The sequence below is a fragment of the Pelophylax lessonae genome (genome assembly GCF_965119305.1).
Source record: "Pelophylax lessonae genome assembly, chromosome: 7".
Lineage (NCBI taxonomy): Eukaryota > Metazoa > Chordata > Amphibia > Anura > Ranidae > Pelophylax > Pelophylax lessonae.
The window spans coordinates 201,460,808-201,528,709 of NC_138774.1; the positions used below are offsets into that span (position 1 = coordinate 201,460,808).

At 42.9% G+C, this 67,902-nt stretch overlaps 1 protein-coding gene across 1 annotated transcript; it reads right to left on the reverse strand.

Annotated features, from left to right (window-relative positions):
* Window positions 1–7,220: 7,220 nt before the first annotated feature.
* LOC309559651 (uncharacterized protein) lies at window positions 7,221–50,388 on the reverse strand. The gene is made up of 5 exons (XM_082263000.1): window positions 50,229–50,388; window positions 46,881–47,007; window positions 39,123–39,270; window positions 35,505–35,799; window positions 7,221–7,290 (listed from the first exon to the last, which is right to left on the reverse strand). The coding sequence occupies exons 2-4, from the start codon at window positions 46,995–46,997 to the stop codon at window positions 35,543–35,545; spliced, it is 522 nt and encodes a 173-aa protein (XP_082119126.1). The 5' UTR covers window positions 46,998–47,007; window positions 50,229–50,388; the 3' UTR covers window positions 7,221–7,290; window positions 35,505–35,542.
* Between the last annotated feature and the right edge of the window lie 17,514 nt (window positions 50,389–67,902).

Consider the following 67,902-nt stretch of genomic DNA (forward strand, 5'->3'; position numbering starts at 1 on the left):
TGCACCAATGCACTTTCCTCTGCCAAATAACCAGGGCTGTATTAAATGCCTGTGCACTTATTTGTCATGACCCCCCCCCCCCCCCCCCCCCACACACACACTGTCCAATATGCCTCCCTAATGGACCAATGTGAAAAACTTCAGACAAACTGAGTTGCACCTGAGCACCATAAGCAGACCTCACTATCCTGCTTTCTGGTAGGCAGAGAACAATATAGATTTACCTGGCAATCCTTCTGGTAAGCAGAAAGGATCCAAGGATCCAAAACTATACTCTCGTTCTAGCACCTTCTTAGGAGGGTGCTACACTAGTAACATACAACACAGTGTGCCGAGTGTAGCAGTCAGGAGTAAATAATGTACATAGTACGTTATCCTGACCACTGCAATCTGTATGCTGCATCATATGTTGCATACTGACCACTGCACTTTTTATGCTGTGCTGTATCTTGCACATTCCAGACTGCTGCACTTCCAGCATACAGAATGGTCAAGATTATGTAAAGACCAAAATTCAGTGATGAAGGGCAAGGGATATACAACCCTGTGTACAGTACACAGTGCATCCCCTGCATCCCCCATCCACCACTCACCTCTGCACTCATTGTCCATCGCTCACCTAGGTAGTGAACAAGCACGTAGCAGTTGTGTTAAACGCGTCTACTGTCCGACCCTGCTGTACCTTGTACCACTTATGTTAATAAAGGAACTTTCTTAATTGGATTCCGTGGTGGTGTGCGACCATTTTCTTCCTTCATGCTTCTCCTGGTGGCGAGCCGAGCTTCAGCACCCACCTTGAATAGTGGACTTTGACTAGCCTGAGCGGTGTTATCTCTCTTCATTGTTCATCGCTCACCTTTGCAACCTTTGTTCACCACTCACCTCTGAGACTTACTTCTACTGCACACTTCTGCACCCCTAATCCACTGCTCACCTCTGCTCTCTCTTTACCTCTTATCTGCCACACACCTCTGTAATTCTAGATAGGCCTAGCATGACAGGGCAGGCATGACTTGGCTAGCAGGGGAGTCTAGGAGTTAGTAGGTTAAATAAATAGCTTGTTCAGAAGTTCAGGATAAGGGGCGCATACATTGATTGGTGGCTTTAATGGATAGGGAGGGGCAGGAACAATGTGGAGGCGGGGACACATGGTCTGAGATCACTTTGAGGCAACGAACAACGAAGAAACTTCCCACCCTCCCACCCTATGGATAGTTGACTTGTTGGTGGTTGTCATGGCGGTGGGGGTCCTTGGAGGCATCCAAATTTTACTGTGTAACATCAGAATAAGGACCCATTTATGGTATGGCATCCTCTGTGTAATCCCAGTTAACGGTGGGTTTACGGGAAGTGGTAGAAATTGAGGTGTCAGGGGAAATTTAGCATTGTCTTCGAGCCAGTGTTCTGCGGCTGAGGACCTTTAAGTGGTTTGGCTGATACAAATTTGTTGTTGGTTCATTAGTGCCTCCAAAGATCGGCAACCCTGGAATTTCTTGTTATTTTTATTATATTTCTGTTCAAAAGAATGTTGATTTGTTATTTATTGTTAATGGCCGCTATGGCCAATTTTCACTCCAAAAGTGTGTTGGTTCTATAATTTTAGTGGTAAGTGGCAGGTGGGGTTCATGGGGGCCTGTAGCGGTCTATGGTGATAGGTTATGCACTACTCGTGTTTGCAGCTCCCCTCTGACACGCTTTGCCATTACTCGCTTCTGCACCCCTCTTTCACAACTGCTCACCTTTGCACCCTTCTTCTACCACTGATCATCTCTGCACCCTTTTTCTCAACTGCAAACCTCTGTACATCTTCTCACCTCATAGCTGTTACTATGCGTGTCACCTTTTCCCTTCCCATACTGCCTCCAGTGCACAATGTGAGCTCTTTGAAGCTGCCTGGCAGGGGAGAGTGGCTGAGGAGGGGGCTACCTGGCACTCTACCTTTGAGATTGCCCATCAGGTGGCAGATACTGTAGAACTCCCTGGGCACAAGGCAGCAAATTTCTATGCTTTTTGATCCTGTGGGACCCTTGGCAACTATAATTCTTTTTTCCATTTCTTTATTTAGGACACAAAATACAGCTGGGTATATGACAGGTAAACATGAAAAACAGTTCCTCAGATTCAACTCAGATACCTCTCCTATTTGGAGAAGAATGTCGCAGCTGCACATTTGTTTGGATCAATGTAACTATTATTGTAATATGAATATTTGTATGTCCTCTTCATGGGACCTATAATTTATATTGAATTATGCTTTTCAGGAGTATTTGCAGATTCCCTGAGGAAGAATTGTGTATTTGACAACCTTTGAAACGCGTTGGATTCTGCCTTATACCTGTGATTGTATTGTATTACTGTATGATAGTCCAAAGTCAATTAATATGTACTATTGTTGATATGATGACCTTTTCAGCATTTACACTTTTCTTTAAAATAAATTTCACTTTTTAAATACCAATCCTTTTCTCTTGAGAGATTTCCATTGTTACCTTTAAAGTCCCACAAAGAAAGGGGGTTGTTTCTTCCAAATTTACTACGGGATTATGGTAACACTTTACCTTGAAGCTATCTACATACATCTACAATAGACTGTGCACTTTGCAAAGTGCAGTTACACTTAGCAAGTGCAATTGCTCCAGAGCTTAGTGAATTAAGTAAACCTTCACTTTCCAAAGAATACCCAATCACATGCAAGGAAAATTAAAAAAACATAATTTTTGCTTGCACATGATTGGATGATGGAAGTCAGGAGAGCTTCTGCCTATTTACTAAGCTCTGTAGCAACGGCACTTGCAGAGTACAACTGCACTTTGCAAAATGCACATTCTATTTGCCTTTAGAAAATCCACCCCTTAGTGCTTTGAAATGAGACAAGTACACACTATAGAGGGATATGCTTTGTTCATATTTCATGTCTGAGGTTTACAACCACTTAAAGGAGCACCTAAAAACAAGTGAATGAAGAATTATCATATGTTTTTGTACAGTAATCAAGTGAAAATGTCAGGGAGATCAATAATTCATTGATGTTGCCCCAGTGACGACGTTCATCAGAACAAAAGGTACATTAGGTTAGTGATAGCGGTGACGTCTTATCATCTGTAAGGATGCCAGACGCTATGTGTAACCGATTTGCCTATAATATCCTTCTGCCCCGGTTCACACTTGTGCGTGTGCGGGGTTCGCATGTAATGTCGGAGCGCACTGCTCCGACATTACATGCGATCGGCTGTGCGGTGCGAGTTTAGCCATACAGTTTGTATGGCTATATTCGCACCGCAGCCGCAGCAAACACGCACAGGGACCCTTTTTGGCAGCCGCATCAGGATCGGATCGCACAGCGGTTCACACTTGTGCGATCCGATCCTGTGCGAACTGCACGATCGCACTGCGATATGCGATTAAACTGGGGGTGTTGTTAACATTACATTGACACCCCCAGCGTATCGCATATGGCAGTGTGAACTGCCGGGGGTGCGTGTGCGATGCGGGAACAGGCTGCGGATTCGCAGCCTTCCCGCACTCGCATAAGTGTGAACCGGACCTTAATCTTGTAAGTACATGTCTATACCAATAAATTGTTTTTTTATGGATGTCTGCGCAATGAGTTGTTTCCTCCTTTCCTCCTTTCACACAGGCTTTTGGATCCGGTCCACCTGTTAATTTTTTAGGTGGACCTGATCAGATGCTCCATGCACCCTATGGAGCAGCTGGTGTCAGTGGTGACATGTCCGCTGACACCCACTGCTATCTGTTCTGATCCTGTCCTTGAAACCCTATTTTCCATCTGTCTGAAAGATCGGATGAAAACAAACAGGCGGTCCGTTTTTATCTGATCTGCCATAGAGGAGTGCGTCTCAGCACAGGTCCGTCTCAGCACAGACAGCGGAGATGGACCTGTCATTAGCCTACTCAGCGGGGATTGGCGGATCGATCCCCGCTCAGCAAAACGGTGTCCGCCGGGCGGAAAGCCCGTGTCAAAGGACCCTTTTTTATGTGTAATGGGCCATACACACTATAAGATTTTCTGAAGACTTTTTCCTTTAGATTTACCAAAACCAAATAATATGAGGTCAAACCTAAACACTTTCAATTTGTATGCAATCTGGCAGGCCCTTGCACTACATAGAAAAGGTAAATCTGAAGGAAAAAGTCTTCAGAAAATCTTATAGTGTGTATGGCCCTTAACACAACGAGCTGGAGTGTGGATTACTAGCACAGCTTGATGTTAATGAGATTGGTTTATCCATCCATACTGAGAGCCTGGATTTGTTAAGAAAGTGTCATCCTATAGATGAGGCGCTCTTTGCTTGTATTGAAAAACCTGCAAAAAAAAGGCTGTCTAATGCCTGGTACACACGCAACGATTATCTGCCGACCGGTCGTCCATCTTTTGTCCCGAGTGGTGTTTAGTTGGTTGGAATGTGCCTAGACTGCACACGACTTTTCTCGCCCAACAAAATTCTACTTCAGAAGTGATGTCATGTGTTGGTTTGCTTTCTTTGTGTTCTTTGTTATCTGAGCATGCCCAGTTTTGCTCATTAGATTTTTCCCTGTCGACATCTGTACTGACTGCACGAAAATCGGCCGTGTTTTGACGGCAGACAAAAATTTTATAGCCTGCACACCGGATTTTTTTTGGCCGAAAAGTCGGAGTCGGTTGTCGGAAGCATCATACTAACAAGCCGAAAATCGGCAGATCAGTCGTCGGACGAAAATTCCCTGCTGATTTTCGACACGTGTGTACGAGGCTTTAGGCCTGCAAAGGTCGATCCATCCGGTAAGAGGCAGATCCTCTTTTGTGTGCAGTGGCGCAGTGTTAATTTCGTCGACTAAAACCGACTAAAACGTTTTCGTCGACTAAATGAACACAATTTTAGTCGACTAAAATACGACTAAAACTAAAACAATTCAGATGACTAAAATACGACTAAAACTAAAATGGCATTTTAGTCAAAAGACTATAACTAAAACGAAATTGAAATTTGCTGACAAAATTAACACTGGTGCATGCACAAAGCTTAATATCATAAATAATAACATATTAGATTTTTCACTCCAGGACCAGCAGTAGTATATAATGAGTTTGGAAATTGTAGAGAAATGCTTAAATAATGCATTACAAATTACAATTGAACTACACCCATTCGATTAGCATGAGTTTTAGTCGACTAAAATGTAGGACGTTTTAGTCGACTAAAATATAGGTTTACAATTATATACAGGAAGAATCACCTCTAAATGGTTGTTGGGAATCTACACCTGATCACACTATTTTGTGCATGGGACTTTTTTCATCTATTTATTTAACCATGGACTCACTTTTGGTTTAATTATTTCACTTTGTTTGTGAAAAACAACCTTTTTTAATTGAGGCTAATAATGATTTTTTTTAGCACTGTTATTTTGGATAAGCACATTTATGTTCTATACATCAATAATTCATTCATGGAAAGCATACAAATCTCTTTAATAATAATGGTAAGTATCCTAATGAAATTATACATGGACAGACTTTGACTCTTTTCAGGCCATAAGAATCTATGCAACCAGTAGTACATATAGAATGATAATAGACGTGGAATTGGATGTGAAAATATTATTTGACTGGAGAGTTGAGAGTCATCCACAGCGGCTTTATTGACAAGCAGAAAAATGAATTATTGATTAAGGAAATGTATATAGTGCAGCAGGCCGCATCAACCAATCAGAATCAATCAGTGATCTCCCTTCAGTAGAGTAAAATCGTATTGGGTTGCTGTGGGTAACTACCCAAATATGAGTATATATATATATATATATATATATACCTCTATCTATCTATCTATCTATCTATCTATCTATCTATCTATCTATCTATCTATCTATCTATCTATATATATATATATATATACACTGTATGTGTCATAGACAGTCTGATTTTGTTTCAAATATTCGATTTTTTGGATCACAATTTTTTACAACTGTGTAATAATGCAAGAGCCTACCTAAATATTTCCCAAAAAAAACTATATTTAGTTAGGCAGACCTATATACAGTTGTTGGTAAAATATCATGACAGATCACTGACCGATAAAGTGTGAACAATTTCTAAATGTGTGGTGCCAACATTTAAGTATAACTACATGCAAAACTTTTTTTTTTAGTTTTGGATAGAGAGTAGAAGGGGTTATTACACCTGTCAGCTTTTATTGCTGTCTGTGTTCCTATTGGGGTCGTTTCACACGGGCTTTCCACCTGGCGTACTCTGTTTTGCTTAGCGGGGGGATCAATCTGACTATCCCTGCTGAGCAGGCAAATGACAGGTCCGCCCTTGCTCACTGTGCAGAGACGGACCTGTCAGATCCCTGCTCTCCTCTATGGGGAGATCTGATGAAAACGGACCACCTGTCCGTTTTCATCTGATCCTATCCAATCCGATCCGATCGGATAGCAGCGGTGTCAGCGGACATGTCACCGCTGACATCCAATGCTCCATAGGGGTGCATGGAGCATCCTGTCTGGTCCACCTGAAAAACGGAAAGCCAGTGTGAAAGGGGCCTTAAGGAGATTCACTCTCTCTATTTGTCCTGTTTTACTATTATCATTGAAAGTGAAAATAAAAGAAAATCCCAAATTTTGGGATGTCCCCAAAAAAGTAATAACATGGAAATTCTCCAATGGGGACACTTATTATGGTGGCCTGGGGGTCCCCAAATAATTTCCATTCATTTGCAAGGATTGCCTTCTCGCTTCCTGTTTGGCTATGAAACAGGAAGTGAAGCGAAATCTCTGCAATGGGGCACAGATGAAGAAAAATAAACAGGACAGGGGTTATAATATTATAGTACTGTATATGCATTTATATAGAATATAGTATTCTTTAATATATCCAAAATGGGAAAAAAATATCCAGTCCGGTAGAAACTCACACTGCACAATTGTTGGCAGAATTTCATGATCTGACAAATAAAACTGGAACAATATCTGACTGTGAATGCCTATCACCTAGCAGATCAGTGGGCCTTTATTGATCATAAGAGTCTAAGAGTAGATTTGTTTAGGAGGGGAAACATAGGGAGCAACATTCCTGGCATATGTCCAGACAGTCGTAGGAGCGGCAGCCCTCATCCAGTATGGCGCATCCGGGGTCACAGGGCAACAGCCGGGAGCAGCATAACCCATCGGGACACAGACATCCACAGAGAATTCCTTCACTGCACAGGCCACAGCTAACACATCCGAGGAGACTGGAGCACAGGATGGAGAGCTCACAGAACAGCCAAGCCAAGAGGCAGCGGGCACACCTGTCTATAGAGAGAAAAAGGGCAAAAGTGTGAAAAGATGCATAAGGTACCATTCTGTGTCAGCATCTGTACTTGGACATTTAGGGCTCATTCACACAGGGCATCTGAAAGAGCCCTTCAGAATGCCAGAACTGGTGGCAGGAAAATCATTTAAATTTAAAGCGGAGTTCCAGCCACAAAAAAAAAATTTCAACATACATACCCCCGGGACAGTCAGGGCTAGTACATTCCACAATGGATAGCCTCTGATCTGTCCCGGTTCGCACTTACCTGCAAGAAGAAATACTTACTTTTATAATTTCTTCTCCAGCGCTGCCATCTCAAGTGTGGGCAGCTTGAAGCCAGCGCGATCCTCTTCTGCGTCTTCTTCCGTCCTCTTCGGTCCCACAATGCACTGCGCCGGCCCCGCCGTCACTTCCGGGTCTGCAGCGTCATCCCTGCACAGCTTCTGGGCATGCCCAGAAGCTGTTTAGCAAGGTATGACGCGCCTGAACCGGAACTGACGTCGGGGCCGGTGCAGGCGCATTGATTCCTGGGAGCAATGACGTTCAAGCTCCCAGGAATCATTGCAAAGCGGAAGTGACGGCGCAGGCCGCGGCCGCTGAGGGAGGAAGTGCAAAAAAGGTGAGTATGTTTTTCTGCAATTAAAAGGTAAGTAAAAAAAAAAAAAAAACAATCGTTATTATCCATTTCTGTTTCAGGTGAGCAATAGCAAGCGGATGGCCCAAAATCGACTGTGTCGATTTTGTGGCTGGAACTCCGCTTTAAGTGATAACATGCGCTAAAAGTTTCATATTGCACACAAGTCCATCACATGAGTGTAAACGCATTCTACTGGCCAGAATATTTGATTGTTCTGGACACTGGAATGCATGTACGTGCATATGTTTTACATGCATAGCGTTTAAGCATGGTTACATGTGCCTTAAGGCATTAGTGCGTTTTTCAGGCAGAAAGACGCCCCTCAAGAATGTGCCTTTGGTTTGTTTTTTTCAGCCTGCTCCTTTGCTTAACCACTTAAGCCCCGGAAGATTTGGCTGCTCAAAGACCAGGCCCTATTTTGCGATTCGGCACTGCGTGACTTTAATTGCGCGGTCGTGCGACACTGTACCCAAATAAAATTGACGTCCTTTTTTCCCACAAACAGAGCTTTCTTTTGGTGGTATTTGATCACCTGTGCGATTTTTATTTTTTGTGCTATAAACAAAAAAAGAGCGACAATTTTGAAAAAAATAACAATATTTTTCAAAATTTTATATATGAAATTCTCAAAAAAATTAAAAATCAAATTTTTTTACATTTTAGGCCAATTTGTTTTCTGCTACATATGTTTGGTAAAAAAAAATTGCAATAAGCGTATTTTGATTGGTTTGCGCAAAAGTTATTGCGTTTACTAACTACGGGAAAGATTTATGTCATTTTTATTGTTTTTTTTTCACTAGTAATGGCGGCGATCTGCGATTTTGTTTTGCAGGACTTCGACATTGCGGCGGACAGATCGAACCCCTGACTGACATTTTTGACACTTTTGGGAGTACCAGTGACATTACTACATTAACATATGACGGCGGGACGGTGCGGCTATTATCCTGGGCGGACGTCATATGACGTGACCCAGGAAATGCAGGGCAGGCGCGCGATCGCGGGCGTGCCGCCGTGCACTGCCGGTGTCGGCATGTCCCCAGGACACAGCCGGTCACCGGCAGGGGGGAAACAGCCAATAGGCATGGCTGTTTCCCACGTGATCGGCTATGTTGCAATGACATAGCCGATCACAACAGTAGAGGCCGGCAGAAGACCGCGCATGCGCGATCGGGAGCGCGCAGCGCGGTCATGTCGGTGGCACTGTGTTCCGTAGGAACACAGCTGTCACCGGCAGTAGTAAACAGTCACTGACAGTGACTGTTTACTATGTGATCGGCTGTGAATCCATTCACAGCCGATCACAAAATGTAAACAAAGAGCAGTAACTCAGTGTTACTAGCTCTTCTCCCCTCATACAGTTTCCAGTGTGAGGGGAGCAGAGCTAGAAACAGTGAGTTACTGCTCTGTACACCTGTAAAAAGTAAAATCACACCAATAAAGGTCCCCACACAGTCCTCAGCCCCCCCCCAATGTCACCTGTCACCCAACAGTCACCTCATCAGTGCCCAGAAATTGACACCCATAACGTTCACATGTGAGCGCAGCGATCGCGGTCAGAATCACCGCGATTCTGCCCGAGATCCGGAAATCATTGCAAATTGCGGGACGCCTGTGTGTTGCCCGTTTTTTGCAATAGCACCCCAAACGCTGTGTGATGTTGCCGCCATTTCCGCCTGCCGAATCGCGGTAACATCGCACAAACATCGCATGACGCCCAAAAAAGGTACAAGAGTTTCTTTGGGGCGTCATGTGTTGTTTACGTGATGTTACCTCGATTCGGCAGGCGGAAATCGCAGCAACATCGCACAGCGTTTGGGGTGCTATTGCAAATCACGGGCAACGCACAGGCATCCCGCCATTTGCAATGATTTCTGGATCACGGGCAGAATCGCAGTGATTCTGCCCGTGATCGCTACGCTCACATGTGAACGTAGCCTAAAGTTCACCGGTCACCAGAGACTGCCATCAGTACCGCCGTGCACCATCGCCCGTCACCTGTCACCCATCAGTGACCATCGCCCGTCACCTGTCACCCCATCAATCACCGTCACCTGTCACCCCATCAGTCATCGTCACCTGTCACCCCATCAGTCATCGTCATCTGTCCCCCTATCAATCGTCACTTGACACCCCATCAGTGATCGTCACTTGTCACCCCATCAATCATCGTCACATGTCACCCCGTCAGTGATTGTCATCTGTCACCCCATCAATCATCGTCACTTGTCACCTCATCACCTGTCACCTCATCAATCATCATCACCTGTCACCCCATCAGTCATCGTCACCTGTCACCCCATCAGTCATCGTCACCTGTCACCCCATCAGTCATTGTCACCTGTCACCCCATCAGTCATCGTCACCTGTCACCCCATCAGTAATCGTCATCTGTTTGCCATATACATGCAATCACTTACTGACCGCCTAACGACTATATGCGTCGGCCATTAAAAGCTAAATACTGGGGTTATGGCAGCAGATAGCCCCCATAACCCCGGTATTTTTTGAAACGGCGGGCGGTCGGCTTTCAGATAAGGGTGGTCCCAGTGGCGGATTCGCCGCGGAATTACCCTTACGGTGCAGGGGAAGAGGTGCCCCCCCCCCTCCTGCCGCGTCCCAGAAGTTTTCCCAGCTTACCGGACCCGCCGGCAGCGGGGAAAACTATCCGGTCCCGGATCCTCAGAGACAGGAAGTCGAGTGAGGGAAAGATGGCCCTCACTCAACTCTATGGTCTTGGAGGACCGGAGCTACGTCAAAAGACGTTGCCTAGCAACCGGTTTAAAGGGCCACTTTTTTTTTTTCCCCCTTTCAACAATTTTTTTTTTTTTCTTTTTTAGTGTAGTTGTGAGGTGTGAGGTCTTTTTGACCCCAGATCTCACAATAAAGAGGACCTGTCATGCCTATTTCTATTACAAGGGATGTTTACATTCCTTGTAATAGGAATAAAAATGATCAAAACATTTTTTTTTTTTAAACTGTGTAAAAATAAAAAAATAATAAATAAAATAAATAGGAAAAAAAAAATTAAAGCGCCTTGTCCCCGTTAGCTCGCGCGCAGAAGCAAACGCATATGCAAGTCCCGCCCACATATGTAAACGGTGTGCAAACCATACATGTGAGGTATCGCCACGATCGTTAGAGCGAGAGCAATAATTTGAGCCCTAGACCTCCTCTGTAACTCTAAGCTAGTAACCTGCAGAAATGTTTAAAATGTTGCCTATGGGGATTTTTAAGTACCAATGTTTGGCGCCATTCTGTGAGCATGCGCAATTTTGAAGCATGACATGTTGGGTATCTAATTACTCAGGGGAAACATTATCTTTCACATTATGGGAAAAAATTGTGCTAAATTTACTGTTTTCTTATTTTTTAGTTCAAAAAAGTGAATTTTTTTCAAAAAAATTGCATTTGGAAGACTGCTGCGCAAATATGGTGTGATAAAAAATATTGCAACGTTCTCCATTTTATTCTCTAGGGTCTCTGCTAAAAAAAAAATATAATGTTTGGGGGTTCCAAGTAGTTTTCTAGCAAAAAAAATGATTTTAGCTTGTAAACACCAAGTGTCAAAAATAGGCCCAGTCTTATGCCCCATACACACGTGCAGATTATCTGCAGACTTTTGTCTGCAGACTTACCAAAACCATATAATATGAGGTCAAACCTAAACACTTTAAATTTGTATGCAATCCGGCAGGCCCTTGCACTACATAGAAAAGGTAAGTCTGCAGACAAAAGTCTGCAGATAATCTGCATGTGTGTATGGGGCATTAAAGTGGATAAATGGACAACTTTGTGTAAAGCGCTACTTGGATGTTAGGCCTATGTATGTGGCCAGGCTGTGAAAAAGTGTTACACATGTGGTATCGCCATACTCAGGAGGAATAGCAGAATGTATTTTGGGGTGCAATTTTTGCTATGTACATGCTATGTGTTAGAAATATTGCATAAATGGACAGCTTTGTGTAAAAAAAATGTGTTTTCATTTTCTTTCCACATTTTCCAAAAACTTGTGGAAAAAAATGACATATTCAAAAGACTCATTATGCCTCAAAAATTATACGTTGGGCTGTTTGCTTTCCAAAATGGGGTCATTTTATGGGGGTTTCCATTGTCCTTGTGCTCCAGGGCCTTCAAAAGTGCGATAGGTTGTCAGGAAATTATATGTGTAATTTATGCTCCCAGAATGCCGGACACTGCTACTTGGATGTTAGGCCTCTGTATGTGGCCAGGCTGTGAAAAAGTCTCACACATGTGGTATCGCCATACTCAGGAGGAGTAGTAGAATGTGTTTTGGGGTGTAGTTGCAAGTATGCATATGCTGTGTGAGAGAAATAACCTGTTAATACGGCAATTTGTAAAAAAAAAAAATATTCATTTTGCAAAGCATTGTGGGAAAAAATTCCAACTTCAAAAAACTCACCATGCCCCTTATTAAATACCTTGGAATGTCTACTTTCCAAAAAGTCAAAGGGTCATTTGGGGGGTATTTGTACTTTCCTGACTTTTTAGTGTCTCAAGAAATGAGATAGGCCTTCAGTACATCAGGTGTGATCAAGTGTGATCAATTTTCAATGATTCGAACCATAGCTTGTGGACTCTATAACTTTCACAAAGACCAAATAATATACACTTACTTGGGTTATTTTTACCAAAGATAAGTAGCAGTATAAATTTTGGCCAAAATTTGTGAAGCAAAATTACTCATTTGCTAAATTGTATGACAGAAACAAAGAAAAATTTGTTTTTTCATGATATTTTCAGTATTTTTTTATTTATAGCACAAAAAATAAAAAACCCAGTATTGATCAAATACCATCAAAAGAAAGCTCTATTTGTGTGAAAAAGGACACAATTTTTGTATGGGTACAGTGTTGCATGACTGAGTAATTCTCAGTCAAAGTGTGAGAGCGCTGAAAGCTGAAAATCGGTCTGGGCAGGAAGGGGGTGAAAGTGCACTGTAGGCAAGTGGTTAATCAGTGCTATAAATATGCACTGTTACTGTCAAAATGACACTGGCAGGGAAGGGGTTAACTTTATTGGTGATCAAGGGGTTAAGTGTGCCCCTAGGGGCGTGACTCTAACTGTGGGGGGCGTGGCTTGTGATGTAATCACAGAGACATACGATCCTACACAGCAGGATCGCATAGTCTCTGTGCTTAAATCAGGGAGAATGACAGACGGCTATGTTTTTTTTTGTAAATTCTTTATTTAGTGAAACATGAAGGCATACAATAAGACAACATTAGGTACAAAGAAGAAACAGCAGTCTTACATCAGCCGTCTGTCTTTCTCCCTCTGCAGCGGGAGATCGTGAGTGACCGGCGGCCATCGGAGCCGCCCGTCACTTGCGCTAGCTCCCCAGGGAAAGAGTGGGGGCGGGAGCGCGCGTGCTCGCCCCCCACAGGCGGCCGAGCGAGTGAGTACCCCTACGTCACTTTGCCCAGCAGCGGCTGCCTGCCGCAATATAGCTGCAGTGGGCGGTCGTTAATACGCCTGTATATAAGAAAATGACAAGAGAAGGGCGCACCGACCTTGTGCTTTACCACTTAAAAGTTTATTAAAATCAGCACACTTTTTTTTTTTTTTCCAGAAAAAAAAAAAAAAAGTTTATTAAAATCAAACAAGGGTAGTGTACAATTTACTCACAAACGTAGGATATGAACAAGCATGTAGGAAATGGGCACCGCTCGCTTCCAGAACACTTCTCTACTGCTGGATAGGGAGGACCCTCTTCCTCAGAGCCAAAATCGCCACGAGTGATGGTCCTCCCTCGAAACGCGTAAGTGAACCAGATTTTGAGGACGCTATCCAGCAGTAGAGAAGTGTTCTGGAAGCGAGCGGTGCCCATTTTCTACATGCTTGTTCATATGCTACGTTTGTGAGTATATTGTACGCTACCCTTCTTTGATTTGAAAAAACTTTTAAGTGGTAGTGCACAAGGTTGGTGCGCCCTTCTCTTGACGTTTTCTTGTAGTGCCTTTTGGATACCCTTGGTTCTGAGGATGGCAGCAAGACCACTTCATTTGTGCCAAAAAAAAACACCTGGAACATTCACCTTCCCGTATACCACTCGAGATATTGTTTCTTGGAATACGCCTGTATATGCCTATGTGTGCATAGACACATAGGGGTTGATTCAGTGCTGGGACAAGGTCACCTACAGCCCAGGACGACCATGCCAAACTGTGCTCCCCCCCCCCCCCAAGATGTATAAGCATTATGTGTCAGCAAAAATCCCCCCACAAAAAGAGCTCTAATGGGCATGCTTACCCCCCAAGCATTAATTCCCCCTCCTCCCAGCACAAATCTTTGCCCCCGCTATCCCCCATATCCCAAAGCTCAAATGTCCCTCCACCCCCAACACAAATCCTCTACCCCCAAAATTTCCCTTCCCAGTACATATTTTATTCCCCCCCCCCCCCCCACCTACACTCCAACCCCTTCTCCCAGCACAAATACCCGCTCAATCCCCCCCTAACACAAATCTTTCCCTCCTCCATCCCAACTTCCAACACAAATCCATAGCTCCCAAGTGTCCCTGATTTCAAGGGACTGTCCCTGATTTGGAACTAAGTCCCTCTTTCCTCCTCATTTGTCCCTCATTTTGGTCTGATCTATAGAGTTGTATATAAAATTCTAAATTGCTGTATTTGTAGATTTCAAAAGCCAATTTAAAGGAATATTAGTGATAAAAAATAAAAAAACTTGTGTGTTTTACTAATCTATTTTTTTTGTATAATTCCCCTTTATTGGGGGGCCTGGCAGGGGGTGTGTCCTACGCCTACATCATTTTGCTAATAGGCATCCCTCGTTCCCATCTCAAAAAGGTATGAAAATTCCCCCTGAATCACCACTCTTAGCACACACACACAAATTTCCCCCTTTAGAACAATACAACCCCCCCCCCCCCAAATCACCACTTCCAACACAAATCCCTTTCCACTCAATCTCTCTCCCACCTCACATGATACCACAGGGCCCAGGGCAGCTGTCCCTCCAGCCCACCCCTTGTCCTGGCCCTGGGTTGATTTACTAACACTGGAGAGTGCAAAATCTGATACAGCTCTGCATAGAAACCAATCAGCTTTCAGTTTTTTGTCAAAGCTTAATTGAATAAGCTGAAGTTGGAAGCTGAGTGAAGTGACTGAACTTGCAGAGCTCCAATGAGGAAAGTGCCAGGGTTTGCATCACTTTGGATGTGATTTCCCTTTGTGAGTATCTCACCAAAAATGACATTTTGTTCAGGAGATGCCCAAAATCTGACTTGTATCTTAGCACAGACTTCTGGGAAAATCAGTAAGCCAATCACACAAGCAGGAAATGACAATTTTGGGGGGCGTTCTGAACACCATCTGTGTACAGGACGCCTCCAGGTTGCCATATTGCATTTTACAGGAAGCTACAGAGCTACAGATTAAAAGGGAAAAGTAATTTTTAATAAGATTAACATACAATATGACTTGTGTAGCAATTGTATATGTGATGTTATTATTTTATTTCTATATTTTTCCCCCACGAAAGTGGAGTTACCCTTTTACTTTGAATAACCAATTATGTGGGAGGAAGAATGGAAAAAATGGAAAATTGAATGACAGATAAGTACCGTAATTTTCCTTTCCTAACAAGCTCCATGTCAGCACAGCTAGATATGGGCCCTGCTCCCCCAACCCCTCCCCCAATGCTTCCAGGACCTATCTCATAAATTTAAGCCTACCTGCAGTCTCAGCTTTCTGTAACTATTCCTTCAAAGCTGGTGGGAATTGTGCTGACATGGAGCTCATATGGAAAGGAAAATTATGGTAAATATCTGTCATTTAATTTTCCATTTGCCGTGATGGCTCCATGTTCGCACAGCTGGGAACTAACTAGCCACACAAGGGAGGGATATTGCTATGCACTCCTTAATACTGGCTAAAAGCAGAAGCAAGGATGCCTCTGTCAATCTCAACTGTCATTAAGGTTGCTTCTTTACAGTAATGAGCCATAAACGCATATATTGCCATCCATGTAGCTGCCCTGCAGATCGTCTCTGGGAACACTCGAACTGCTGCCACTCACAAGATCAAGACCCTTCTAGTGGAGAATGCCATAATCCCCTTGGCACAGTCAACCCTTTCAACTTGTAGGCCAAGGAGATGAGCTTTACCAACCAAGAGGCAATAATCTTGTTGGAAGCCATGAAACCATTAAGTGCTCCACCTGGAATGCCAAAAAAAGTGCTTTGACTTCTTGATGCCAGATGTCACCTTGATTTAACATTTTAAAGCTTGGCCCATATCCAATGGACTAACTCCTTGGGTACTCCTAAAGAGAGACGTAGGAAGAACAACCTCTTATGTGGTATGGACTCTGAAGGCCACTTAGGCATGATTGTGAGCAGCGGCATACGGCGAACATGAGAATAGGTTCTTTAAACCCCAGGGCCGCTAATACTGACACTCTTCTGGTTGATGTAATTACAACCAGTAAAGCAGTTTTCAGCGAGAGGTACCACAGGGGGGCCACTTCGTTTGAAGGCATCTGATGCAAAAAAGTCCAACATCAATGGAACAATCCTTTAGGGATGTTTCAAACAAGTTGCAGCTTGAGGAACAGTATAATTAAGTGTTGGATACCCACTGTATGCAAACGTGGGCCTATAGCATATACGTATAGACTTAAATCAAGCCCCGCTTGCAGAAACTTCAGAACATGACAGACTTGTGAAGAGCCCAATGTAAGCCTTAATCAACAGCACTCCTGTGAACTTATGCTATATCCTATTATAGGCACTATTAGTGCTGTCCATCCTTGCTTTCATAAGAGTATACCTAAGCTTGACCGAGCACCCAAGATCTATTAGCCTCTGCCTCTCAAGACCCAGGCCATCAGCTTGAGCCTGTTGGGTGCTGGACGAAAAGGACTTTGAAGAAGATTTGATCTTACCAGCAGAGGTAATGAATCCTTGATTCTCATTAGAAGGAGCTGAGGGTATAAAGGCCCTTCAGCCAATCTGGGATCACCAACAGAACTGTCATCCTTCCCAGCCACAGCCCCAGAAGGAAGCTGAGAATCAGAGAGTGACAGAAATACATAAGCTGTCTTGGAGATTCAGCACCTCCACCCAATTGCCTGCGGATGCTGGATCCTGGAATAGAACTTTGGCAACTTGGTGTTGACTGCGAATGTGAACAGGTCTACCTCTTGAAGAAATTACCAAGCTCCGTTAGTTCCCAAAAGACTTTCGGCAGTCTGGACCATTAATTGTCATCCAGCATTTTCCTGGATAAATAGTTTGCTTGAAGATAGCTGCAAAAGATTGACTTGGGCCGACTCTAGAATCAGGGGAAAAAGCTCCTTCGGGAGGAAAAGACTGAGTACCTCCTTGTTTCTGGATGTAGACCACAGTCGTTGTGCTAACTGTACCATGACAGATCCACCCCTGATGAGGTGACCAAAGGCTAGGAGAGCCTGAAATGCCGCTCTCAACTCCAGAATGTTGGAGACCATCTTGGCTCCCTTAAAAAGTCCCTTAGCCCTGAGCCCTTTGCTCCTGAAATAGGGATCCCCAACTACTTTTCTGGTGTCTGACTGCACCACCAGCCACTAGGTCCTCAAAAGGGAATGACATTGTAGAAGATTCCTTTTCTCCAACCACAAGTTTAGGCTAGTTTTTATACAGGGTGTAATCCATATCTTCTGAGCCTAGGCCCTCTGACTGACACTGGTCTAGAAACGTGACTTGAAAGGGAGCGAGAGTTCAACTGAGTCTACCTGACCTGTTTTAGTGAGGCAATTTCTGTGGCCCAATCTGAGACATGAAGGATGAAAGATCTCCCAAATATGGCCTGACACGCTTGCCTTGTGGGACCATGCGTGCATCACCAAGGCTGTACCTATGTCCAAACAGAAGCCACCAAGTGCCTATAAGACATGTATGGGTGGCACAATCCCCAAAATATCAGAAGGCTTTCTGACATGGAGCTCTTCACCTATTTATTAGATTATGTGCTGGCTTACCAGTTTATTCTGAGCTCTCAGCCGGAAATGCAGAAGCTAACCTCTCTGGAGTGAGCATAGAAACTGACTGTTGAACTTTGGTCTCCTTTAATTCAACGGACATTCATCTTGAGGCAGCTAGCCAAACTGACCGCTATTATTTAAGGCTTCACCTTCTAAGATCAGGAACAATGCAGTGATTGAGTACGTCCTTGAGGGCCACAGCATATTCTAATATTAAAGTCATGTATCTGGCCAATTCCATAAGGGACACACTGACCAAAGAGGATATTCCAAACCCTGGACACCTTTCTGTTCAAAAGGGCATAATTTTGACATCCTGCTGTATAAACATGCTCCAATCTTGTAGAACGAGCACTTGATTCAGTCACCATAAGGGAATTGTCAAGCATTGGAAATACTTTCACAGCTTTGCTTCAATTTTAAAGGCATTTCACTAACCTCGCAAAAGGAGGGATCAAAAGCCTGGACAAAGTTCATCTTCACTTTCTTGTTTAGAAGGGACTGAAGAGAACTGATTGGCTTGAGAAGGCTCTGAGACATTGCCAAAAGAGATGGCCCTTACAGAAGGTCAATTCAACAATTCCTTTAGAGCAGGGGTGGGGAACCTTTTTTCTGCCAAGGGCCATTTGTGTATTTATAAAATCATTCGGGGGTCGTACAAAATTATCAAATTAAAAATGTGCCTATTATATTTGGTCAAACATTTATTTAACTCACCCCTAATGTGATGGCTGTAACTGATTCTTTTTGGTGAGATGTGTAATGTTAGCTGGTATTGATGATGTTGTTACTGGCAACTGGTTTTCCAGGTTTGCGTTGGTCAGTCTGGAGCGCAGTCGACTGTTTGTGGTGGTAAGTTTTGAAAAGAACTGCTGGCGGGTACAGCTGGCTGGTACTGCTGGTGGGTACAGCTGGCTGGTACTGCTGGCTGGTAATGCTGTGGGTACTGCTGGCTCAGGCTGGTACTGTGCTGTGGGTACTGCTGGCTGGTACTGCTGGCTCAGGCTGGTACTGCTGTGGGTACTGCTGACTCAGGCTGATACTGCTGGCTAATATTGCTGTGGGTACTCCTGGCTCAGGCTGGTACTGCTGGCTGGTACTGTGCTTTATGTACTGCTGGCTGGTACTGCTGTGGGTGCTACTGGCTGGTACTGTTGTGGGTGCTGCTGACTCTGGCTGGTACTGCTGTGAGTACTGCTGGTTCTATTTTGGGTACTGCTGGCTCTGGCTGGTATTGCTGTGGATATTGCTGGCTCTGACTGGTACTGCTGGATGTTAGTGCCCCCTTCAATACACAGTGATTAGTGCCCCCTTAATGCAGAGTGATCAGCGTCCCCTTAATGCAGATTGATTAGTGCCCCCTTAATGCAGAGTGATTAGTGCCCCCATCAATGCAGAGTGATTAGTGCCCCTTTAATGCAGAGTGATTAGTGCCCCCATCAATGCAGAGTGATTAGTGCCCCCATCAATGCAGAGTGATTAGTGCCCCCCTTAATGCAGAGTGATTAGTGCCCCCTTAATGCAGAGTGATTAGTGCCCCCCTTTATGCAGAGTGATTAATGCCCCCATCAATGCAGAGTGATTAGTGCCCCTTAATGCAGAGTGGTTAGTGCCCCCTTAATGCAGAGTGATTAGTGCCCCCATGTAACGCTCCTGCGTTTTACGTATGATGTGGATTTTCAGCTGCAGAAATATTCCACTTCAGTAGTCATGTAGAGAAACGCTGAGACACAAATCCCAACTCCCAATGACTCATCATGTGTGGATGATCTCAATTCAGCAAGTAAATACACACACTCAATAAGATGTTTCCTAGAGTGACTTATATATATAGTAACACAGTGATGATAGGCTGAAGAGACAGGTTGGGTAGAGATGGTAGATGACAGACACTTGAAAGGAAATGTTCTTGAAAGTAAGATAGTAGCAGATGGGATTTAGCAATCATGTATGGTAGCAGATGACAGAGTAGCAGGTGGACATACAAGAGAGATCAACCCAGTGCAAGAACAGGTGGTAGTAGGCTCAAGAGCTAGCAATCTTAGATAATGCAGATGTAGTAATAGTCCTTAGTATGCAGAGCTAGATAGTGTAAGCTTTAGTATAAAGGTTATAGAGGTTTCCCCTGTGGGGTACTTATCACTAATAGCAATGTAGCAGAGGAGAGGTTCGGCAAGAGCGGATGATCCGGTAGCGGGATACAGGGATCAGCGCAGCGTGGTTCCGACAGCGAGGTATGCTTGCAAGCATGAGAGCTTCAAGACAGGTTAGCATCAAGGCACAAAGCAGTTTGAACGAACACATGTGAGTGAGAGCCGGCGATCTAAATAGCCATCCAGTCCGGCGCTCAGTGATGACAGCATCAGTCTTTCATACACTTATGAAAGAGTAATTAGGGTACCCAAAGGTACCAGAACATTACAGTACCCCCCCCCCTTAAGGCCGGCTCCTGAAGGCCTCTGGAGCTGGTTTGTCTGGGTACTTCGCATGAAAATTGCGCATTTATCTAGAGGCATGTATGTCAGAGGTGTTTAGCCAGGTGTTGTCTTGGGGCCCATAGTTCTTCCATCGAACCAAGTACTGAAGTCTTCCTCTGTGGATACGAGAATCCAGAATCTCTTTTATCTCATATTCTTCTCCACCTTCAACTTGTACAGGAGGAGGAGGTGGGATAGTAGGCCTTATTCCTTGGTCAGGAACATGGGGCTTCAGTAGTGACACATGGAAAATGGGATGTATTTTGAGGTCTATTGGCAGTGTAAGCTGTACTGCAGCTTTTCCAATAAGTTTCTTGATTGGGAAAGGTCCCAAGAACAGAGGTCCAAGCTTTTTGCTAGGGATTTTCAGTCTTAAATTTTTTGTTGAGAGCCAAACGAGGTCCCCGATAGCGTACTGAGGAGAAGGTCTTCTGCGAAGATCATAGTACTTCTTTTGTTGACTATGAGCGTGTGCAATGGTAGTATTAAGCAAACCCAGAGAGTCCTTTATTTGGGTAAGATAGTCTGAGGCTACTGGGTTATTTGAAGGAAGGATGCGGGGTGGAAGAATAGAGGGATGAAACCCATAGATCAAGTAGAACGGACTCTGCTTGGTCGTACTGTGGGTTGCGTTGTTGTAGGCAAATTCTGCCAGAGGGAGAAGATCCACCCAATCATCCTGTTGGTAAGAAGTGTAACAACGTAAATATTGCTCGATGCATTGGTTGACTCTTTCAGTCTGTCCGTTGGTCTGCGGATGGTAAGGAGAAGTGAGCTTCCGCTCGATCCGTAGTATGTGACATAGTTCTTGCCAGAACTTGGAAATAAATTGTGATCCACGGTCAGACAGAAGAGTTTTTGGGATACCATGTAACTTAAAGACATGTTTCATCAGGAGTTCTGCCATTTGTTTGGACGAAGGTAGTCTGCGAATAGCAATGAAATGTGCCATTTTTGTCAGATGGTCCACTGACACTAAGATGGTATTAAATCCTTTGGAAGGAGGCAATTCCACTATAAAGTCCAAGGACACAACTTCCCATGGAGTTTGGGGTATTGGTAGACTGCATAGTAGACCGGATGGTCTCGTAGTGTCAATTTTGGACCTGGCACAGACATTGCATGAAGAGACGAATTTTTGTATAGATGTTTTCATGTCAGGCCACCAGAATTGCCTGGTAATCAGATTAAGAGTCTTTGTCATACCCATATGTCCTGCCATAGGCACATCATGCGATAATTCCAAGATCTTGGTGCGTATGGTAGGTGGTATGTAAAGTTTGTCGTTGTAGTAGAGGAAGCCTTCTGCATCGGTATTTAGTTGTGGTGGGGGTGAATCCAAACTTATACCATGCAAAACCTCTTCCTTCAAGGAACGGACAACTCCAATAATGCGTTTGTGAGGTATTATAGGAACGGAAGGGATTTCGAAGTAGTTTTCTTCAGTTAGTCGTGATAGTGCATCCGCCTTTTTGTTCTTATCTGAAGGTGTGTAGGTCACTAGGAAGTTAAACCTTAGAAAGAATAGTGACCATCGTACCTGTCGGTGAGAGAGAGTTTTGTTAGTCTGAAGATATTGGAGATTTTTATGGTCCGTGTATATAAGTATTGATAATTGGGTGCCTTCGAGTAGATGTCGCCAATTCTCCAGAGCCAATTTTATAGCAAGCAGTTCCTTTTCACCCACGGGGTAATTTATCTCTGGACTGCTTAGGGATTTAGAAAAAAAGGCGACTGGATGAAGTGGTGAAGTGTGAGTTGGTCGTTGGGAGAGTATTGCTCCTACTGCCATGTTTGACGCATCTACTTCCAGAATGTATTGGAGGGATGGGTCTGGATGGCGTAATATGGGAGCAGAAGTAAACCTTGTCTTTAACAGGTGAAAAGCTTTATTTGCTTCATCTGACCATTTGAATGGTTTTTTAATGCTAGTGAGCTGTGTGAGGGGTCTCACAATGGCAGAGAAGTTTCTGATGAACTTCCTGTAGAAATTCGAAAATCCAAGGAATCGCTGTAGCGCCTTGCGTGTGGTTGGTGTAGGCCAATCCTGAATGCAGGATATCTTACTCATGTCCATCTCGATTCCTGTTTTGGATATGATGTAGCCTAGAAACAGTACCTCTTCTTTATGAGACAAGCATTTTTTCAGTTTCACATAAAGGTTCTGTGCAAGCAATCTCGATAATACTAGTCTTACATGTCTTATGTGTTCAGACAGGGATCGTGAATATATAAGTATATCGTCCAGATATACCACAACACAGACATCTAGTAAGTCTCTGAAAATATTGTTTATAAATCGTTGAAAAACTGCAGGGGCGTTGCATAGCCCGAATGGCATTACAAGATATTCGAACAATCCGTATCTAGTTCTGAATGCAGTCTTCCACTCGTGTCCAGCACGGATGCGAATGAGATTGTATGCTCCTTTCAGATCCAATTTTGAAAAATAGGTAGCTCCATGCACCTGCTCAATGAGCTCAGGGATAAGCGGTAGAGGATAGCGATCTTTTATAGTAATCGCATTCATATGCCTATAGTCGATGATAGGCCTGAGACTTGAGTCCTTATTGCGGACAAAAAAAGAGTCCTGCTGCTGTGGAAGGTCTAATAAAACCTTTCTTCAAATTCTCATCCAAATAGTCTTTGAGATGGGAAAGTTCATCCTGTGAAAGAGGATAAACATGACCGAACGGCAATTTGCTATTTGGGAGTAGATCAATGCTACAATCATAGTCTCCATGGGGAGGTAGTGCTTGAGCATTTTTCTCAAGAAAAACCTCAGAGAGATCCTGATAACATAGTGGTGAAATCTCATCTGTCACCACAGACAGGATCTTCCCGAAAGACGGGAGGTTACACGTACCTTCGCAATAGCAAGAGAGAAAGGCCAGGGTCCGTTCCTTCCAATCTATGGTTGGTTGATGTGTGTGCAACCAGGGAAGTCCCAACACAATGGGAAAGTGGGGTGAAGGTATTAGATCGAAGGTAGTGGTCTCCATATGAGACCCGTTAGTAGTGACTAGGAGTGCCTGTGTCTGATCAGTGATCGGACCAGAGGATAAAGGAACACCGTTAATAAGACTTACTGAGACAGGTTTAAGTTTAGAAATAATAGGAACTTTATTTAAAGCAGCAAAACGTATGTCAATATAATTTCCACAAGATCCTGTGTCAATCATGGCCTTAGTAGTAATCCTGTTCTGGTCCCACTGTAATGTTAAGCAAACAGAAAGGTAAAGGTTAGTGATTGAAGTTGTCAATCCCCCTAGGAGGACATGTGTACACTCACCCTTCTTTTTGTAGACTAGGGGACAGACGTTTATCTTGTGATCCGGGGATGCACAGTACAAGCAGAGATTACCAGATCGTCTTTTGGCTATTTCCATAGTTGATAGAGGTGGGCGTATGGTTCCTACCTCCATAGGAACGGGGTCAACGGCCGAAATCCGAGAAGAACTGGATAATGGCATTCCCATTTTCTCAGCCTTTCTTTCTCGTAGTCTTCTATCTATGGTGATACTGAGTTGTATCAATGCATCCAGGGTTTTTGGCAGATCCGCTCGGGCGAGCTCGTCTTTAACGGCCTCTGATAGGCCAAGCCTAAATTGGGTTTTCAGAGATGCATCATTCCATTCTGAATCAAGGGTCCATCTCTTGAATTCTGCGGCAAAGTCTTCTACAGGTCTCCTACCTTGTTTCAAGGATCTTAATTGAAGATCGGCAGTACTCTGCCTATTGGGATCATCATATAGGCTAGTGAGTTCTGCTAGGAACAAGGCATAGGAGTTGAGAAGCTGGTCGTTTTTCTCAAAAAGAGAGTCTGCCCAGGCCCGAGGATCGCCTGTTAGGTAAGAAATAATAGTACAAACCTTAAATTGATCAGTAAGGTAGGTACGGGGTTTTAGCAAGAAAAGTAACTCACATGCGTTTTTAAATTCGCGAATTTTTTTGCGATCGCCTGTAAATAACAAAGGAGGATTTATTTTGGGTTCAGGGGACTGAGCAGTGGTAAGTTGTGTCAGTCTAATTACCTGCTGCGACAGAGCCTGATTGTCTTCTTTTAATTCAGCAAGTGCGTGTATTAACGCAGTTACTTGCTGTTTTAATTGTGTCATCTGAGTGGTTATTTCTGCTGAATCCATTTGTGGTTCGTTCAATCTGTAACGCTCCTGCGTTTTACGTATGATGTGGATTTTCAGCTGCAGAAATATTCCACTTCAGTAGTCATGTAGAGAAACGCTGAGACACCAATCCCAACTCCCAATGACTCATCATGTGTGGATGATCTCAATTCAGCAAGTAAATACACACACTCAATAAGATGTTTCCTAGAGTGACTTATGTATATAGTAACACAGTGATGATAGGCTGAAGAGACAGGTTGGGTAGAGATGGTAGATGACAGACACTTGAAAGGAAATGTTCTTGAAAGTAAGATACAGTGGGTACGGAAAGTATTCAGACCCCCTTAAATTTTTCACTCTTTGTTATATTGCAGCCATTTGCTAAAATCATTTAAGTTCATTCTTCTTCCTCATGAATGTACACATAGCACCCCATACTGACAGAAAAACACAGAATTGTTGACATTGTTGCAGATTTATTAAAAAAGAAAAACTGAAATATCACATGGTCCTAAGTATTCAGACCCTTTGCTGTGACACTCATATATTTAACTCAGGTGCTTTCCATTTCTTCTGATCATCCTTGAGATGGTTCTACACCTTCATTTGAGTCCAGCTGTGTTTGATTATACTGAATGGACTTGATTAGGAAAGCCACACACCTGTCTATATAAGACCTTCCAGATCACAATGCATGTTAGAGCAAATGAGAATCATGAGGTCAAAGGAACTGCCTGAAGAGCTCAGAGACAGAATTGTGGCAAGGCACAGATCTGGCCAAGGTTACAAAAAGATTTCTGCTGCACTTAAGGTTCCTAAGAGCACAGTGGCCTCCATAATCCTCAAATGGAAGACGTTTGGGATGACCAGAACCCTTCCTAGAGCTGGCCGTCCGGCCAAACTGAGCTATCGGGGGAGAAGAGCCTTGGTGAGAGAGGTAAATAAGAACCCAAAGATCACTGTGGCTGAGCTCCAGAGATGCAGTCAGGAGATGGGAGAAAGTTGTAGAAAGTCAACCATCACTGCAGCCCTCCACCAGTCGGGGCTTTATGGCAGAGTGGCCCGACGGAAGCCTCTCCTCAGTGTAAGACACATGAAAGCCCGCATGGAGTTTGCTAAAAAAACACCTGAAGGACTCCAAGATGGTGAGAAATAAGATTCTCTGGTCTGATGAGACCAAAATATAACTTTTTGGCCTTAATTCTAAGCGGTATGTGTGGAGAAAACCAGGCACTGCTCATCACCTGTCCAATACAGTCCCAACAGTGAAGCATGGTGGTGGCAGCATCATGCTGTGGGGGTGTTTTTCAGCTGCAGGGACAGGACGACTGGTTGCAATCGAGGGAAAGATGAATGCGGCCAAGTACAGGGATATCCTGGACAAAAACCTTCTCCAGAGTGCTCTGGACCTCAGACTGGGCCAAAGGTTTACCTTCCAACAAGACAATGACCCTAAGCACACAGCTAAAATAACGAAGGAGTGGCTTCACAACAACTCCGTGACTGTTCTTGAATGGCCCAGCCAGAGCCCTGACTTAAACCCAATTGAGCATCTCTGGAGAGACCTAAAAATGGCTGTCCACCAACGTTTTCCATCCAACCTGACAGAACTGGAGAGGATCTGCAAGGAGGAATGGCAGAGGATCCCCAAATCCAGGTGTGAAAGACTTGTTGCATCTTTCCCAAAAGACTCCTGGCTGTATTAGATCAAAAGGGGGCTTCTACTAAATACTGAGCAAAGGGTCTGAATACTTAGGACCATGTGATATTTCAGTTTTCCTTTTTTAATAAATCTGCAACAATGTCAACAATTCTGTGTTTTTCTGTCAGTATGGGGTGCTATGTGTACATTCATGAGGAAGAAGAATGAACCTAAATGATTTTAGCAAATGGCTGCAATATAACAAAGAGTGAAAAATGTAAGGTGGTCTGAATACTTTCCGTACCCACTGTAGTAGCAGATGGGATGCAGATAGGTTTAGCAATCATGTATGGTAGCAGATGACAGAGTAGCAGGTGGACATACAAGAGAGATCAACCCAGTGCAAGAACAGGTGGTAGTAGGCTCAAGAGCTAGCAATCTTAGATAATGCAGATGTAGTAATAGTCCTTAGTATGCAGAGCTAGATAGTGTAAGCTTTAGTATAAAGGTTATAGAGGTTTCCCCTGTGGGTACTTATCACTAATAGCAATGTAGCAGAGGAGAGGTTCGGCAAGAGCGGATGATCCGGTAGCGGGATACAGGGATCAGCGCAGCGTGGTTCCGACAGCGAGGTATGCTTGCAAGCATGAGAGCTTCAAGACAGGTTAGCATCAAGGCACAAAGCAGTTTGAACGAACACATGTGAGTGAGAGCCGGCGATCTAAATAGCCATGCAGTCCGGCGCTCAGTGATGACAGCATCAGTCTTAAAGGTGTATGCGCACCTTACCAAAAGAGAATGGTGGGGCGCATACACTTATGAAAGAGTAATTAGGGTACCCAAAGGTACCAGAACATTACACCCCATCAATGCAGAGTGATTAGTGCCCCCCTTAATGCAGAGTGATTAGTGCCCCCTTAATGCAGAGTGATTAGTGCCCCCCTTAATGCAGAGTGATTAGTGCCCCCTTAATGCAGAGTGATTAGTGCCCCCCTTAATGCAGAGTGATTAGTGCCCCCCTTAATGCAGAGTGATTAGTGCCCCCTTAATGCAGAGTGATTCATGCCCCCATCAATGCAGAGTGATTCGTGCCCAGGAATTAGAGCGCCTCCTGATTACACAAAGAGCAGGGTTCTTCTGCTTACCCGGCGCAGGCACTCTCATACGAAGTCACGCCTCCTGGACTAACTCCTATGATAGACGTCACCACTGTGCTGTCTATCATAGGTAGGAGGCTTGACTTCGTATGACAGCGGCCGTGCCTGGTAAGCAGAAGAACCCTGCTCTTTGTGTAATCAGGAGGTGCTCGCCCTCTCATTCCCCTCCGGAGGCACCCCAATGGTAGGGTCGGCCTTGGGTGCCCCCGCCCAGGATCGGCCATGCAAAGCGGGGACAGTGTCCTCAGTCCAGTGACGTCTGGTCACCCTAGCACAGGGGGCTGGATCAGATGACTTTGCAGGTCGCATACGGCCTGCGGGCCGTAGGTTCCCCACCCCTGCTTTAGAGCGTCTTGACCACATGCTTAATTAATGGTGACAACTTGGCCACCATCAACTTAATCACTGTATGCTTGAAATAAATTAGGAACCATACAGTCATGTTCATCCATCCAATCTGATAAGGGTTGATTTGCCTGACAAGGTTCGGAGACTGCTTATTGGCAGAATATATGACCCGTTTACAGTGTCAGTGGAAGCAACCCCTTTAGAATGTATTAACCACATGGTCAATGAATGTGACAACCTGTTAGGTGTCAACATCTTTATGACAATAACAAGAGAAGGGTGCACCGACCTTGTGCGTTACCACTAAAAAGTTTAATAAAATCAAAATGGGTAGAGTACAATATACTCACAAACATAGGATATGTACAAGCATGTAGGAAATGGGAACCACTCGCCTTCAGAACACTTCTCTACTGCTGGATAGCGTGATGGCGTCCACAAAGACCTGGTATGGCTTACACGTTTTTTCTCTTGTTATTGTCTTACAGTGTTTTTTGGATACCCTTGGTCCTGAGGGGGCAGCAAGACCACCTTACATGTACTAAAAAGTCCACCTAGAACATTCACCTTCCCGCATACCACTTGAGCGCAGGAGAGATACTGTTTTTTGGAATTTGTCGACATCTTTGTCCCTGGCTGTCATGATCATCTGTATCTTCTTTTTGGAAGAGTCTGAAGAGGTTTGTTTGCTGGGAAGGCTAGGAGACTGCTCACTGATAGAATAGATAAAGCTTTCACAGTGTGAATGGAAACACTCCTTTAAAACGGAGTTCCGCCCCCTTAAAAAAAATTAAAAGTCAGCAGCTACAAATACTATAGCTGCTAACTTTTAAATAGTAGAACTTACCTGTCCAGGGAGCCCACGATGTCGGCACCCAAAGCCGATTTAGGTATCGGCTCTCGGGTGCAACCGCCGCCATCCAGAGTAAAGGAACATGGCAGTGAAGCCCCGAAATCCCACAAGGTTTCAGTATTAGGCGATTCCCATGGACTCCTGGGATAGATGATGCCAACATCCCAGGAGTCCATGGGAATCACCTTGTGACGACATCACCTATGCGGCTGGACCGGAAGTGCCGCATTAAGACATCTAAAATAAGGTATTTAGGGAAAAAAAAAAAATTAACAATTAGCCATTTTTAAATGCAATGCTGATAGGCATGTGGATGTAAGTTTTAAAAATGGGTGGAAGTCCGCTTTAAGAGTTTATCGACAACGTGTTTATTAAATGTGACATCCTGCTGGGTGTCATCATCTCTATCCCTGGCTGCTTGAACCAGCAGGGTACATACAGTCATGCTCATCCACATCTTCCTTTTTATAGAATCTGAAGAGAGCTGTTTTGCCTGGGAAGGCTACGAGACTGCTCATTGCCTCAACATATCGCCCTTTTACAGGGTGAGTGGAAACAACTTCTTTTGAGTATATTGCCCACTTGCTTAATGAATGTGACAACCTGTTAGGTGTCATGATCCTCATCTCTGGATGCTTGAACAAAGCAAGATTCATACAGTCATGTTCATCCCTTTTTCTTACCCTTTGGAGAGTGTGAAGAGGCTGTTTTGCCTGGGAAGGCTATAGGGCTGCTCATTGCCAGAACATATAATCCTTTCACAGCCTGGGTTTTGCCTGCTGCTTAAAGAGGTTGTAAACCTCCAAATTCTTTTTTTGAAAAAAAAAAACACCTGAAAGACAAACACATAATGAGCTAGTATGCATCGCATACTAGCTCATTATGAAATGCTTACCTTAGAACGAAGCCCCAAAGTGCCGACCGCTCACCTCTCTCATAGGTGACATGTTCTGTTGCCCTTCTTCTGGGTTTGCGGCATCCGGCCATCTGATTGGCGCGCGGGAGCCGATGGTCACGGTACGGGGCTCTGAAGAAACGGCACCAGCGGCCGTTCCTTCAAAGCGCATGCACCAGTGATGTCACTGGCTGCATTTAAGGTACATATCTCCTGAACAGTACATGTTTAGGAGATATTTACAGTACCTATAGGTAAGCCTTATCATAGGCTTACCTATAGGTACAACTTGCAGAGGAGGGTTTACTTCCTCTTTAACAAAGCAGCTAAAAAAAATTAATAAAAAATACATAAATAAAACTATTTAATGCAATAGAAAATAGCTTGTTTGGAAACAAACTCTTAGGCCCCTTTCACATCCGCCTGTTCGTTTTTTTTGGCAGATCTGAACGGTCCCCCCATGCATTCCTATGGGGCATCGGATGTCAGCGGAGACATGTCCGCTGACATCCAACCCGATCCGATCCATCAAATCTGGACGGATGGAAACCCTATTTTCCATCCGTCCAGCGGATCGGATGGGATCGGATGAGAACGGACCGACGGTCCCTTCCCATCCGATTTCCCCTATAGAGATGCATGGGGAACTGACAGCTGAGTCTCCGCACACAGCGCGGAGACACAGCTGTCATCCTTCTGCTCAGCGGGGGATCGGCGGATCGATCCCCCGCTGAGAAAAGCGGAGTCCGTTCTGGAACAACATCCTATGGACAGATGAGACCAAGATCAACTTGTACCATAGTGATGGGAAGAGAAGAGTATGGAGAAGGAAAGGAACTGCTAATGATCCAAAGCATACCACCTCATCAGTGAAGCATGGTGGTGGTAGTGTCATGGCGTGGGCATGTATGGCTGCCAATGGAACTGGTTCTCTTGTATTTATTGATGATGTGACTGCTGACAAAAGCACCAGGATAAATTCTGAAGTGTTTCAGGCAATATTATCTGCTCATATTCAGCCAAATGCTTCAGAACTCATTGGATGGTGCTTCACAGTGCAGATGGACAATGACCCGAAACATACTGCAAAAGCAACCAAAGAGTTTTTTAAGGGAAAGAAGTGGAATATTATGCAATGGCCAAGTCAATCACCTGACCTGAATCCGATTGAGCATGCATTTCACTTGCTGAAGACAATACTAAAGGGAAAATGCCCCAAGAACAAGCAGGAACTGAAGACAGTTGCAGCAGAGGCCTGGCAGAGCATCACCAGGGATGAAACCCAGCGTCTGGTGATGTCTATGCATCCAGACTTCCAGACTTCAGGCTGTAATTGACTGCAAAGGATTTGCAACCAAGTATTAAAAAGTGAAAGTTTGATTTATGATTGTTAATCTGTCCCATTACTTTTGGTCCCTTAAAAAGTGGGAGGCACATATGCAAACTGTTGTAATTCCTACACCTTTCACCTGATTTGGACGTAAATACCCTCAAATTAAAGCTGAAAGTCTGCAGTTAAAGCACATCATGTTTGTTTCATTTCAAATATATTGTGGTGGTGTATAGAGCCAAAAAGATTAGAATTGTGTCGATGTCCCAATATTTATGGACCTGACTGTATGTCCTATACTCCAACAGGTAATAACTGCTACAGTAGACATCACCAGGCAACTCCTCTAACTTCTTTGGGAATGCTGGTCTCTTGAGGGGGTTGGCATAATGGCAAAATAGTAAAGCAAACATGAGAAGCCACCAACGGGTTAATGCCATGTGTGAACTGACAAAGAATTACTTTGTGCACCTGTTATGCAGAGTACCCCCTGTGGGGAGCTCAGGGTATGCATAGTGGCTGCAGGGAGCAAAGCACAATAGTACCTAGCAATGCAGCATTCATTTGGATACAAAGCATTTTTAAATTTAGCTCACCCACCCTCTGCCAACTGTAAACACCGGCACTGTATGGGCGCACATGCCCAGGGGGACTCTGCTGACACCGCTGCTAAATTCACATGGATCCAGCAGACCCCAGGCAAAGCTGATAAAAGCTGCCCCGAGGACCAGCAGAGGGGCTTCCTGGATTATGGGTCATGTACCTGGTACACCAGGGACCGCGTCCAGCCTAAACCTAAACGCATGGACGGACGACCAGCCAGGTAAAGTAGCACACCAAGGAAAAAAAAGGAACACGAGGCTGCAGGTGGGCTCATATTTATGAGTTAAGCCTCGTACACACGCAACGATTATCGGCCGACCGATCGGCCGTCATTGTCCAGTGTTGTTGTGTCGGTTGAAATGTGCTCTAGACTGCACACGAATTTTATCGGCCAACAAAAACCAACTTCAGAAGTGATGTCATGTTCTGGTTTACTTTCCGCGTGTTTTTTCTTCTCTGAGCATGCCTAGTCTTGCTCATCAGATTTTTGTCTGCCGAAATCTGTACTGACTGACGGAAAAATCGGCCGTTCTGTTGACGGCCAACAAAAATTTTATAGCATGCACACCAGATTTTGTTCGGCCGAAAAGTCGGAGTCGGTTGTCGGAAGCATCATACTAACAAGCCGAAAATCGGCCGATCGGACGTTGGCCGAAAATTTACGGCCAACTATCGTTGCGTGTGTACGAGGCATTAGGTCCTGGAAGCATGGGGTTGGGGCATAACCAGCTGTGCTGACGTGGAGCCGTCAGGGAAATTGGATTTCTTTTTCATACACTGACAGACATAGATCTCTACAGTCTTCACAGTTGAGTTGTATAGATAACAGTTTTGAAGAATAGAGAGAGCTGTTTTCATCAATTAACTTAAAGTAAAGTCAATGACAGACTAAACTCTCCCTGTTCTTCCCAATCGATGGCAGTATAAGCCAATTGTGAGGGATAAAGAGACCTACATGCATTTCTATGAGAAAAGGATTTCAAAGTAATCAAAAAATCCTGCTTTTTGCTAGCACATGATTGAATGATCACAGAGAACACACACGCATCATCTTATTTACAAAGTTCAGTCAATAGTCTCTTTGCTAACTATTCCTATTCTTTAACCAGTTCGGCTCTTGCACTAGTATAGCCCTTACGGACCAGACATTTCTGCAGCATTAAAATAAATTACCAAACATAATGAATAAAAATGAAAAAAACTAAGTTAAAATGGTAATAATATAAAAATTTTAAAAATCGCAAAATGCTTAGGGTTATCTAGGGGTTAATAAAGGGTTAAAAAGTAAAAATATATTCAAAACTACATTCTTTTGCTTGTTAGAGTAGTAAAGCCCGCTGTCATTTCTTCTTTTTAGGGGCCCCCAGGTGTGCTATGCCATAATGTGCTAGTATGAATAGCACATTATGACATACTTACCTGTCAAACTGAGCCCTTCAGTGCTGCGCTGTTTTCGATCCGGAGGGTCCCAGGCACTTCCATCTTTGCCTTGACTTCCTTCTGGGTTCCGTGCCTTTGGCCGATTGAATGGCCAGGCCTTGATGATGTCATTCCTGCACATGCGCATGGGAGTCACATTACAGCGGCACAGATCGGGGCCAAAAATGTTCACTGAGCTGTGCATACGCAGCTCAGTGTATATGACGGCTGACAGGCAGGAGGAACCATTTATGACAGAAGAGACAGATAGGGTCTCTTCTGTCATTAATATCCTGTCTGTCAGCAATTTTTTAAAAAACAAAGGCTACTACCAGTTTAAATGACATCATATACAGAAAAAGTTACCCCTCTTCTTATGAGTGAAAAAAAGAGTAATACAAAATAACAGTAACGTTACATTGTATTCCTCAACAGAGTTTCTCTGCTGGTAAAACAGAGGTGGGAGCAGCAGCAAGGGGAAAGGGATAGGACATGCTATGTATGCCCTTTGTATGTTAATGAAGTACTTTTTGGACATACATAGCACAGCTAATGGCCACAAGCTGTTATGCCAACCCCATTGTGTACACAACACATATTTAGCCTTCGGATTGGGAATGACTGCTCAGAGGGAAATATTATTCTAAAATATAGGTACCCACATCTCAAATTGAGAAAATTAGATAAAATGGGACAAAAGGATTTTATCGGTGTATCAAAGGACATTACAAATGTAGTATACTTGGATTTTGCAAAAGTGTTTGACACAGTTCCCCACACGGCCAAAGTGTAAGGTAAAGTCTACAGGCTTGGAAAGATCAGTTTGTAAATGGATAGAAAATTGGCTAAAAGATAGAATTCAGAGAGTAGTGGTTAATGATTCTTACTCTGAATGGTCTAAGGTTATCAGTGGTGTACCCCAAGGTTCAGTGTTGGGACCCTTACTTTTTAATATCTTTATAAATGATATAGAGTCTGGGATTAAAAGTACCATTTCAGTCTTTGCAGATGACACCAAGCTTTGCAGTGGAATAACTTCTTTACAGGATGTCTCCAACTTACAAGCTGACCTCAATGCATTGTTTCATTGGGCAACTATGTGGCAAATGAGATTTAATGTTGATAAATGTAAAGTTATGCACTTGGGGGGTAAGAATATGCACGCATCATACATACTAGGGGAAGTACAACTGAGGTAATCCATAGTGGAGAAGGACCTGGGTGTTCTGGTAGATCATAAGCTTAATAATAGCATGCAATGCCAAGCTGCTGTTTCCAAAGCTAGTAAAGTCCTTTCTTGTATTAACAGAGGCATGGACTCCAGAGAGATATCATTTTGCCCCTGTACAAATCATTTGTAAGACCTCATTTGGAATATGCAGTTCAGTTTTGGGCACCATTTCTCTAAAATGATATCAGGGAACTGGAGAAAGTGCAGAGAAGGACAACCAAACAGATAAGAGGCATGGGGGAGCTCAGCTATGAAGAAAGATTATAGGAACTGAATTTATTCTCTCTTGAGAAGAGGAGATTAAGGGGGAGATATGATCAACATGTATAAATACATAAGGGGTCCATATAGTGAACTGTAAGGTCATTACAGAGGACAAGGGGGAACTCTTTACGTCTAGTGGAAAAGAGATTTAATCTCCAATTACGGAAAGGTTTCTTCACAGTAAGAGCTTTCCTAGGTGTACATAATATAACTGGTTACTAATATGTTTAGGTAAAGTTGATCCAGGGAATATCCGATTGCTTCTCGGGGGATCAGGAAGGAATTTTTTCCCCTGGGTAGCAAATTGGATCATACTTTGCTGGGGTTTTTTGCCTTCCTCTGGATCAACTGTGGGTATAGGAATGTGTATATGGGATTGTATGGTTGCATTTTTTTTTATTGGTTGAGCCAGATGGACTTGTGTTTTTTTTCAACCTGACTAACAATGTATCTATGTAACAAAGTTTTGTTAAAATCAACAAAATTTATTTGTGTACAAAATACCATATATAAAAAAGTCCATCAGAACATACAGAGTACAAATTGATCCCTCTTGATGGTTTCTACTTCCCCACCATTGGGGTCACCACAAAATAATCATAACAAATGCATACTATACAGTTATACACTGTATAGTATGCATTCGCTATGACTATTTTGTATACATACTTATGCTCTTTATTTGCTTATAGTGTTCTAATCCTGAAGAAGCGGGCAACTGCGTAATATGCCGAGCCTGACTGCCTACACTAACACATCTTCTCTGGAGTAGCTTCCCAGGTAGAGGTGACCCCAATGGTGGAGGTGTAAAAACAGTCAAGAGGGATCAACTTGTACTCTTTATGTCCTGATGGACTTTTTTATATATTGTAATTTGTACACAAATAAAATTTGTTGATTTGAACAAAACTTTGTAAAGTCCTTTGACGGTACCGTTAAAATCCTGTTGCCCAACTTCATCCAAATTTCTCTAACCTTCTGATTAGCCATTTCATCTTGCATATCCCACTGTTGGAGATAGAAGTAATTATTTTAAAGCAGATCTAAGGTCAAATAATGACTTTGGCTCTGCATGTTCCCTTGGCCTGGTCGGGATTTGACAGCTTTTAAAACAAATATGATAATGCGTGACACAGATAAGGAACGGGACAAAGCAATAGGCTATTTTTTTTTTTTTTATTTGCATTTTTTTTACAGGCTCAAAAAGTAACCTGGATGGACAAACCTTATGGACTTAAGGCAGATTGGAAGTTTAGTGATTAGTCAGTGATAGCACAGCTCAGAGACTTCCATGCAAAGTTCCAGGCACTCAGATGTATGATGACACAGATCCAGAAATTCACAGTCTAGGTTGTTACAGCAAGATGGAGTACAGCAGCAGAAGTCATAGAGGTCAGGGATGCAGGTGTAGGAGCAGAGACAACGCAGGCTGGAACAACAGGTGCCCGGAATGAGAAGGAGACAATCTGAGAAGTGGCAGAATAGGCATGCGAGAAGCAGAGAGGCCGAAAGATCGGACACTGTTGGGGAGAGAGTAGAAGATTAAATAGGCAGTACTAAAAGGCATATAGTCGGTTAAATACACAAGTAAACTATTGAACCGCCTTAGATTTGCAAAGCAATTCCCATATTCTTGTGAGATAATCACCCCTGATGTGCTGTAAAGGTGTAAGGAAGGATGATAACACTACTACTACCACTACTTTAACCACACTGGTAAGACCTGCCCTAAGGTTTATGTACCTCCAATTCCCATCTATCAATTTACTAAAGTTGATGGTCCACACAAAGCATTAATTCAACTTTCAGTTATTGTTACATAGTTAGTCAGGTTGAAAAAAAGACACAAGTCCATCTAGCTCAACCAATAAAAAACAAAAAACAGTAAAGAAAACCCAACCATACAATCCCATATACACAATTCTATACCCGCAATTGATCCAGAGGAAGGCGAAAAAAACCCAGTAAAGCATGATCCAATTTGCTACAGCAGGGGGAAAAAATTCCTTTCCTCATCCCCTGAGAGGCAATCGAATATTGTGTGTCAGCTTAGTAGGATAGCAGAATTTAGACAGTCCAACTTAAAGCGGAGCTCCACCTAAAAGCGGTTGCTCCACTTGTTTGCTTCCCCATATTTGGCACCTTTTGGGGGGGTGGGGAGCGTGTACCTGTTTTTGACAGGTACCCATCCCCACTTCTGGGAGACCTTGCCGCAGACCTCGCTGTGAAAGTTCAGCCTCTCTCCTCCTTCCTCTGCCTCCTGGGCATTCAGAAAGACCAGCGTGCTTGGCACATGCGCAGTAGGGTACCGCATGGGACACCGCAAGATTTCACTGCCAGTTTCCCTTACTAGGAATGGCAGCGACAGCACCAGAAAACCAATTGAAAAATCAGCTGGGGTGCCGACATTGCAGGACCCCTGGACAGGTAGGTGTCCTAATATTAAAAGTCAGCAGCTACAGTACAGGTGTGCCAGCGAGGAGGCCCGAGAAGAGGAGGATCTGGGCTTCTCTGTACATTACCAACTGCAAAGAGCAGTTACAGTAAGTATGACATGTTTGTTATTTTTAAGCAAAAAGAAACTAGACTTTAGTATCCCTTTATGATTTTCTCAGTTTTGTTTTTCAAAGGTTTACACAAAGGTTGTGGAACATTGTTATATCATTCAGTCGGGTCCATAAATATTGGGACATCAACACAATTCTAATCTTTTTGGCTCTATACACCACCACAATGAATTTGAAATGAAACAAACAAGATATGCTTTAACTACAGGCTTTCAGCTTTAATTTGAGGGTATTTACATCCAAATCAGGTGAAAGGTGTAGGAATTACAACAGTTTGTATATGTGCCTCCCACTTTTTAAGGGACCAAAAGTAATGGGACAGATAACAATCATAAATCAAACTTTCACTTTTTAATACTTGGTTGCAAATCCTTTGCAGTCAATTACAGCCTGAAGTCTGGAACACCTAGACATCACCAGACGCTGGGTTTCATCCCTGGTGATGCTCTGCCAGGCCTCTACTGCAACTGTCTTCAGTTCCTGCTTGTTCTTGGGGCATTTTCCCTTCAGTTTTGTCTTCAGCAAGCAAAAAGCATGCTCAATCGGACTCAGGTCAGGTGATTGACTTGGCCATTGCATAACATTCCACTTCTTTCCTTTAAAAACTCTTTGGTTGCTTTCGCAGTATGCTTCGGGTCATTGCCCATCTGCAATGTGAACCGCCGTCCAATGAGTTCTGAAGCATTTGGCTGAATATGAGCAGTTAATATTGCCCGAAACTCTTCAGAATTCATCCTGCTGCTTTTGTCAGCAGTCACATCATCAATAAATACAAGAGAACCAGTTCCATTGGCAGCCATACATGCCCATGCCATGACACTGCCACCACCATGCTTCACTGATGAGGTGGTATGCTTTGGATCATGAGCAGTTCCTTTCCTTCTCCATACTCTTCTCTTCCCATCACTTTGGTACAAGTTGATTTTGGTCTCATCTGTCCATAAGATGTTGTTCCAGAACTGTGAAGGCTTTTTTAGATGTTGTTTGACAAACTCTAATCTGGCCTTCCTGTTTTTGAGGCTCACCAATGGTTTACATCTTGTGGTGAACCCTCTGTATTCATTCTGGTGAAGTCTTCTCTTGATTGTTGACTTTGACACACATACACCTACCTCCTGGAGAGTGTTCTTGATCTGACCAACTGTTGTGAAGGGTGTTTTCTTCACCAGGGAAAGAATTCTTCGGTCATCCACCACAGTTGTTTTCGGTGGTCTTCCGGGTCTTTTGGTGTTGCTGAGCTCACCGATGCGTTCTTTCTTTTTAAGGATGTTCCAAACAGTTGATTTGGCCACACCTAATGTTTTTGCTATCTCTCTGATGGGTTTGTTTTTTTTTCACCCTAATGATGGCTTGCTTCACTGATAGTGACAGCTCTTTGGATCTCATATTGAGAGTTGACAGCAACAGATTCCAAATGCAAATAGCACACTTGAAATGAACTCTGGACCTTTTATCTGCTCCTTGTAAATGGGATACTGAGGGAATAACACACATCTGGCCATGGAACAGCTCAGCAGCCAATTGTCCCATTACTTTTGGTCCCTTAAAAAGTGGGAGGCACATATACAAACTGTTGTAATTCCTACACCTTTTACCTTAATCCGATTGAGCATTCAGAAGACAAAACTGAATGGAAAATGCTCCAAGAACAACCAGGAACTGAAGGCAGTTGCAGGAGAGGCCTGGCAGAGCATCACCAGTGATGAAACCCAGAGTCTGGTGATGTCTATGCGTTCCAAACTTCAGGCTGTAATTGGCTGTAAAGGATTTGCAACCAAGTATTAAAAAGTGAAAGTTTGATTTATGATTGTTAATCTGTCCCATTACTTTTGGTCCCTTAAAAAGTGGGAGGCACATATACAAACTGTTGTAATTCCTACACATTTCACCTGATTTGGATGTAAATACCCTCAAATTAAAGCTGAAAGTCTGCAGTTAAAGCAAATCTTGTTTGTTTCATTTCAAATCCATTGTGGTGGTGTGTAGAGCCAAAAAGATTAGAATTGTGTCGATGTCCCAATATTTATAGACCTGACTGAATGATCAGTAGGTATCTCCATGGTTTACAGTAGACCTGGAATGCTGAAATAGAGGGGGGGGGGGGGGGGCACCGACTCACTCGGACTATACAGAAGGAGCACAAAAAGCCAAGAAAATGGCAACAGTGGTTAATATTTGGATCACTGACATCCAGATGTACTGCCTATATTATATAATCAATTAACTTTCATTCTTATTTTCAAAAAAGAGGGCATAAAGAAAAATGTGCCACTCACCATCTCCAGCAGCCTGCTCTATGTGGCTGGCAGACAGCCGAGGACTCTGCAAGCTGCTCCTTTTGGAGGTCCTCTGGGATGATTTTGGTTTCTTGCGGGAGGGTTGTGTTCCTCGGTGGACTTGCTGAAGTGGAGGCTCTGTTACTGTCTCAATATCTGCTAAGAAACAAAGCACAAAGAGATCACAGGCTTGTAAAGGGGCTGCACTGGCAGTGATCATGGAGCAGTCACAAATGTCATGTTTCCAGTCTCTGAATATTTCATGCAACATGACTCCAAACCTCAACCGCTCTTGTAGTACACCCACGGTCTCTGACCATCTCCTGAAGAAGGTCCAAACTCTCTGACAGTCTTCTGTAGTATTACATATACTTTATATTATGTGTCCCCATGCTATATTCTGGGCCCCCTATTTCAAATATGGTAACCACTCAAACTGGACCACACATTGCACAAACTGGAATGAGTCATACACATGTAACATCTTACACTGCCCATTGTTTAGCACATTGCAGACATTTTTCAGAGCAGATAATAGTAAGTGATTGTTTTTTTTTAAAATCAAGAAAAACTTTATTGAGAAAAATTCACACCATTACAGTCAGAAAGAAAAAAAAACTTTCGGATGGTAACATCAAACTATAAACATTACACAATCCACGCCACACCACATTCCCCCCAAGGTTATCATAGTCAAGCACATTGCGACAAACACACAGCATTGTAAAATATAAGAAAATATAGGGAACACCTCTACCCCCCCCACCCGAGCCAAGATTGAGCATATACATCTCTCAAAAAATTACCGTAACAAACGGTCCAGGATAAGATCATCAGGGGCCATGCCTGGGCTGTTCAGCCACACATCCCAAGTAAGTGATTGTTTAATAAGAAAATAGTTTACTCCATACACTATACAGACATAATAAGCCCCAAACCCTAAAGTGTAAGTCCAGGCAAAAACTAACCAACTCTAGTAAACTCTAGTAAAGCAAAATTCGCTGTACTTACCTATTCTGCAGCCGATCTGGTCCACTGTCCAGTCTCCAGAAGCGGGAAGCTCTGTGCAGGAGAGGACCGACAATGGCTGTGAAATGGCTGAGAAGTGACGTCACCCATAGAGTTACTAAGAGACTTCCGTTGTCGGTTGGCTCTCTTGCACCCGTCTCCAAACTGAAGCCGTTGCTGAAAGCTGATGCTGGGACTGGACTGGATTGGCTGCAGAATAGGTAAGTATAGCGATTTTTGCCTTACAGGGTTAGATAGCTTAGGTTTAGAATGTGTCAGAGAGCAGGTTTAGCGTTAGTTAGGTTTTGAACTGCTACTTTAAGGCTCCATGCACATTAGCATTTTTTTAAGCTCAGAGAAGCTGTTATTAGCATTTGTTTTTCTGCTACTAGAAGCTAAATAGTGTTATCCTATGTGTCTATGCACACTGCTTTTGGCTATTATTGTTTTCTGAGCTTCAGCAACTAGAAGCAGAAAATAAATTACTTTTGTAGAGTTTTTTGGAGCATTTTCCAGCAGAAAAAAATGTCAAACGCTCCTTAATGCTCCTAAACACTTCTAAATGTTACTAAAACACTAACAGCTTTTTCTGAGCTTTTTTTTTTTTTTCATGTACTGTAAAAACACTAATAAAATGCTTATGTTCCTAAAAGCTACAAAAACTGCTACTACAAGCTGGCACAAAAAAGCTTTTATCAGCATTTTTCATCCAGCATTGTTATCTAGCGTTTTTTGAGTTGATAAAAAAACACTAGTGTGCATAGAAGCCTAGCAGATCGTAAGGAAAGAAACACAGCACTGAGTCATTTCGAAACGAGTTATATAGCTACCTGGCTGGCCTTTTTAGAAGCAAGGTCCTCTAATAAGTCAATCTCAGTTGCCAATGACTTACGTATACAAAGGAATAGAACTGTAATTCCAAATGTAGCACTGTCCCTGTAGGACTTGCTGTATGATGACTTGTTGGGCCTCCTCTGATTACCAGCAGACAGTCACTTAGGGTACAGTTTACACATTCATCCTTACTCCCAATGGCTCGTTGCACAATAAACAGTCCAGGGGTATTGCTTTTTAGTATTTTTTTGGATGGTAGAAGGGAATAGTGGGATACTCAGACTGTAACTATTTACAATGGATAAGGACAACTCTCACTTGGCCTCACAAGGTTGCTTGTGGAAGCAGATGCACTGCCTAATCCATACTGCCACATGTATGGAAAGGGTTAATTCTCCTTGCTCTTTTCTCTCCAGCAATAGACTTGATAAATCTACATTATCTTTGGGACACTCACTAGCATCCCCTTTACTGACACCCATCCACTGACTCTTCTAGCAGCAGGGGTGGCCCCCCTCAGGTCAGGTCCCTTGACACAGATCTGTACTCACTGTACTGCAGAATCAGATCCATTCAGTGTTTTCCCTTTCAGTCAGCTTTACTGGACCGCTGGGTTCAATTCCTTACTAGCACTCTCTAGGCCCTCAGGTCAACTACCTGAGGCCGCATGGCACTTCTACAGAGGAGGAGGCTAATGGATAACGGGACTCCGCTATCCCGCCAAAAGACCCCGAGCACAGGTGCTCCTGGCTCTTATATAATATCCCAGCATGCACAAGGCACTTTTCCTCTGCCAAATCACCAGGGCTGTATCAAATGCCTGTGCACTCATTTGTCAGGTTTCCTCCCACTGTCCAATATGCCTCGCTATTGGACTAGTGTGAAGCACTCTACAGCAAAATGAGTTGCACCTGAGCACAATGGGAAGACCTCACTAGCAGATCCTGCTCTCTGGTAGGCAGAGAACAATATAGATTTACCTGCAGTCCTTCTGGTAAGCAGACAGGATTCAAAACAATACTTTCTCACTAGGATCTACCTAGGAGGGTGCTACACAAAGATTGATTTTTACAAAAAACAAACAAAAACTACAATTAGTTCACTGAAGCAATAGACAGAAAGATAATGGCCTGATTTACCAAGCAGGGGTAGCTCTTGAATTTAAACAATAATGTGAAAACTATCAGCGCAATTAACTGTGCAAAAAAATATTTTTAAGTGATAAATATAATAAATGTGTGTAGCAAGGTTTCTAGGCCTATGGCCTGATGTGGGTCTGCCATTAGTACCGGAATCTTTGCCAGCCCATGTGAACTGAGTCCCCAGGTGTGACAACTGAAGCAGTGACAACTCCGGCATCTTTGTTTGTGGTTTTTATTATAAATTAAGGGGATGGAAGAAGGGAATAAGTGGGATACTCCTTTTGGCTTGAACGAAGTACAATTGGGGCTTCAATCCTGAAAAATGCCCGTTGGCGCTCCCTTGACACCAGCCAGCGCCAGCCAATGCTCACTGACTCTGAGAACACTCTGTATAACAGATGAAGTGGACCTATAGTCCAGTAGATCCAAGACTGAGAATTGTAGTACTCCTGACACTGTTTCACTGTGTAAGTCTCTAAATACTTTCCCCCCGCCTGGCACAGCTTGAGGTAGTATTATGCAGAACTCCAAATAGCTATCACTGTAGCTGGCACACGCAATACAATTCAGGGCCCAATTGCAGGTGCCCCCTTTACTACTTGAACTCTTCAGGGTCCACTGACTATGTACCCCCTTTACAACTTCAGGGTCCTAAACCTAGGTACCCCCTTTACAGCTAGCTGACACTGGATCCCAGAACCTCTTCTGGAGTGGTCCCTTCTGACTCTAGGCAGACCCCCAGGGGCAATCCTCAGTACTCACAACCTGTGTAGGCTTTCCTGGGACTGGACCCCTCTCGCTCTCCGCAGGCTCTCGGCACACCGGATCCCCTCAGCTCAACTCAGCACTCTCTGGATTCTCAGGCGACACCCCGAGACATCCACCTTCCCCGAGACATCCACCGTGCCACGCACTTCCCCCCCAAACGTATGCCCACTCCCAGAATTCTTTGCAGTATAATCTGCATTCTGGGGTAGTTGCAAGCTGGGATGTGTCCCCTGATTGGGCTTCCCACACTTCCCTATGAGAAGCCTCTCATGGGAGCCAGTGGGGAGACTTCTCCCCTCAGCAGGCACATCTGGAAGCCCTGACACCCTAACTAGTTAAATCACAGCCCTGCTGTTAGGCAGACAAGGCCCACTATAGTTTTACCTAGCACCTATTTGTAGGGTGCTACATGTGATATTTATAATAATGATAGTGATAATCAAAAAAGTGATATATAGAATAAATGTGAATACAGTAATCCCCCGCTACATCGCGGTTCAGTTTTTGCGGTCCCGGTAATTCGCGGTTTTTTTTGTAATGTTATTTTACTATATAAATCATTAAAAATGAAACATTTTTGTGTTTTTCATAGCTCTTGCTCTGTCTCTAAGTATCTTTTATGTGTTTAAATGAGTTTCTATTGTTTTAAAAGTGTGTTTAAAGACCTTAAAATGCTTCTACACGTACAGTGACAGTAAAATAAACATGCCTGCAATGCATTTTAATAGGGTTTTCCTATTTCGCGGAATTTCACTTTTCGCGGCTGGGTCCGGAACGTAACCCCCGCAATGGAGGGGGGTTTACTGTAATCCAATTAAATTACCCGAATCCGGCTGCTAACACCAACTGTGTTTCAACTCCACAATAAGGTACAATATATAAACCAAAAAGTGTTGCGCCAGACAATACATATAATCAATCACATTAGACCCAATCACATTAGAGAGAACGGCACATATTCCAGGACCAGGCTTCACTAATTCTCAAGGCAAACCCCAGGCATAGAAGAGATAAAAACAAGAAGAATCTAATGCTCTCTGTTTAATAGGATAGATGATTTATTAAGCAGTAACAAACTTACAAGAGAGGCACTCGATAGTGCAATGTAGCTCGCAGTTCCACAACTACAACAGAGAGGATGTGACGTTTAACAGACAGGCTTTGCCCCCTGTACGCGTTACGTCAGCGCATCCAGCGTTGACTTCGTTGGTAGGGGTCCGACTTTGCGCCTATCGCCACTCCCCTCTTCTGGGTGAAAAACTGGCCCCCATACCAGAAGTAGTTATGGGAAAGACAAAAGTCAAGTGCCATTCCCAAAAGCCTCTTCTGAGTATGGGGCAAGTCAGATCTCTGACAGAGGGCCCAGTTAAGAGACAGGAGTGCATTCTCATGCTGAAAGATTGTGTAAAGGGATGTAACATCCGCTGTCACCAAGAATACTTCAGGTACATGTAACATCAGCCCTCTAAGGACACACAAAAAAATCTTTTGTGTCCTTTAAATAGGACTTCGTACGTACCACACTCTCCTGCAGGAATCTATCAAGATACTCCCCAACTCTTGCTGTCACTGAGCCAATACTGTTCACAATGGGTCTAGCTGGAGGATTAATTTGGTCCTTATGGACCTTAGGCAGAGTGTAAATCATGGGGAGGATTCGACTAAAACTAGGAACCAGATACTTTTTTTCTTTTTTTGAAAGAATTCTCTTAGTGAATCCAAACTCAATCAGGTTATTCAGATCTTTTCTATACGACAGGGTGGGATCCCTTTCCAACACTCCATATTTATTAGTGTCATTAAGCATATCCGTCAGTTGATTATGATAGTAGGACTTGTTTAAAATCACCATGCCTGCCACCTTATCAACGGGCCTTATCACCACCTCTTTCCCTTTTTCCAAGGATTCGATGCCCTCCTGGATATATCTAGGGTTAGCGTTTCTTAATGGTTTAATTTATTCAAGATCCCTAACTAATAACTGCTTAAACACATCGATATTTTGATTTGATTATTGGGGAGGGTTGAATATTGAATTGTTCTTTAGACCACTATCCACACCTACCGTCTGTCTTATGCTGGAATTGACATTCCTATTCTGAGTAGGGTTCATATTCAACGATATTACACTATTGGCACCCTCTTATTGGTGGTGTTTGGGATATGTGGCCCTGCACTTGAGTGGTGACGGAGTTTTCATCTGCCACCTATTTGAGTGATACTCTGGTCCGGGGGACCCCAGCCGCTGACAGGAGCAGAGGAGGAGGAGTCTTGAGTAGAGAGGAGATAATGCTGATAAAATAAAGTGCTACTGCCTGGTAATATTTGGTGAGTGTCCATTGCTACGGGGGTATGCACAGGAGGTATGGTGGAGGAGTTTCAGTCCATTTTTGAGCAATCGATTTGAGCACTGGGAGTACCATCATTTGTCAAGCCACTTTGCATGCCACATTTAACTTATATAGGACTCACTAAGTGATTTTACTCACTGACAGCTATATTATCATGTGGACATTTAATTTTAAGATATATGCTGCAAACTGATCTCTTCTCAAGCTTGCATTAAGAGATTAATGTAATATATGTTGGGACATATTAGCACTGCTGAGGTGGAGAACTGTAGTGTTAATTACATTTTATTATGAATTATATGTTTGGATTTTCACAGTAGCTGCTCTAATATTTGTATTTGTTGATTACACTGTGTTTTTTATAATTTGGTCATAACAATTTTGAGATAATAATTGTTACAAGCGCTGGGTGAGTGTTTTTGCGGGTCGTGTCGGTTTAGCAATCACTTTTTTATATATTAACCTGTATAAGCCTTCTTTGTGTAGACATCAAAAATTCCTGAGATTGCTGCCCGATGCTGCCATCTTGGATGTATTGTCAGTTGTCCAATAGACTCAAGTGCCATGCTATTGCCATTCTATTCTCAAATGCCATTATTCCCCTATGGAGGGCTGGGTCAGCACAACACATTTCCTTCACTCCGCAGCCACCCTATTTAGGACTAGGAGCCAAAGAAAATGCTCACTACTTCTAGATGTGCATACGACTCACTCAATGTGACCACATTAGGTCAATCAGTGCTTTTTAGCTTTCTGTAAGCTATGACTGGTAGCTTACACAGGACTTTTTTTTGCTACCAGTAAATTAATGAAGTTGTGGGGCTGTAAAAGAAAGGTATGTATATACTAATGGCTGTGCCAAAGTAAATCTGTTGCTTTGCATTCATAGGCAAAGCATGCCTTAAAGTAGAACTTTACCCATAACAACATGATAAAAAATACCGTAATGTTCTTTAGCAAGGAACATACATTCCACATTAATAATTATACTTCCAAAATTAGTGTGTGCTGCAAAATTGCCTCCAGCATTGCTCCTGTTACTTCTTGCTGGAGGCTGCCATTTTGCTGAAGCTCAGAGCCCCTGAATAGCAGCAAATCATAAAGCAGAACTAAACCCATCAATTTATTGGTTTAAAAAACAGTTACGTTCCTGGAATCCTGGGATTGCTAACTGTCACATTTGCTTGTGTCCTTAACCAAACTGTCAAACCATCAAACGGATGGTGTCATAACTGATCATTTGTGCAGCGCCATGGCAGTTGCAGATCAAACAGAAGCAGCTTGCTTGGCTGTAAAGAATAGGAGGCTTTAATTCCGCTTTAAGGCTGTCAGCAGATCAGCCTCTACAAACTCGACAATGCCTAAAAATGGAGAGCAACTAAGCATGTGCATGGCAGGGTGAGACAGTATTACTGTATTAGTATGGACACTTTTTTAAAAATTTTACATAGCTTTACCTGCAAAAAGGGCCAGCCTGAAGTCGTCTAGCAGGACTTCATTTTCTGACTAAAGTTTCACTCTAAGGACCCGGCATTCACACTATTCCGTGTCAAAATATATGTTGATAACAGATGCTGTATATGCTCTGTTGTGCTTTATGCCAGCACTGTGCTGTTAGTTTGCCCAAGCTCTTCTCCATTCTGACATAGCAATACCGTACCTTGCTCTATTATGTTTTCCCCAAAGTGAAGCTTTGCCAATTTTTTTGTAGCAGGAAGGCGTTCTGAATTTCTCACTAATGTCTCGGGGCTGGTGACTGCACTCTCACTCATCTTCTGACAACTGCAGGAAAAAATAAATAATAAATACAGTATTCTGATATCTGCAATGATAATACTCAGTCTTTCAGTCTGATTTACCAAATTTGTTCGACTTTGCATGCACATTTAAGCACGAATCAAGAAAACATCTGCCTGCACCAATATGACATGAAGACACTATTCAACATAGTTTGTGCGCAAACATTTTAACATGCACACTGGACTGTGTAATGATGGAAGTCAGCATGCATGTACTACAATGACAGAATTCTTTATGAATATCTTTCCACCTTTTTAAAAGTGAGCCTATGCCCAGACAATACACACGCATTTATACTGTATATTTGGAACAAGCAGTAAAAGCATTATAAAACAAGCCTTTCTTAGTCTCTGTAACTTTTGCATTGTGGAGAAAATCATCTTCAAAGTTCACAAGACATGTAGTAAAATCCTAGCTTTTTTCTATTACTTTCTATGGGAGTAAAATCTTGGTAGACTGCCAACCCTGTGATCTAAACACACAGAAGATGATCTTATGCTGTCATAATGGGACTGAAACTTCTCTGTTTTGGTATTTGAGAATAAATGACTTTATAGTACAAGCAGCTAGAGAGGTGAATGATGGCTTATTTTAAAGCTTATTAACTGCTAGAAATAAGAATTCCAGGCATTGTATATTTTTACATACCGTATTTTCCAGCATATAAGACGACTGGGCGTATAAGACGACCCCCCTAATTTTCAAGTTAAAACATAGGTTTTGGGCTATACTCGCCGTATAAGACTACCCCCCTTCCGAAGCAAGGCAACACCATTGAAAAACATCAGATTTCTCATAGCTCTCCAAGGTACCCCAAGTACTGTAATACATGTAATCTCTCATAATATCTCCAAGGTGCCCTAAGTATAAGTATTACCAGTAGATGTAATCTCAAGACGCTGGCTGTGCGGGAATCCTGTACCGGTATACCGCACTTAGCCAATCACAGTGAGCGATATATTCTATTATTGAATGCAAAGCCTGCTCAGATTGGCAGAGTCAGAGAGGCGGGCTGATGTTACTCTGCCAATCCGAGCAGGCTTTGCATTCAATAATAGAATACATCACTCTCCCTGATTGGCTCAGCGCGGTACACTGTATGTAGCCGAAGCTACGGTACATACGGTATACCGGTACAGGATTCCCACACAGCCAGCGTCTTGAGAGATTACATCTACCGGTAATACTTATACTTGGGTTACCTTGGAGATATTATACTCGGCGTATAAGACGACCCCCCATTTTTGGGGGATTTGTTTCAAAAGTAGTCTTATACGCCAGAAAATACAGTAGTTACTTTAATCAAGCTAGGACCAATGTAACTATGTATATACCATACCTGACCAATGCCCCAGGAAGCTGGAAATCACTGAAGTAGACACAACTACTCCAGTGATCTCCACTTGCTTCCGGCAAGGCTGTCTTTAATATTGATTAGACCCTGGGCAAACATTTCACGGGCCCACCCAAAGCCACTTATCAATTATTTTCAGGCAGTGCAAACTCAAGGGGAAGCTGCCTTGGGCCCCACAACAGTGACTGGGCCCAGGGCAGCTGCCCCTTCTGCCCTGTGTTAAAGACGGCCCTGGCTTCCGGGTCCTGTGCTGAGCAGCCGGCCTGATGCCAGTCAGAAGCTCAGACTTGGCGCCATTCAGAGATACTTTAGTGGGGCGGCAACGTCATGCTCTCCACCTGAAACCTTTCTGCTTTTGGTGGTTGTGGTGTCACTAAAGATCACAACTTCAAGGTGGTGGATGGTGGTGATTTCCATTCAAGGACTTTTTTTATCATTTCATCACATGTGGATTTTTGACATTTTTTGATTTATTATGGACACTAATCACTGTTACGCAACTATGCAAAGGGTATATGTAAAAATATATCATGTCTGGAATTCTTCTTTAAGAATATACAAATACTTTCAGGTCTATAGTCTGGGCACAGGTACACTTTAAGTAAGCCATATATAACTGCAGTCCCTATAATTACAGTATTTGGTAACATCCATCTCTATCTATATATATATGACATCTCCCCTTCAAGCAAGGCAGCTTTGAGCTCCCTGTTAACATGGCGGTGGCATAATCAGCCATCAGGCAAGGTTATGGATATAGTAGGTTCAACAAAGGACTATGGGTGTGTGTTAGGTGCAGGCATATACATACAGATCCATGCAAGTCCTTATGGTGTACTAAAACCCTCAAAATCACTTAGAGTCAGATCTGCCTAAACGATTAATCAACTATCACATTTATTTAATGCATAAGTGTAATACATTACCAATTAATAATAAATAAAATAGTCTATTTACTATGTTGCAAGAGTTATTTTAACTGCATTTGTTTATTCATCACACATAGAAATGTTCCTTTCACCAATTTGGTATACTGTACAGTAGATAGAGAATCAATAATATACCTTTTAATGCATTAAACAGTTATTTAATTGCTGCAAACCATTATTTGTCTTGTTTATTGTCATTTTATCTCCACTTGAAATGACTGCTTTTCCTGCTCGCCTCAATAGACACCTCCTAGAACGTGAAGATTAACACCAGCTAGATGTAAATGTATTAATATGTAAAAACCTGCCTTAACTCTTTGTAAATTGACTTTTACACACCGAAACAATCCATACTACCTATATACATACTTCAACAATCCATACTATACCATATCAGCTGATCCATGCAAAAGTGAAATTAGTGACGGGGTAAAAAGCAGAAAATGGATTGTAAAATTTAGCACATATAAAACTACAGCCAAAATAGCGCACGTGTTATACTTTAGTAAATTGCCCCTCAAGGTCTGCGAGGATAGCTGTAGAAATGAGATCAGTCACCCAATCACGCCTGGCTTGGGAAGTGGTCAGATGTCAATGGCCTCTCTGCAATCTTTGCTGGCACCCCCTAGCCGATCAATCTTGGGGTATGGACCAATCATCCGAAATGCATTTTCCTGCACTGTCACATTTTGGTCGGTGCTGGGGGTGTATGCTCAATGCATTAACATGTACACTTGGCTAAGGAAACTATATGTATCAACTGTACAGGGTTGCATGAACTACAATAGTAGCAGTCACTGAGGAAGAGGCTGCAATTCAAGATGGACCTGCTGGCATTTGTAGTTCTTCCACAACTGCAGGTGTCTCGTGTCATTCATGAATCCACCTAGAGGTGATGTAGGTAAGTAAGATGTACCCACCTCTGTGAGATGCAGGGAGTGCAGGGACTATGTCAGCGATGAGCCACTGTAGTATATTCCTCCACGCAGAGCTGGTGTCGGCATTCACACCCTTCTCCTCTTCCACTCACATCATTAAACTGTGGATGGTGTTAAAAAGCATTCGTTGGCGTCACTGTATCCTGAGAGGAGAGAGGGAGGGAGAGATAGACGGAGAGATGAGAGGGATATGGAAGTTGGAAAGTGATAACATACACAATAACAGGAAAGCACCAACACACACAATGTTATCAAAATGTGTTTGATGTAAAAACTAATCAGCAGCGTAAAATGCAGAATGTGCGACAGCCTACACTTGCTAACTTTGGCAGTTTAAAGCAGTCCGAATGGGGATTTCTGCTTGGTTGGTGTACTGCAGATGGCAGTTACCTGTGTGAAAAGCCTCAGACTGAAGCTGCAAACCTCCAATTCCCAGTTGTTCTTGTCCTGTTGTATTAAATTTGTTCAGCTTCACTGTGAGAGTGGCACAAGTAACTAAGGAAAAAAAAACATTTAGCTGAAAAGCTAAAGAGTGGCAAATTAGCCAAAGAGTGGCAAATTCTATTGGATGCTTTTCACGTTGGCTTTGTTTTCTATTACTTTAAGCTCCACCCATATACGCAGTTACGTAGTTAGTCAGGTTGAAAAAAAAAGACACAAGTCCATCTGGCTCAACCAATAAAAAACAAAAAACAGTAAAGAAAACCCAACCATACAATCCCATATACACAATCTTATACCCCCTCTTGATCTAGAGGAAGGCAAAAAAAAAAAAAAAAACCCAGCAAAGCATGATCCAATTTGCTACAGCAGGGAAAAAAAAAATCCTTCCTGATCCACCGAGAGGCAATCAGATATTCCCTGGATCAACTTTACCTATGAATATTAGTACCCATTTATATTATGTACACCTAGGAAAGAATCCAGGCCTTTTTTAAAGAAATGTAGTGAGCTGGCCAGAACCACCTCTGGAGGGAGTCTATTCCACATTTTCACAGCTCTTACGGTGAAGAAACCCTTCCGTATTTGTAGATTAAATCTCTTTTCCTCTAGACATAAAGAGTGCCCCCTTGTAATGACCTTAAAGTTCCCTATATGGACCCCTTATATATTTGTACATGTTGATCATATTCCCCCATTAATCTCCTCTTCTCAAGAGAGAATAAATTCAGTTCCTCTAAAGAGTACACTCTTGTCCTCTGTAATGACCTTAAAGTTCACTATATGGACCCCTTATGTATTTATACTAGTTGATCATATCCCCTCCATAATCTCCTCTTCTCAACAGAGAATAAATTCAGTTCCTCTAATCTTTTCTCATAGCTGAGCTCCTCCATGCCTCTTATCAGTTTGGTTGCCCTTCTCTGCACTTTCTCCAGTTCCCCGATATCCATTTTAAGAACTGGTGCCCCAAACTGAACTGCATATTCCAGATGAGGTCTTACTAATGATTTGTACAGGGACAAAATGATATCTCTCTCTCTCTGGAGTCCATGCCTCTGTTACGATATTACAGCAATGAGTTAGCGCTGCTAGTATAAATCACTTGCTGCCTTCCTCTTATTAAAATGGTTCTAAAGCTAAAACATTTGTTTTTTTTCTAAAGTGTTTGTAAACCTCAGACATGCAATATGAACAAAGCATATCCCCTATAGCAGTGATGGCAAACCTTGGCACTCCAGATGTTTTGGAACTACATTTCCCATTATACTCAACTACACTGTAGAGTGCATAAGCATCATGGGAAATGTAGTTTCAAAACATCTGGGGTGCCAAGGTTTGCCATCACTGCCCTATAGTGTGTACTTGTCTGAATCCAGAGCACTAAGGCGCCATTCACACTTGTATGACCTTAAAGTCGCGTGACTTTGACACAACTTTGTCAAATGATTTTGATGCAATGGACCTTAAGTCGCATCAAAGTCAGACCAAAGTAGTGCAGGGACAACTATGAAGTTGCATAGATATGAATGGTACTCATTGGAAAGCATGGGGTATGACTTGTCATGCGACTTTGCAGTCCCAAGTCGCAGGACAAGTCTGAAAGGGGCCTAAGTGTCTGCTGCTTCATTCCTCTGCTATCAGAATGAATGACTTCTGACAAGTTTTAATCACACCAAGGAAAAAAATGTGACAGGGGCGGGACCTCCATCTAATTGACAGCCTCAGCTCTTTTCCTGTGTGCTGTGTGGAGTAGGGCGTGTTCCTTTCCCTCCAATCAGCTCTCAGAGCTCTCCTCACTAAGCGCTGCAGTGTGTAATTTCAGTGTTTTTTTTCAGCCAGCGGCTGTCTTTCTCTTAAAAGCGTTCTGAGCGGCTCATGAGCTGCTGGACCGCTTTCAAAAGCGGCAGGATGAGTCTTTTGGGTTTACCATTTTACCACTGGCTGATCACAGAGGCGATAAAAGACTAGATCATCTTCAATAGCCGCTGTGGCCTTAGAGGACCTTAGTGACATCATGGCATCACTTCCATTACAGGGTGGAAGTAAACATTTTTTTTTTAAATGCAAAAGATAAAAAAAAATGTTTTTTTTGATCTTTTGCTTTTAAAGATAAAAGTAGAGATTTGGGGTTTTTTTTTTTACCCCAGATCTCTCCATAAACAGGACCTGTCATCCTTATTGCTATTAAAAGGGATGTTTTCATTCTTGATAATAGGAATAAAAGTGATAAAAACAAAATTAAAGGGTCATTGTAAAAATAAAAAAATAAAATAATTTAAAGCACCCCCACGTATGCTTGCACGTAAAAACGAAAGCATAGTAAGTTGAGTGAACATATGCAAATAGTGTTCGCACCACACATGTAAGGTATCGCCGTGAATGGTAGAGCGAGAGCAATAATTCTAGCGCTGGACCTAGTCTGTAGCTCTAAATTGGTGACCTGTAAAGGCGTTTAAAGCATCACCTATGGAGATTTTTAGGTACAGTAGTTTGTTGCCATTCCATGAGCATGCACAATTTTAATTTGTGACATGTTAGGTATCTATTTACTCGGGGTAATATCATCTTTCATATTATACAAAAACATTGGGGTATATACTGTGTTTTTTGTTTTTTAAGGATATTAAAATGTATTTTTTCCAAGAAATAGCATTTGATAAACTGCTGCGCAAATACCATGTGACATAAAAAACTACAATGATCGCCATTTTATTCCCTAGGGTCTCAGCTTTAAAAAAAAAAATAAATAATGTTTAGGGCTTGCAAGAAATTTTCTAGCAGAAAATACTGATTTTTAACTTGTAAACAAAAAGTGCCAGAAAAAGCTTCGTCTTCAACTGCGCTTCAGGATGAATATAAGCTGCTAGCACATCAACTGATATAAGTTGACAAGAATTAAGTGGATAACAAACATAAATGTATAATAATTTACTGTATATATTATAATACTGTGTGTGTATATATATATATACAGTGGGTACGGAAAGTATTCAGACCCCCTTAAATTTTTCACTCTTTGTTATATTGCAGCCATTTGCTAAAATCATTTAAGTTCATTCTTCTTCCTCATGAATGTACACATAGCTCCCCATACTGACAGAAAAACACAGAATTGTTGACATTGTTGCAGATTTATTAAAAAAGAAAAACTGAAATATCACATGGTCCTAAGTATTCAGACCCTTTGCTCAGTATTTAGTAGAAGCCCCCTTTTGATCTAATACAGCCAGGAGTCTTTTTGGGAAAGATGCAACAAGTCTTTCACACCTGGATTTGGGGATCCTCTGCCATTCCTCCTGGCAGATCCTCTCCAGTTCTGTCAGGTTGGATGGTAAACGTTGGTGGACAGCCATTTTTAGGTCTCTCCAGAGATGCTCAATTGGGTTTAAGTCAGGGCTCTGGCTGGGCCATTCAAGAACAGTCACTGAGTTGTTGTGAAGCCACTCCTTCTTTATTTTAGCTGTGTGCTTAGGGTCATTGTCTTGTTGGAAGGTAAACCTTCGGCCCAGTCTGAGGTCCAGAGCACTCTGGAGAAGGTTTTTGTCCAGGATATCCCTGTACTTGGCCGCATTCATCTTTCCCTCGATTGCAACCAGTCGTCCTGTCCCTGCAGCTGAAAAACACCCTCACAGCATGATGCTGCCACCACCATGCTTCACTGTTGGGACTGTATTGGACAGGTGATGAGCAGTGCCTGGTTATCTCCACACATACCGCTTAGAATTAAGGCCAAAAAGTTATATTTTGGTCTCATCAGACCAGAGAATCTTATTTCTCACCATCTTGGAGTCCTTCAGGTGTTTTTTAGCAAACTCCATGCGGGCTTTCATGTGTCTTACACTGAGGAGAGGCTTCCGTCGGGCCACTCTGCCATAAAGCCCCGACTGGTGGAGGGCTGCAGTAATGGTTGAATTTCTACAACTTTCTCCCATCTCCTGACTGCATCTCTGGAGCTCAGCCACAGTGATCTTTGGGTTCTTCTTTACCTCTCTCACCAAGACTCTTCTCCCCCGATAGCTCAGTTTGGCCGGACGGCCAGCTCTAGGAAGGGTTCTGGTCGTCCCAAACGTCTTCCATTTGAGGATTATGGAGGCCACTGTGCTCTTAGGAACCTTAAGTGCAGCAGAAATATTTTTGTAACCTTGGCCAGATCTGTGCCTTGCCACAATTCTGTCTCTGAGCTCTTCAGGCAGTTCCTTTGACCTCATGATTCTCATTTGCTCTGACATGCATTGTGATCTGAAAGGTCTTATATAGACAGGTGTGTGGCTTTCCTAATCAAGTCCAATCAGTATAATCAAACACAGCTGGACTCAAATGAAGGTGTAGAACCATCTCAAGGATGATCAGAAGAAATGGAAAGCATCTGAGTTAAATATATGAGTGTCACAGCAAAGGGTCTGAATACTTAGGACCATGTGATATTTCAGTTTTTCTTTTTTAATAAATCTGCAACAATGTCAACAATTCTGTGTTTTTCTGTCAGTATGGGGTGCTATGTGTACATTCATGAGGAAGAAGAATGAACCTAAATGATTTTAGCAAATGGCTGCAATATAACAAAGAGTGAAAAATTTAAGGGGGTCTGAATACTTTCCGTACCCACTGTATATATATATATATATATATATATATATATATATATACAGTGCCTTGGCGAAAGTATTCGGCCCCCTTGAACTTTGTGACCTTTTGCCACATTTCAGGTTTCAAACATAAAGATATAAAACTGTAATTTTTTGTGAAGAATCAACAAGTGGGACACAATCATGAAGTGGAACAAAATTTATTGGATATTTCAAACTTTGTTAACAAATAAAAAACTGAAAAATTGGGCGTGCAAAATTATTCAGCCCCCTTAAGTTAATACTTTGTAGCGCCACCTTTTGCTGCGATTACAGCTGTAAGTTGCTTGGGGTATGTCTCTATCCGTTTTTCACATCGAGAGACTGAAATTTTTGCCCATTCCTCCTTGCAAAACAGCTCGAGCTCAGTGAGGATGGATGAAGAGCGTTTGTGAACAGCAGTTTTCAGTTCTTTCCACAGATTCTCGATTGGATTCAGGTCTGGACTTTGACTTGGCCATTCTAACACCTGGATATGTTTATTTGTGAACCATTCCATTGTAGATTTTGCTTTATGTTTTGGATCATTGTCTTGTTGGAAGACAAATCTCCGTCCCAGTCTCAGGTCTTTTGCAGACTCCATCAGGTTTTCTTCCAGAATGGTCCTGTATTTGGCTCCATCCATCTTCCCATCAATTTTAACTATCTTCCCTGTCCCTGCTGAAGAAAAGCAGGCCCAAACCATGATGCTGCCACCACCATGTTTGACAGTGGGGATGGTGTGTTCAGGGTGATGAGCTGTGTTGCTTTTACGCCAAACATAACGTTTTGCATTGTTGCCAAAAAGTTCGATTTTGGTTTGACCAGAGCATCTTCTTCCACATGTTTGGTGTGTCTCCCAGGTGGCTTGTGGCAAACGTTAAACTACACTTTTTATGGATATCTTTAAGAAATGGCTTTCTTCTAGCCACTCTTCCATAAAAGCCAGATTTGTGCAGTATATGACTGATTGTTGTCCTATGGACAGAATCTCCCACCTCAGCTATAGATCTCTGCAGTTCATCCAGAGTGATCATGGGCCTCTTGGCTGCATTTATGATCAGTCTTCTCCTTGTATGAGCTGAAAGTTTAGAGGGACGGCCAGGTCTTCGTAGATTTGCAGTGGTCTGATACTCCTTCCATTTCAATATTATCGCTTGCACAGTGCTCCTTGGGATGTTTAAAGCTTGGGAAATCTTTTTGTATCCAAATCCGGCTTTAAACTTTTCCACAACAGTATCTCGGACCTGCCTGGTGTGTTCCTTGTTCTTCATGATGCTCTCTGCGCTTTAAACGGACCTCTGAGACTATCACAGTGCAGGTGCATTTATACGGAGACTTGATTACACACAGGTGGATTCTATTTATCATCATTAGTCATTTAGGTCAACATTGGATCATTCAGAGATCCTCACTGAACTTCTGGAGAGAGTTTGCTGCACTGAAAGTAAAGGGGCTGAATAATTTTGCACGCCCAATTTTTCAGTTTTTTATTTGTTAACAAAGTTTGAAACATCCAATAAATTTTGATAAATTTTGTTCCACTTCATGATTGTGTCCCACTTGTTGTTGATTCTTCACAAAAAATTACAGTTTTATATCTTTATGTTTGAAGCCTGAAATGTGGCAAAAGGTCGCAAAGTTCAAGGGGGCCAAATACGTTTGCAAGGCACTGTATATGTATGAGTTAATGGTATTACATTTAAATGTGTTAATAAACAGAATCAAATATACTTTTGTACTTCAACTGTTAATCCAGCAAGTGAAAAAATTCCAAATGAAAAGTCCTCATATCAAAAGCGCATGATTAATGAATGATTACCGTAATGATTAATTGTAGGAAGTGAAAAGAGCCTGAACCTGTACAGAGGAGGTAAACCAAACTGGAAGAACACCCGAGTACAGTATCGATTTCACTTCCATATCACAAGAAGTAAAAAAGAGAGACACGCTGCTCAGTATGTTGTTGACATCCTCCTATGTATACTACTGTCCCTCCAAAGTCACGGACTCCACCGTATCAAGTGCAAAGAAAACCAAACAGCCACATAGTGTAAATCCATAAAACTCCAATAATTTATTAAAATGAAACAATACTCACAAAAGCGGTCATTTCCATGCATAAAACATTAAACAAACCATTCCGGTGTAACGTAAGAATTACCTACCCCGTGAGAAAAACCTACCCTCGTCACTTCCGGCCAGAAACAGCTGAGCAGCGCCGCAGTGCGCATGCTCAAACCCCCCCGATACGTAATGGAGCAGCTGAGGATCAGACTAGTGCGCATGCGCACTAGTATGAAATTATCACGGTGTTAAAAACCTACCGAGGCGGCGGTTTAATTAAAACAGCTGGGCTGCACTATGAGTCATCTCCGCTCCTCTCCCTGTCACTACCCTGATCTTGGCTAGTAAATATAAAAGCGGCTCTCGGCTCCGTGATTTATGTTTTCATACACCCGCCGCCGCTTTTATATTTACCAGCCCAGATCAGGGAAGTGACAGGGACAGGAACGGTGATGACTCGTATTGCAGACCAGCTGTTTTAATGAAACCGTCGCATTAAACACACTGCCGTGCAACCGGAAGTGACGAGGGTAGGTTTTTCTCACGGGTAGGTAATTCTCACGGAACACCGGTATTGAGGCAGGCCACTTCCGGGTTTCAGATTGCATGATGACGTCATGAACGTCGGCTCCGTCCTATGCGTTTCTTCACAACTTACATCTTCCAAGGTGTGGCAGATTTTGACAGCAGCATTGTCAGTCTGGGAGAAGGAGAGTCTATGTATATTGTTTAGTCTGTAGGAAAGTTATAGAGTCTACAAACTATGATATATATATCTGAAAATCCATCCTGATGTAATGACGGCCTACCTCATTTCTCGAGGCCAAATGTCAGGACAGTATAGATAGCCCCCAAATTACCCCTTTTTGGAAAGTAGACAGTTCATGTATTTAGTAAGAGGCATGGCAAATTTTTTGAAGTTGTAATTTTTTCGTCACGATTTTTTGGAAAATTAAGAAAATGAAAAAAACAAGTTTTTCACAATTTTTTATATACTGTCACCAATGCAGTACAGCATCAGCAAATAACTGATGTGACAGTGATCAAAGACACTGGCTGAAATAACTGATGTGACAGTGATCAGAGACATTGGCTGATGATAATATGTTAAAAATATGTTAATTTGTTCTCTTTTTATTACAATTTTTTACACCAGAGCAATACAGTGTTACCATAGTGATCAGGATTTTTTGTTGTACACACTATGATTGCTTTTAACTGTCTTGTACAGTTAAAGCAACTTTTTTTCCTGAATGAAAACTATTTATTCAGTGTTTACAATTGTGATTAGCTGTGATTGGCCCTGTCTGTACCATTTGATCACTGTGACCAATCACAGAGTTAATCACAGTAGTACACAATGAAAGGCATGAATCAAAGCCTTTCATTGTCATATGATTCGCTGTGATTGGCCACAGCTATCACATTGTACCGACAGCGGGCCGGTACAGTGATCTGTCATTGGCTGTGCCCAGAGGACACAGCTGGTGACAGATCGTGATGAAATGCGGCACATGGGATAACAAGGCTCCCGCTCGGCCATCATTTGACAATAGGCTGGGTGAAAGGGGGTTAATGCTGACCTCTGGGATAAGCATATATTGTCTAAATACGGCACTAATGGGCACTGGTGGGCGACACTGATAGATAGCAATGATGGGCACTGGTGGGCAGCACTAATAGGGACGGCACTGGCGGGCAGCACTGATGGGGAGGGCAATGGGGGGCTCCCTGAGCCCTGATTGCCATCCCTGGTGGCCATAGTGGGCATCCCTGGGGTCATGGGTGGGCATCCCTGGGGTCATGGGTGGGCATCCCTGGTGGTTCTAGTGGCACCCCCCCGAGGGTCTGCACTGGTAATCAATGATCTGATTACCAGTGCCGACCCCCCCCCCCCCCGTCAGGGGAGCCGCCGATCGGCACTCCTTTACTCGTGCCTGTCAGGCACGTACTGAGGAAAGCCGATCAAAGGCTCTTCCTGTTTACTATGTGACCAGCCGTGATTGGTCAGTAGGCTCTTTACCGAGATCGGAGATGCTGGGAGTCAGACTGACACCTCGCATCACCGATCGCCGCTCTGCGCGCCCCGCAGAGCTTATTATCCTGCTGCCGTCATATGACGTCTGGTCAGGATAATACAACCACATTCCCGCCGTCAATCTGCTATAGGGCGGGCGGGATGTGGTTAAAGTCACGGAGTTGTTGTGAAGCCACTCCTTCGTTATTTTAGCTGTGTGCTTAGGGTCATTGTCTTGTTGGAAGGTAAACCTTCGGCCCAGTCTGAGGTCCAGAGCACTCTGGAGAAGGTTTTTGTCCAGGATATCCCTGTACTTGGCCGCATTCATCTTTCCCTCGATTGCAACCAGTCGTCCTGTCCCTGCAGCTGAAAAACACCCCCACAGCATGATGCTGCCACCACCATGCTTCACTGTTGGGACTGTATTGGACAGGTGATGAGCAGTGCCTGGTTTTTTCCACACATACCGCTTAGAATTAAGGCCAAAAAGTTCTATTTTGGTCTCATCAGACCAGAGAATCTTATTTCTCACCATCTTGGAGTCCTTCAGGTGTTTTTTTTAGCAAACTCCATGCGGGCTTTCATGTGTCTTACACTGAGGAGAGGCTTCCGTCGGGCCACTCTGCCATAAAGCCCCGACTGGTGGAGGGCTGCAGTGATGGTTGACTTTCTACAACTTTCTCCCATCTCCTGACTGCATCTATGGAGCTCAGCCACAGTGATCTTTGGGTTCTTCTTTACCTCTCTCACCAAGGCTCTTCTCCCCTGATAGCTCAGTTTGGCCGGACAGCCAGTTCTAGGAAGGGTTCTGGTCGTCCCAAACGTCTTCCATTTGAGGATTATGGAGGCCACTGTGCTCTTAGGAACCTTAAGTGCAGCAGAAATCTTTTTGTAACCTTGGCCAGATCTGTGCCTTGCCTCTGTAGCAAGTTACAAGCTGCATCTAGTGGTAGGCGATGGTGGCAAGGGGCACGCTGCATCTGGTTGCAGGCTATGGGTGGCAAGTGACACGCTGCATCAGGCGATTGTGACAAGCGGCATGCTGCATCTGGTGACAGGCGATGGTGGCAAGTGACAAGCTGCATCAGGCAATGGTGACAAAGGGCATGCTGCATTTGGTGGGAGGTGATGGTGGCAAGTGACAAGCTGCATAAGGCAATGATGGCAAGGGGCACGCTGCATCTGGTGGAAGATAACGGTGGCCATTGACAAGCTCAGGGCTCCCAATGATTCTGTATTATGGCGAGTTGAACTATTTCATTTTATATTACAATGCAGTGATAGAAATAATGTGATTCAATCATCCTGACACCATATCAAGCATGGTGTCGGGATGATTGAAATGCTAACACCAGTCATTCGCCCGACAAATCACCCTCTGCCGAATTCCCTGTCTAGCCCTGACCACAGCATCACTCCCCCCAACCGCCCCCACCCCCCAGTACTTGGCAAAATTTTCTTCCCAGAAACCGTCCCCCATTGCAAAAATGTTGGGGATCGCTGCTCTAGAGAGAACAATACGAGGGACTTTTTGAGTAAGGACTACATAAATGTAGTTTCTTTTTAACCAGAGTTTAGTGTAACTTTAACACAACGCCACACAGTAATGATTGAGAGCCATGAGCTGTCATAATGTAATACCAGTCATCAGAAAAATATGAAAGCAGCCATTGCTGATCGCCTTCGGAAAATGCAAGTTTCCTGGCCATCATGTCGATCCAAAGGCTTCAAAAATCCCCAAAATGTGCAGCAGGTGATATCAGAACTCTAGATCTGTATGCATGCTTCGGACCAGTGATTTAAATGACTGGATTGAGAGGATCAGCATGACATGCCAGCAACTAGGACTTTTTAGAAGCAGGTCAGCAAAGCATTGGTCGGGGTTTTATTTGTCCATTTTTAACAATCTGGTCATGGCACATATTGTCAGTTATAGTACAGTCAGGGAAATTCTACTGCATACGAATATCTTTAAACACGGCTTAATGCTCGGCAAATGCCAGGATGATGTAATTATACAGCAGAGTGCTGATGTGCCTCCTAGTTATAAGATAGTTAATTATTGATGTTCTCCTAGCAATCACTGTTTGCGGAAGATCGCCCTGGGGAACGTTACACAGGAAGCGTTACAAAAGGCATTATACAAAGCAGCCTTTTAAGTTTGCAAAACTGTTATACAGAGGCTTAGTGGTGAACTTTACCTCCTGCAGAACTGGTGTCCTGGGTTCACTACACTGGCAGGCTAAAGCACTATAAGAAAGCATCTGTGTGACTTTCTGTCATATTTGGCACTAGCATGAGAGACTGTGGTGGGGATAGTGGAGTGCTCTATGTACATTATACTGCAGTTGGGGCTGTAAAAGAAAACAAAGTACATCTTGTGTATCTTTTGTAGTGTTGCAAAGAATGGCATCTCTACATTAAAGTAAATTGCTATGAGAATTGGAGAGCCCTCCATCTGTGTAAAGCTGGCTATACAGTAGACAGATGGAAATCGATGAGTGTGTGGCCATAGTTGTTAGGCAGAAGTTGTTCCGTAGATCAACTTCTGTTAAACGGACAGATCGGAAAACTTTTGTTGATTAGCAACTGCTGATCAACACTGGGTCCTGCTGTCAGAATACAATGTCCCGGCAGGGGGGATTCCTCCATTTCCCTCATCTGTGTGGATGGAGGGGTCTGTGCAGTTCAGCACACTGGTCTACTGATAAAAAACGATTCATCTATGGCCAGCTTAATCCCCAAAATAAAAGACATTCCTTATACCAACAATAATTTTCACCACTCATACCTTTAAGCCCTGAGCAAATGTTGTCACTGACCCTGTACCATGCGATCAATGTGACCAATCACAGTGATTACAGTAATAGTAGTAAACAGTGGCGTGCATTGATGATGGCCGTGTTTACTACCATGACCTCTGTGATTTGTCACACCAAGCACAGTGAGACATCAGCCCCAGCCATTTCCTATGAACAACTGCACTCCTGAAACCACAGGAACTCCTGTTCTTCCTTTTCTTCAGCCTCCTGTACTTCTTGGCCAGTGAACATGGCATTCCTGGGGGCAGCCATGTACCAATAGGTTAGGCTGGTTTGGCTTATAGGAACGGGACTGCTATAGGTGACACTACACTAAGCTATATTCCCTGACCACTCGTACAGAGGTGGCCGTTACAGTACATTGGTTTTGACATAATTGGTTAATTTGTGTGATACACAAGATACAATGTCCAGTACATAATCAGTCCAATGAAAAGTATCAAACATGTGGTATGGGCATACTCAGGAAGGGGTAGCAGAATGTGTTTTGGGCTGTAATTCTAAGTATGTTCCTACTGTGTGAGAGAAATATCCAATTTTATAGACAACTTTGTGTAATTTTTATTTTATTTCCACATTTTCCAAAAACTTGTGACAAAATACATTAAGTCTTTAAAACACCATGCCTCTTAAAAAATACCTTGGGGTGTTTACTCTACAAAATGTGCTCATTTTGTGGGTGTTTCTACTGTCCTGTTTCTACCCAGGGCCTTACAAATATGAAAGGTAGTCAGGAAATTAGAGACAGAATTTATGCCCCTAAAAAGCCAGAAGGTTCTCCTAGGATTTTGGGTCTCTTTAAGTAGTTAGGCTGTGAAAAGGTCTCACGTGGTATCCCCATACTCTGGATGAGTAGTAGAATGTGTTTTGGGGTGTAAATCTAAGTATGTCCATACTGTGTGTTAAAAATATGTTATTAATTGATAACTTTATGTAAATAAAAAAAAAAATTACATTTTATTTTGCATGTTCCAAAAAACTTGTGGCAAAAAATGAAGCAGATAAATGGTAATTTAGATGAGGTTTTTAATGTAGAAAATCTGAAAAAAATAGGTCTTCAAAAGATTGACTAAACCTCTTAGAAAATACCTTGGGGTGTTTGCTTTCCAAAATGTGGTCATTTTGTGGGTGTTTCCACTGTCCCGATGCTCCAGGGCTTCAAAAAATGTGATAGGTAGTCAAGAAATTAGATGCGTAATTTATGCCCCTGGAACGGCTGAAGATGACCCTTGAATTTTGGGCCCCTCTCTGTGCTAGTCTCACATATGTGGTATCGCCATACTCAGGAGGAGTAGCAGAATGTGTTGGGGGTGTAATTGTAAGTATGCCTATGTTGTGTCTGAGATAAACCTTGTTAAAATGAAAACTTTGAGGAAAAAAAAAAAACACAATTTATTTAATTTCTTCATTTTCAAAAAAATTGTAATAAAAAAATTACAATTTAAAAAAACTCACCATGCCTCTTACCTTGCTCTGTCTTCTTTCCAAAAAGAGGTAATTTGGGGGATATTTGTACTGTCCTGGCATTTTAGGGCCTCAAGAAATAGGATAGTTAGTCAGTGCTACAGTATTAATACATTTGCATATATACGGTATATACCATAGTTTTTAGACTCTATAACTTTCACATAGACTAAATAATATATGCTGATTTGGGTTATTTTTGCCAAAGAAAAGTAGCCGCATACATTTTGACCTAAATTTATGAAGAACGACTATTTATTTGCAAAATTTTAAAACAAAAACTAAAAGTTTCTGTCTTTTTTCCTTTAAATAGCAAAACATAAAAAAATTCAGTGGTGGCTAAAAACAACTAAAAGCTTTATCTATCTCAAAATTCTTTTTTTTTTGCACGAGTGATTGTCATTCAAAATGTGACAGTGCTGAAAATTAAAAAAAATGGCCTAGGCAGGAAGAGGGTGAAAAGTGCAGCCAAAGGTAAAAACAGAAAAATGTATGACGTGTCCCTTGTGCTGATTCCCCTCCTTTTAGTTGTAATCCTTCTCTGTACTGCCCCCCTACTTCTCACCCCACTACTGCCACCCCGTGTAAATTTACGGGTGCGGTGGGGGTAATACAACTAAGGGGCTGTCACAGGCTCTCATCAAGACAGCCCAAGTAAGCCCACCCTTTTCTGTCAGATCCGCCATTCCTAGAAGCGGTACTACAACTTATATGAATGGATCAGGATCTCTGATTGAAGAGGCTTGGGCTATAAATCATTTGCCCTCCACTGTGGACACAGATAGCATGAGAGGGGGTAAAACTGACAGGGGTTCAAACCTTCTATTCTAAATGCTATCCAAATCTAAAACGAAAAAAAAAAATGTGGCTGACAGTACACTTATACCTCTTGCCACCCTCATAATGCATGTGTGGCTGCAAAGATGGTGGGCTTTAACCGCTTGCCGACTGCGCACAGTATATTTACTGGGGCAGCCAGCCCCGGCCAGGCAGAGTGACGTAGATCTACGTCGCTAGCCTGTGACCGGCTTTTGAGCCAATAGCGGGCGAGCGCGCGCCCGCCCCGGCTCGTTCACTGAGGAGCCCGCGCGTGTGACCGGCGGACCCGATGTCCGCCAGGTCACACTACGATCGTCGGTAGAGAGGGAGAAAGTCAGGCGGCTTATGTAAACAAGCGCCTGTCATTCTCCCCTGTGTAAAAATGGAGATCAGACGGTTCTACTATGTAGAACCGTTGATCTCTGTTTTTACAATAGTAGACATGTCCCATCACAGTTAGAAACACGCCCCTAGGACACACTTAACCCCTCCCTCTCCAATACAGTTAACCCCTTCCCTGCCAGTGTCATTTTTACAGTAACAGTGCATATGTATAGCACTGATTACTGCAGTAATGTCACTGGTACCCCCAAAAGTGTCAAAAATGTCAGTCAAGGGTCCGATCTGTCCGCCGCAATGTTGCAGTTCCGCAAAAAAAAAATCGCAGATCGCCGCCATTACTCATTAAAAAAAAAACAACAAAAATGACAAAAATCTTTCCCTTTGTTAGTAAACGCGATAACTTTTGCGCAAACCAATCAAAATACGCTTTTTGCGATTTTTTTTTACCAAACATATGTAGCATAAAACAAATTGGCCGAAAATGTTAAAAAATTTTGATTTTTACATTTTTTTGGGGGGGAATTTCATATAAAAAAAAGTGAAAAATATTGTTATTTTTGCAAAATTTACGCTCTTTTTTTGTTTATAGCGCGTGATCAAAAAATCGTACAGGTGATCAAATACCACCAAAAGAAAGCTCTGTTTGAAGGAAAAAAAGGACGTCAAATTTGTTTGGGTACAGCGTCGCACGACCGCGCAATTGTCCGTTAAAGTCACGCAGTAAAAAATCACAAAAAAACCCTGGTCAGGAAGGGGGTAAAATCTTCCGGGGCTTAAGTGGTTAACTTACATACATGGCCCATATGCGTTCATGGACAGCCAAGGTTTCTGTGCTGAGAGCACACTCGATGTGTGCTCCTTGCATGCTGGCTGGACAGCCCTCTGTATTTAGTCCTGATCAGAAGCCTGTGGGACAGGCTCTAAACATGTGAACACTGTGACAGGCAATCACAGTAGTCACATGATCAAGAAATTGTATCATGCATGAAAACATGCGCAAGAATGCTTCTGTACAAGTGTGAATGCGTTGTGGGAGACACAAATTCTGACACTATAGCATTCTTGTTCAAGGTCTGTGATCCAAAAGCACTGAAACCAGATACTGCCAGGCAACTAGCAAATTAACCAATTGGAGCCTAAGGATAAAACAAATCTAAATGCCTAAGCACACTTTTTAAACTTTGACATGTGTTAGCAAAACTGTATATATGATCACAACTTTGTGCATCCAATTGGATTATACTGCATTTTTTTTCAGGACAAATTGGCCATTTTTTTTGGTTTTAAATATCACCATTTTACTATATCATTATGGTGGCTATCTCCTTTTTTTATTTTTTTTTATTATTAAGGTAAAACTGGCCCAAAATAATAAAATAAATATATTTTTTAAATGTAGATGTATAGTTCTTGCTACTGTTATAACCTTTCACCAAAGAACAACCCAAATTAAATTCTCCTGCTGCTGAAAATCGCAGCGATACCACATATGTGTATGTAAGTTGGTGTTATTTCCCGTAGTACAGCCCAAAATCAATAGTGTCCATTTTGCTTTCTTGTATCCTGCCTAAAACTGACTGACACTGATAAAAAAAAAATGCTGACCCTGACCCTGACCCGAACACTAACCCTGGCACTGACCTAGATCAAACCTTGATCTAGGTATTTTTTTAATTTAATTTTTATATTATTATTATTTATTTAATTTTTTTTACACACACTTTTTTTTTCTCTTCACAGAGAGAGAGAGAGATATTAAGTATCTCTCTCATTCATTCACAGGGAAAGAAAACAATGGGGTGGTAATCAGTAGTTCCCGGGTCCTGATCATTAGCATGGGGCCCAGGGCTCTCCGTGAGATCCCGGTCTCTGCGCTGGAATTGCGCTGTGTGGCATGCTCCCAGCACAAAGGGAGATATGCAGATATGTGGCCACCTGAAAAAAAAAGCCTAGTTCCAGTGGGGCTGCATATTTACGTACGGCCGGTGTGAAGGGTTTAAGTAGGATGCCAGTAATGGCAGCCATGCCACTGACAGGCTACTTTAAATTCTTAGTCCCCATTAAAATTTCGCCTTACTTTCTGTTTTGTCACCTATTTCCATGAGAGAAAGTAAGCAGAAACCCTATTATGGGGGGCCCAGACAGCAGTAAATGTGTCCCTTTGCTGTCCTCTTCTTCAAAAAATACTGTTTGTCTGGTGTTGAAGCTGACCCTCTGGTTTCAATGCTTTGACTAAAGCCCCGTACACACGTACCGATGGTCGGCTTACAAATGTTCCTCTTTTCTCCCCGGGATGTCGGTGTCTGCTGAAAAGTGCAAAGACAGCACAAGGACAGCACAAGAATTTTGTCCGCCGACTGCAGAAGTGATGTCATGTAATGGTTAACTTTCCCTGTGTTTTCTATTTTCTGAGCATGCCCAGTCTTGCAAATCTGCGGTCTGTCGGCCGAATTGTGTACTGACAGGCGAACAATCGTCCGTTCTGGTGCCGGCATACAAAAATTTTCATGTTTGCACGAAAGACTTTTGTCCGCGGATTGTGCGCAGACATCTGTCGGAGGCACCATACTAACACGCGTACAATCGGCAGATCCTTCGTCCACCGACGTTTGTATGCCGACGATCGGTACGTGTGTACGGGCCTTTACTAACCCAGAAGTATGCAGTCAAGAACCTGTGACTTTTTTTTTACTTCCCTAAACTGCATGACTTAAAGCCCAACTCTGGGCAAATAACAGATTATCCCTTGCAGTGGGGCTGTTCCTGCACTGTAAGTGTTCATTGCTCATCAATGTTTAGGGGAACAATTTAAAGTGGAGTTCCGGCCTATTTTGCAACTTTAGTGATTCCTGGAGTGCTCGCTATGCTGATCAACAATTGGGCATTTTCAATTTTTTTCGGCGGTCCCTTACCTTATTTTCAGGGCACTTTTGATTGTACTTCCTCCTTCTCCCCCCTCTGTGGCCGCGGCCACCGACATCAATTCCGCCTTTGCATTGCATCCCAGGAGGCTGAAATCAGGGAAAACTCCCAGAACTCTCCCTGGAATCAGGAAGAAGGACATAGCAGATTACACT

What these genes read in the sequence shown, in the direction of transcription:
- LOC309559651 (XM_082263000.1), bottom strand. Translation starts at nt 46,997, where the DNA reads ATGAGTGAGAGTGCAGTCACCAGCCCCGAGACATTAGTGAGAAATTCA. An exon ending in ACATAATAGAGCAAGGTACG is followed by an intron (nt 39,271 to 46,880) that starts GTATTGCTATGT and finishes GCAGATATTGAG; the next exon opens with ACAGTAACAGAGCCTCCACT. An exon ending in AGAGCAGGCTGCTGGAGATG is followed by an intron (nt 35,800 to 39,122) that starts GTGAGTGGCACA and finishes TCTCCCCAACAG; the next exon opens with TGTCCGATCTTTCGGCCTCT.